The sequence below is a fragment of the Silene latifolia genome, chromosome 8 (assembly GCF_048544455.1).
Source record: "Silene latifolia isolate original U9 population chromosome 8, ASM4854445v1, whole genome shotgun sequence".
NCBI lineage: Eukaryota > Viridiplantae > Streptophyta > Magnoliopsida > Caryophyllales > Caryophyllaceae > Silene > Silene latifolia.
Genome location: NC_133533.1, coordinates 17931766 through 18003212, shown reverse-complemented (window position 1 = coordinate 18003212; position 71447 = coordinate 17931766). Strand labels below are relative to the sequence as shown.

The 71447-nt window shown below is 36.4% G+C and overlaps 6 protein-coding genes and 1 long non-coding RNA gene across 9 annotated transcripts in view; 3 read left to right on the top strand and 4 right to left on the bottom strand.

The window, feature by feature from the left end:
* The window catches only part of LOC141596523 (uncharacterized), a 5813-nt gene extending 2978 nt beyond the window's left edge, over positions 1 to 2835 (top strand). The window contains exon 3 of the long non-coding RNA XR_012522495.1: positions 2292 to 2835. This is a non-coding gene — a long non-coding RNA (uncharacterized LOC141596523). The remainder of the gene's footprint in view (positions 1 to 2291) is intronic.
* Positions 2836 to 9442: 6607 nt separating this feature from the next.
* LOC141594792 (uncharacterized) lies at positions 9443 to 12739 on the bottom strand. Its single transcript, XM_074414781.1, has 3 exons — positions 12731 to 12739; positions 10865 to 10937; positions 9443 to 9981 (listed from the first exon to the last, which is right to left on the bottom strand). Exons 1-3 carry the CDS (start codon positions 12737 to 12739, stop codon positions 9443 to 9445), a joined length of 621 nt encoding a protein of 206 aa, XP_074270882.1.
* Positions 12740 to 15076: 2337 nt separating this feature from the next.
* Positions 15077 to 16513, bottom strand: LOC141596522 (ethylene-responsive transcription factor ERF035-like). Its single transcript, XM_074416720.1, has one exon. It carries the CDS (start codon positions 16159 to 16161, stop codon positions 15379 to 15381), a length of 783 nt encoding a protein of 260 aa, XP_074272821.1. The 5' UTR covers positions 16162 to 16513; the 3' UTR covers positions 15077 to 15378.
* A 9214-nt stretch (positions 16514 to 25727) lies between these two features.
* On the top strand, positions 25728 to 30686 carry LOC141596520 (uncharacterized). 2 transcript variants are annotated; one of them, XM_074416717.1, is made up of 6 exons: positions 25728 to 25827; positions 26846 to 27149; positions 27261 to 27909; positions 27992 to 28191; positions 28569 to 28813; positions 29107 to 30686. In XM_074416717.1, exons 2-6 carry the CDS (start codon positions 26875 to 26877, stop codon positions 30180 to 30182), a joined length of 2445 nt encoding a protein of 814 aa, XP_074272818.1. In that variant the 5' UTR covers positions 25728 to 25827; positions 26846 to 26874; the 3' UTR covers positions 30183 to 30686. The 2 variants fall into 2 exon arrangements, with proteins under 2 accessions (XP_074272818.1, XP_074272819.1); XM_074416718.1 differs by lacking the exon at positions 25728 to 25827 and having other exon boundaries at positions 25852 to 27149.
* A 132-nt stretch (positions 30687 to 30818) lies between these two features.
* LOC141596521 (cysteine desulfurase 1, chloroplastic-like) lies at positions 30819 to 50367 on the bottom strand. The gene is made up of 10 exons (XM_074416719.1): positions 50142 to 50367; positions 35868 to 36001; positions 35313 to 35472; positions 34175 to 34361; positions 33022 to 33167; positions 32875 to 32947; positions 32435 to 32498; positions 32251 to 32350; positions 31567 to 31725; positions 30819 to 31181 (listed from the first exon to the last, which is right to left on the bottom strand). Exons 1-10 carry the CDS (start codon positions 50331 to 50333, stop codon positions 31011 to 31013), a joined length of 1386 nt encoding a protein of 461 aa, XP_074272820.1. The 5' UTR covers positions 50334 to 50367; the 3' UTR covers positions 30819 to 31010.
* A 4642-nt stretch (positions 50368 to 55009) lies between these two features.
* LOC141596518 (26S proteasome non-ATPase regulatory subunit 11 homolog) lies at positions 55010 to 58451 on the top strand. 2 transcript variants are annotated; one of them, XM_074416714.1, is made up of 3 exons: positions 55010 to 55124; positions 56748 to 57774; positions 57953 to 58451. In XM_074416714.1, exons 2-3 carry the CDS (start codon positions 56774 to 56776, stop codon positions 58209 to 58211), a joined length of 1260 nt encoding a protein of 419 aa, XP_074272815.1. In that variant the 5' UTR covers positions 55010 to 55124; positions 56748 to 56773; the 3' UTR covers positions 58212 to 58451. The 2 variants fall into 2 exon arrangements, with proteins under 2 accessions (XP_074272815.1, XP_074272816.1); XM_074416715.1 differs by lacking the exon at positions 55010 to 55124 and adding an exon at positions 55185 to 56044.
* A 378-nt stretch (positions 58452 to 58829) lies between these two features.
* Positions 58830 to 64071, bottom strand: LOC141596519 (histone-lysine N-methyltransferase ASHR2-like). Its single transcript, XM_074416716.1, has 3 exons — positions 63848 to 64071; positions 60839 to 62125; positions 58830 to 59225 (listed from the first exon to the last, which is right to left on the bottom strand). Exon 2 carries the CDS (start codon positions 62099 to 62101, stop codon positions 60911 to 60913), a length of 1191 nt encoding a protein of 396 aa, XP_074272817.1. The 5' UTR covers positions 62102 to 62125; positions 63848 to 64071; the 3' UTR covers positions 58830 to 59225; positions 60839 to 60910.
* Positions 64072 to 71447: the final 7376 nt, after the last annotated feature.

Below are 71447 nucleotides of genomic sequence, written 5' to 3'. Positions count from 1 at the left end.
TGCCATAGGGGAGGTTTATAAATAATAGCGAGATAATTTTCTGCATGATGGTTACAAACTAGATTTAGAAAATGCTCCATAGAGGAGTGATCGGTGAATTATATGGAATTTTCGCTTTTTAAGTAAAGAAATTAAATATCTGCACAGTAAATAGGAAGTGGGTCTTGCATGTAACGAGTTTGTGGTTTATGATCCAAGTGTGAAAATTGATTTTATGATCCTCATAAACCGTATGGCCGTGATCTAATCTTTAATGATCCAAGTGTGAAAATAATGGTTGTAAGATATTTCTGGTGGTAGGATCATACATGATCGCATTGGATCATCAATTGGTTCGTTCATAATTAAAAGAACGGTTTTTCTAAAATGTGTCCTAAGGGCACATGTTAAGAAGACTTAAATGGAAAGTTTTATGATAAATATCATGGAAAATTGAATTAATAATGCACCTTTTCAGATTCCAATGCCATATTTATTTTCAAACTTTCCATTTAAGTCTTCTTAACATGTGCCCTTAGGGCACATTTTAGAAAAACCGAAGAACGAACACTAAAATACTAATATTTTATATATAGTATAGAAGTTTCATTAATAGGATATTCTTGATTCTATCGTACAATCTGATCCAAACACTCTTCTCCAGTTCAAAGTAAAATCTCGATCTTGACAAATTTGCTGAGTTACAAATCATTTCACTGGCTACAAAGTTTTCACTAATTTGTGTCAGTGTTAGTGCTGAATGAGATAATATTGCTTGGAGAATGAGTATTTGCCAATTTTAAGGACTCTTTCAGAGTTGAAAGAATTGATCGGCCATGTATTTGGCGACTGTCGTTCTTGTATGTATGTCATCTTTAATTATTATGGGATATCTATAAAATGCGTGTACATGTTCCAGTCTCTGGAATATGGAGGAAAAAAAAGTGGTTTGACTGCACCACAAGGGTAAAGACAAAAATCTGAACTTTATGCCTTAACTCCCTGGCTTCCAGTAAGCTAACCAACTTATACATCCCTAAGACTGCTTTTGTTATAAGCTTTGGTTTGTCTTAAGTGTCTAAACCTTGGATATTGTCTCCAGGGCTGAAAATCCCTTGTTGCAAAGACATCTAAGCAGAAGTGGCAACTCTGGCAAGTCATTAGCTTAATCATGGCAAACTAACAGCATGAGTTGACTGCACCTTATAGTAGTTGTCGACTTGAGTGAGCCTTTGGGTGGGAAAAAAAGCTCCACCAAGACTTAGCCATATGACTTTGACCAAAGTTTGGCTTTTGCAAACTTCATGCTATAAAATTTGGAATTTGAGCTTGTGTCTGAGACAGTCCGAGATATAATTGGACGCCCTAAACCAAGAACCATGAGCAACATACTGTGAATATCATTGTTTGGTTGAACATTCACTGAATCCTACTAGCCTCGAGAGCCAAGATTCTTTGGCACCATGTCTTGCAGCTTTGTGGCACAAGAAGCAATTTCATAGTCTTGTAGAAACGGAGCCGTTGGATATATGATTCCACCTATGATAATCTAACATCAAAGGGATTAATTACCATATTTCCAACTGTGTGCTCTTCCTGTAATGTTTAGTAACTTGGATTATTCATGAGTGATTCATTTAACTCTGCAGTTTTCACTTAGTTTCAGTCTAACTGCCACCTAGTCCCTGTTGACTGTTGTATTGTGCTCTCTGAGTTTCTTGACGTATGATTCTCGTGAAGATTTGGTAAAGAGAGTGATTGTTAAGCCTTATGTAATACTCGTAGTAACAATGAGATGAACTTTTTTCTTTTGAGAAAAATTAATAGTTTTCATTCCCAAGGAGATGAAGACTCATTATTTTTTGGTTCCAGACTATGATGAAATATAGCAAAATGGTTCACTAAAATGGACTGCGCTTCTTTCATTATGAAGTGGCTGTCATTTGATGTAATTCTGTATGCGATCTTGAGTCATTTGAAAACAGTCTCTTTGTGTTGTTAACATAGTGCTAAAATTATGTGCATCTGACCACCCCTCTCCCTATAAGCTGCTATTTGCGGGGACGCGTGAGGCATTTGGGTAATGTTATTTTGGGAAGAGTCAATACTGAATACATCCCTAAATAGGTGTAAAATGTTTAACTGTGAGCAGTTCTTGTGTGCTATTTTTTGCTGGAGATGATGTAAATTACTAAATTTGGTTTACTCAAGGTCTAAACTTTGACCATTTCTTTTACCTAATGTCCCTTGATGTTTACTATTTTTGATCTTACACTATTTAAACTTATGATCACAACACTGTTGTTTTACAGGCTTAAAGAACCTTTCCCCTTACACACAGACCTTATTATGTGGGTTTCTTGCCGTTATATCTGTTAATGTCGTAATAGCATTTTACATATACATGGCACTGAAAGAGCCTTCACATAAGCATGAGCCAGATCCTACATTTCTTGCCAATGCAAAAGCCAGTGTTAGCCAGACGGTCGAGGCTGAACCCAAGAGTGGCGGAAAGGAGGACTAGAATACAAGTGGGCCTCGATACACATATTTTCCCTGGTCAAAATGGAGGTGATAACTGGTAATCTCCTTGTAACACTATAAGCTTGTAACTCCATAGACCATTGTATACACTTAACACAAAATCTCGCTTAGTTTAGTTGTTTTCCTATTCTTTGGAGCCATAGAAAAATAAACTTGAACATGAGCTGCTTATACTTCATCAGTTCATTGTGAGTTCTCCCCTTTCCGTTTCTAGTTCTCATATTTCTACGGATTTTGTATAATTTCAATGACAAGCGTTTAGAAATAGGTAGGCGGGAAAGGTATATATGTCAAATGGATATAATTGTTAGCGGAATTATGGTCCTTTTAAGATCAAATTTACCCGTAGTGAAAATGTATATCTCTTGGACACTTATTGGACTTCAAGGGTGTGAGTAGGTTATTTGGGAGTAGGGGCCAGTCGATCTTTGGGGTGTTGAAGGGGGTGAAAAAGGTGTTCCCGATTGTTGGTTAGGGAGCACCAGGAGGTTGGGTATGGCGTGGGATTTCAGTGGTCTAGAGTATAGGATTGGATGAGAATTGAGATAGACAAAAGTAAATACATTGGTAACCTAGTTACTCATACACTTCACTTTGGTTGTGAGCCGTGTGTCGCGTGTCTGACAGTTGTCCGATACGACATGACACGGGTCACACGACACCTTAGTTTGGTCCATTAAATTGAGAACTTCATGGAGAATAACCGTGTCGTGTCCGACACTTGCAATGGATTTGGAGTAAATAGACTAGATCTTGTCATAATCTTCTAGTTTACCTTATACTATTACCCGTTCGGCCCCGCTAAGTTTAAATCCTGACTCCACCACCGGGCATGATAGTTAATGCTCAGTTGTAGACTTGTAGAATGAGCCAAAATAGGGGGTGCTGGACCATATTGCAAACCTCTGTATATTTCAATCACGAGGATAATGTTGGTCCGACCCCATAACCTTGAGTTGACATACCAAAAAGTAGTTAGTTAGTGGACCAGTACTGATGGTAGCTGATGACCACATCTCTGAAACCACAGGCTACGTGGGAGACGTCTCTTTTGTAGAACCACCCAATATTATGGAACTAGGGACTACTCCTGTATTTCAATTGATGGTAACTGCACCTTTTTTTCAAGGGTATATCATGGGTGTGTCTCTTAATTAGGAGGCATGTTTTAGTGTAAATAGTTGTACTAAATGAAAATTTGTGTTGTGTTGATTTCTTTGTATCCATCCATGTCTCATAGTCATATCGCCTCGACTCTTCCTTAGCAATGTAAAATATGTAATGTCATTGTCATATTGTTTTAAACACATTTTAGCTGGATTGATTTGATTTGGAGATAGTGAACATGCCGTGGGTTCGAAATCCCTTGGGATTAAAACCGTCTTAAGTCGTAAGTTTGTGACTTGTGACTTGGACCTCTCGTCGATGGTGGAGGTATGATTTAGGGAAAGGGGTCTGAAGACTCCATATATTATGATTTTTTGCAATATAAACGCCAGATCCCTTTACCTGTTTTGCTGCAGAAAATCCCACTGACTTTTATCGATTGTTACTGGTTACTAACCAAATTTAAGAGGAGTCGATTTACTAGTTGTTCTCAAGTGATGCACTCGAGGAAATGATCAAAACTGTCGACAGGGAATAAGGAATGCTTTGGACTCCTGATAATACTTGTTCGCCTTTTAGTAGTAATCAGCTATTCTTACTAGCGACGTCTCACAACCCCCTCTCCTATTTAACATTATCTAAGTCAGTTTTAAGACGTTATCAGTAAGAATTTGTGCTTATTATTCGTTTTAAGAAAAACCCACAAAAGAGTAGACTCGAGGGAATATGCCCTGTGGCCTGTGGGTCACGCACGTCTAATGGTTGCTTAACTTGTGATTTTAGATGAGTTATCATTGGATTCTGCTGCTAAATTATGTAGAAGAGATCTAGAACAAACTTCTCCCATATGCAACGCAAATTATTGGTCTATCTTCTGGTGCCACAATTTTTGTAGGGTATTTTCAGCTCAAGAACTTGAAAATTTCCTGACCAAACTTGCTCTACCTACCTACTGTGTAGTGGGTACTATAGGACACTGTTGTACATTCTAACCATGAAAATATGAAATGATTAGAATTGTACACGAGTCACATTTCGTCACACGAAGACGATAATATAACTGTTTTTAGATAATATGTCATCAGAACAATTTTCTAAGTTATAATAGTTGGTGTTTGTATTAAAATGACGACGTTTGACACGTTTTCAGTTTGCGATGAAAAGTATTCGTTGTCAACAGTGGCAATTATGGAGGGGGTGCAGGGGATGCACCCGCACCCGCACCCCCTTTGTTAAAAAATAAGAGTATAAGTTTGTGTAATTAAGAGAATATTAATTATGTTGGTCTAGTGGTTGTGTGTTGTTTTTCCTTGTTCAAGGTCATGGGTTCAATACTTTTAGGGTGTGTTTGGATTGAGTGATTTGGAGGGAAAAGAAAGGGAGGGAGAGTAGGGGATTGAAAATCCTTTGTTTGGATAGCAAATAAGGGTGGAGGGAAATGGAGGGGGAGAGATTTGGAGGGTTCAATTTTCCCTCCTCCAAGGCAAATCATAATCTCTCCACAATAGGCAAGATTTGGAAAGAAATTGTATCCAAACACCCACATTTCATTTGCCCTCCCCTTCCCTTACCTCCCTTTCTCTTCCCTCCTTCCCCCTCCCCTTCTTTTCCCTCTACTTTTGCTATCCAAACACACCCTTAATGAACATTTTCTATTCAATATTTTTTTAACCATTTGTGTTGTGTATATTTTTCCCAATCACACAAGGAATTATTATGTTAGAACCAGATTTCTCATTATATAAACATATTTCCGCAATTTTCGTAATTTCGTTAATTTTTCGCACCCCCGTCCATTGAATTCTAGAATCGCCTCTGGTTGTCAATGAGAATCGGTGTTTCTCACAAATACGAAGATAGATCCAAAAAAAAAATGACATTAAATATACTTTACTAATTTGTACAGAACCTTAAGTGGGAGGATACAAACTATTTCCACTCTTTTACTTTTTCCATCACATGTTTGATGTTCTCTTTTTATTTGTACTGCGTTTTGGATCCTATGAGAGTACATTTTTTTTCATCGAATATATTCGTTCACTTTAATACTAAAAGGTAGCTCAAGTTAAAGAGCGCTTTTATTCAAATCATGAAGTTGAGAGTTCGATTTTTATCCGCGATATAGAGACGCTTATTATCACATAGGATTACTACATGTATATAACTCCGGAGTATGTAAGTATATAAAATATCACGAAGAAGATGGACATACCAGTCTTAAACATCAAAACGGGTCGAATAGTTACATGCGATAAAAAGTAAAAGTTTGAGTTTGACAAAAAGCTTGTCTCATCTAACAAAATAAGTATTCGACTTGTTGTAAATATAAGACGAATATAACCATCTTAAGGGTAACAAGACTGCATATACCCGACCCTCCATTACCCTGCAATTTACGGAAGTTTTTGAGGCGCTGGGATAATACTATTGTTTTTTTTTTTTTGTGAAGGAGAAATTGATTATATTAATTAAGTGAAACCTTGGGCATCCGTTGTAACAAGAGAAGCAATTCTCTCTAGAATTGCCCCAATCCAATACCGCGTCGAATAAGTAATCGGTAAAAGGTGAGCCAAACCATGAGCCACGACGTTTCCATTTGTACGGGTGAAATTAAACTTAATACAATCAAAAGTATTAGCTAAATCAAGAACGACTTTCCCGATTCTATTAGAGAATATTTGAATATGATAATAGATATAATAGAATATTAGGAAAATATATAACCAAGTGGTGTTAGTCCAGTGGTAGCTGGGTTAAATCTTGAAGCTTGCAGAAATGCAGGGGTTGAGAGGTCCCAGGTTCGACTACCAGCTGGGGCGATGATCACTTGGCCACTGCAGCCCCCGAAGGGGATGGCTTACATGGTCCATGTGGTGGTGCGCGAATGCATGGGCCCGGGGGGGGACTCAACCCACTCGTCAAAAAAAAAAAAAATATATTAGATAGGATATTATCTTTAGGAATATTCGCAGGGAAATTCTTCGACTTCAACATGGTGATCAAGGTCATCGAATCCAAACCACATTATCCAAACCCATATATGCTTCACGGTTAAAATGCCAAACTCGGCGGCTTTTTCTTCGGCGATCTCCGGACTCCACATTTCTCGACCTTATTTGACCCTCACTCGTTCCGCCCTCCCCGTATGATCCCGCACCACCATTCCAAGTCCACTTCCCGATTCCCCTAAGACCGCAGCATCGACATTTAGTTTTTATACAACTGTAAGGAAATGATTCGTACGAAACAAGTACGTTGATAAGCACCCAACTGAGGAAAAGCAAACCATGGCCTAGCGTTTACACTAATTCTCATTTTATACGGACTAATCCGTCTGAAGGTTTTAGACGGTCTTTTGTGATCATTTAAACTGGGTCACATTTCATATTTTCATGATAAAGTATTACTCTTTCCATATCTATTTTTACCTCATTTGCTTTTAAGGGGTCAAATTAAAATTCGGAAACTTTGACCGTAAATAAGTTGGTGAATAAAAATTATTAAATCATAAAACAAAAACAAAAACATTTATTTTCATGACATATTTCACAAAAAAAAAATTCAAAAAAAAAGGGAAAATGCACGCGGTGCCCTTGAAGTTTCGAATTTTGCCCGAAATACCCAATTTTTTGTTCCGGAAAGCTTTAAGAGGCTATAACTCGTGTCTACGAGTTCAGAAAGTGATAATTTTTTTTTTCAAATCGATTATCTTTCCGAGAACTACGATTTGAAAAAAAAAATTGTCGTATTTTTCTCGGTCATAGTAAGCGTTTTAAGGATGTAATCGTTCATTTTGTTGATGAACTTTGGAGTTGTTAGTTTGAAAGATTAATTAGGGGTTGGAGATTGTTTTAGCAGTTAGGGTTTGAAGATAGTGAGATAATGGAATGGTGGTTGAGATAATGTATGTATTTATACTAAGTAATGTGTTCTTTGAGTTGTTTTTTTATTAATATAATATATGCATGTTTAGGAAGTTGTGCCATAATCATCATATCTCCCTGCTTCAAATCTAATGTAAACCCTTCTCATTCCATATATTGTCCATTCATATGCACAGTACAGGAGGGATGGCAGTAATAATGCATGCATCGGAATTATAACGGGCCCCGTAATTATGCATGCATCTAGTAATATTTAATTTAATTTTTTTTTATTTTGTAAAAACAAACAACAACGGTTATGTAGAAACAACCCGTTGTCTTTAGTTATAACGACGGTTCTTTGTAAATTAACCGTTGTTATAACTTTCCCACCAAAATTGAGTCACACTTTCCACAACGGGTTTTTATACTTAAAACCGTTGTTAATAGTTTTAACAACGGGTTCCTTAAGAAAACCAACCGTTGTTAAAACCTTTTACAACGGACGCTTTAACAACGTCCGCTTTTTTATATAACAACGGTTTTTAACCGTTGTTATAGCCTGTATCTGTAGTAGTGCCAAATGCGTATATGTCTCAAACTCGGTTTCCATCCTTTAAATAGCTCAAAAGGTGTCTTAGACACAGCCTTGGAAGGAACCCGATTTAATATATACGCTGCCGTCTTAAGAGCATCAACCCACAAAAATGAAGGAAGTTTAACATTACTTCTCATACAACGCACCATCTCAATTAATGTCCTATTTCTTCTTTCTGCTACACCATTCTGATCTGGAGAACCAGGCATAATGTATTGGGCAACAATCCCATGCTCTTGAAGAAATTTAGCAAATGGACCAGGTACTTGTCCGTTCTCAGTGTATCTACCATAGTATTCACCACCTCTATCAGATCTCACAATCTTAATGCGCTTACCGCATAGGTTCTCTACTTCAGCCTTAAACAATTTAAAGGCATCAAAAGCTTCATCCTTAGAACGAAGTAAGTAAAGATACATATAACGTGAGTAAACATCAATAAAGGTGATAAAATATTTTGGATCATTAGCGTTCATGTCCGGACAACAAATATCCGTATGTATGATTTCTAATAGGCTAGAACTTATCTTTGCACCTTTCTTAGACATGTTAGTTTTGCTTACCCTTAATTCAACTAACACAAGTATCAAAATCAGTAAAGTCTAAACTATCAAGTACTTCATCCTTTACTAATTTTTTTACCCTCTCAATGGAGATATGTCACAATCTCCGGTGCCACAAAATAGAGGAATTCTCATTCATAATACAACGTTTTAAACCAGCATTGACATGCATAGAATTATGAGTAATATTATTTTGCAGTTCAAGACGATATAAATTATCAGACAAAATACCATAACCAATAATTTCAGAATTTCTGAGAATACTGAATCTAGAGTCTGAAAAATTAAAGGTAAAACCCAAAGGTACAAGTCTTGATACTGAAATCAAATTTCTAGAGAAATTCGGAACATAAAATGTCTTTTCCAAATGCAAAATAAAACCACTACTTAATATTAAACTGCATGTCCCAATGGCCTCCACATGTGAACTAATCTGGTTTCCTGAATAGATTAAAAGTTCACTGCCCACTGATTTCCTTAGGTTTGTCATACCCTGCAAGGTATTCGAAACATGGATTGTAGTTCCAGAATCAATCCACCATGTATTATGATTAACATTAACCATATTAGATTCATAACAAACAAACGCATGAAAATTACCTTTCTTCTTTAGCCAAACCTTAAACTTAATGTAGTCTATCTTCATGTGTCCCTTTTTTTTTATAGAAGAAACACGTAGACTCCCTTTTAATGGCTAACTCAGCTGAAATCTTTCCCTTTCCCTTATCTTTAGTGTGATCCTTTTGCCTCTTTGAAGAAGAAGCAACAGTAAGGTTCACCTTTTCACCTTACTCCATTAACAATCTGCCCTCCTTTTGAACACACATGGCCATAAGTTCATTAATTGACCATTTATCCTTATGTGTGTTGTAAGAGATCTTAAAAGGAGCATATTTTGGAGGAAGAGTGCATAAAATGAAGTGCACAAGGAAAGTGTCAGACATGGTAACTTCCAAGGTCTTAAGTTGAGCTGCAATATCCCTCATGTGCATGATATAATCATGCACACCTTTAGTCTCGGTGAGCCTCAAAGATGAAAACTGCATTATTAAGGTATTATCAAGAGCTTTATCAGAAGTTGCAAACTGCTCATCGATGGCCTTAATCAGATCTTTAACTTTAGTATGTTGATCGACAGAACCACGAATACTAGCACACATTCTGGTCTTTATGAACATAATGGAGAGTCGATTAGATTTCTCCCACTTTTCATAAAGATCAATTGCTTCTTTAGTGCTTTCTTTAGTTACTTTAGATGGTTCGTCTTTCCGAATAGCATAATCAATATCTAACCATTCCAACTGTAGTGCATTCTCTCTTTCCAGACCTTATAGTTATCACCATTCAATTCAGGAATATCAAGTTTAACATCAGTAGAACTCCCAGGTAAAATTACTGCAAATATAATAAATAACATGCTTATTACAAAAAATTGAGACTTTAAAATTTATCATGTTTTACCAATGTAAATCATGCTCAAATATGAAATCTAGTGACATAAAACTTGCCTGTGGGCTAAAACTCTACTCAATTAGATACATATAAATTTTTAACTTTATGACAATACTATCAAATCATATACGTCTCTTAACTCCTGTGGGTAGATTAGGAAACAAGATTTAATATATTATCCTAATTAGTCATACAAATACATACAACAAGATTCCTGTGGGTAAGTCTCATTATATTACATACGACTAATCACAAATAATGTCTAGTTTTCTACATGTGATTCCAAAATAAAATTTTAATTAATTAGAGATGCTATGGCTATTCTCTAACTAATAAAATTTTGAATCACTTGACATTAAATCATTAGTCTATATACTCAACTCTATGTATATAGAAAAACTCATATAACCCAATAACTTAATTGGTCTAATTCCATATGTACTCCGTATAAGACAAATATTAAACAATATGGAGTAATAATAAACAAAACATCGAAAATAACCCAAAACTGATGAACAATTGAACAATGGCGAGAAAAACAATATGCCTTATCCAATCTTAATTAGGTCATTAGCCATACATGCTGTACAGATCTAAACAAATCATAAGCTAAGTAATAAAGAATGGCAATAAGCAGCAAAGTCAAGATTGATAAGAGGATCTATATATTTTGCACAATACATCACGACAAATTTGCTAATTGTTTAATAGAGAAGTTCATGGCCTACCGAAACCAAAAGGCAGATGGATTAACATACGGTTGTCAAGCAAATTAGCATTAACAATACCAATAATCGGAAAATCCCCTTTAACATAAACAGCCCATAAAAGCTACAATTGGCAGCAAACAAGGTCGGGACGGAAAATTAATTGTTTTAGACTCAAGCGAGACAGAGGCGATTACTCGCTCTGATACCAACTGTAAGTTTTATCGTCTAAAATCAACATGTTCTAGTCTCATAATGAATATGTATAAACTGAATACGGAAGCGATAAAAGAGATCGATTACTTAGCTCCAACCATTGCTTGAAATAATTGATCCGTCTTAATGAATAACCCAATTTCTTATGTCCCAAATCTGACTTGGCTTCCAAAACCTCAGCCTCACAATTTAGATGGTGTATTTTCTTAATGAGGTAGGCTTGGTGAACCTTAATCAGAATAAATATGTTCCTCTTATATAGACCCTTGCCATCAAAGAGTCAACTGAACAGTTTCCTAAATTGTGAATGGTAAGTTATGGGAGATAATAGTGGAAACAGAATCGTAGGTAAATTCCACCATACAATGGACCAACTTAATTTTCATAAAATAACTTAATTAAATATTAATAAAATACTTATTTATTTTATGGAATATCTTACCTAATTAGGTTAGACCCCGTGCATTAAATACACGGCTTATCATTTTTTTTTTACTAAATTAGATATATGATAGTGGTATCTCATTAGTTGTTCATTTTTCTCATCATTGCATTTTGTTTTAAGAAATAAAAAGTTAAAACTGAAAAATAATTAAAAGAATTGAGTAGCATATTGAAATGTATTTTTGTAAATAATATCTTTTTATAACGCAAAGTTAATGATTCCAATTTATAAATTTTCTCATTTTTTTGTCTCGAAAGTTATTAAAACGGTTTATAATTTTGTTTTATACATAATATATGAGTCAAATCATTTTCAAATAATAGAATCAGTAAAATATTTAATAAATCATAATTTGATACAATTTTTTTATTAAAATATTTTAATTAAAAGATTATAGATTAGAGTTTAGTCAAAAAAATATAATTTGATAAAAAGATTAATTTTAATAAAAAAATAATATGTTAATGAATACATAAGTGTTATTAGTTACCTTATTTAGAAAGATGTTTTTTTGGAGGGAAAATTTGTGAAGTTGCCTATTCATTTAGTAAATAGGGGATGTAAGATGTTATACATAGTTATTATGTCTTGGAGTTGTTGCTTGTGATTAGCTATAAAAGACGAGGATAGCTATGCAATTTGTATCCTCATATTGAGTGATCAATAAAATTCTTAGTGCGACTATAGGGAGGATGTAGCCAAGTTGGTGAACCTCGTAAATATTGTGTCTTGTTATTTTCCCGATTCTTGTATTTTATTATTGTGTGTGTGGTTTATAACAAAAATCCCTACAAACTGGTATCAGAGCCCGGTTGGGCGATTGAGGAAAGAGCGATCCACTAAAATTCACAATAATGGAAGGAGGTAAAATTTTGTTCGATAAATTCGATGGGAAAGATTTTGCTTTATGGAAAATGCAAATAACGGATTATTTATATTCAAAGCATCTATATGTTCCTTTGAAAGGCACGACGCAAGATTCCATGGAAAAGGAAGGTTGGGAAAAATTGGATAGACAAGCGTTAGGTGGAGGATGAAGGTGATCATTTGGCAGTGAATGTCGAAGATCCTTTTGACTTTTGAGTGATAAACACTGATATATCATTTCACACTTTTCCATATAAAAAAAATTTCTTTCATAAGTTTATTGGTGAAAGGTGTGGTATTGCTTACTTGGCAAATAGTAAGGTGATGCTGATTATAGGAAGATGTGAAGTAAAAATCCGGACCTCGATTAGGGGTAGGTGGGAGCTAACAGATGTCATGTTCATCCCGAACTTGAAAAAGAATTTGATATCCGTTGGAAAGCTCGATGAAGCCGGCTACGTGGTTGTCTTTGAGGAAAGTTCTTGGAAAATAGTCAAGGGGCTATGGTTGTAGCTCGTGAGACTAAGAGTGGAACTTTGTACACCACTGCAGGATGTAGTGAGTCTAGTGACATGAGTAGTGTAACTGCTGGAGGGATGAAGAATGTAATTATTTCACGAGACTTGTTGCAGGATGCGAAAACTATGTATAGTGGGCCTTACACTAAGCACCGTGAGAGTAAATTTGGTGGCTTGAAGGTGAAAGGTGGTCCGACAACACACAAGGTGAAACAGGCACACTTAAATGTGTGTGAAAATTCAAGAAGTTCAAATAAGGCATGTAAGGGTGTTCCGTTTTGGTGGGAGTGCACGCCCCGGAAAACGATGAGTGAAGCCCGACGTGTATGGTTGCCTTTGGGAACAAAGTTGAATGGTAAATGGTCAGGAATGGGTAGTACCTTGGTTGGACTCTTGCGAGAGGCATGAGCGGAACATGAGTTGCATTAGGTGGAAAAAGTAAAGTTGATGTTACCTCCATAATTGTCGGGAGGTGGGAGATTGTTGGGATTAATTCCCTCCATTATGCAGTGATATGTTTTATAAGAAACATATGAGAATGAATTCTCTAATTCAAAGAAACTTACTTCATTAATCACTTGAACTAAATGTAAGATGTTATACATAATTATTATGTCTTGGAGTTATAGCTTGTGATTAGCTATAAAAGACGAGGATAGCTATGCAATTTGTATCCTCATATTGAGTGATCAATAAAATTCCTAGTGCGACTTTAGGGATGATATAGCTAAGTTGGTGAACCTCGTAAATATTGTGTCCTTGTTATTTTCCTCAATTCTTGTATTTTATTATTGTGTGTGTGGTATATACCAAAAATCCCTACAAGATGTGTGAAGGGAGTGCCATTTAAACTGGGTTACATGTAACTGTAATGGGTCATATGTAAGTATGTAACCCGTCGAAAACCGTCGAATAAAAATGAGCATCTAAAAGGAGACCTTATGTGGCGTTGAACTGTACAACCCTCAACCACTATATCTAATACACAGTAGTAATTGCATATAAATGTGAGTTACGACAGCCTGAAATTGACGTTGTTGTGGCCATGCAGTGCATATACTTGCATCGTATAATAATGTGTCTGCCACCTGTGAACTTTCCTATATTCGTGTCCTTCACTGAAAGGGTTACCCTAGAAATGGGTTCAAAGAGGGCTTCTATCATCTACAGTAGTCGGGGCAAAATTATGGTTGGGACTTGGGAGTCGTACATTGTACAAGGCTAATGACCTAATGTATTGACTGAATTATTTAAACACGTATTATTGTTTAAGATGAGTATATTCGTCTTAAATAAAAAAACTGAAAAGATAGGAAAATTTTTTGGAAGAAAGATCCAAGATCAAATGTGCTTATAGTAGATCAGTAGGTCGTATTTAAAGTCGAATAATGACAGTGAGTCGATTAGTGAATGACTATCTAATAGATCGACAAAGTATGATCTTTCTATCTTTTTACGTTATTTGGTTTAGTTCAGACTCAAGAACGATAACATCATCCATCATGAGTTTTAAGACAACTACATAATCATGAAAATGGCTCGAATCTCTACATAAACTTAGACCAATTCCTCACTAGTTAATCTAAGCATCTCCCTATCGTGATCGTCTATTATGATTAACATATTTAAGCCTAGTAATTAATCGGTCTAATAATGGTCGTAAATACATTTTAACTTGAGAAAACGATACATGCCATATACATGCCATATACTACGTAGCAATTTAATCGAACACTAGTAACACGGGTCCAGGTCCCATGGAACTCAATCTAAACCTAATAAGCCACTATTACCCATAATCGAGCCAACTTTGACCGAGCCCAGCTCGAGCTATCTCAGCTCATTATCACCCATACTATCGCCTCATAATGTGAAATATCTTGCAAACGATTGTTGGGGAGTAAATTATCAATTGTGATAGCATCCACACCACACACACGTCAAAAATTAAAGGAGAAAATGCACAAACTAACTTCCAAAAACTACGGTCCTTAATATAAATAAAATATCAACATAAAGCCAAACTTTCATATTACACCAAATCGGGCCAAAAATTGATGTTTTTTAAGTACTAACTGTCACAAAACTCACATGTCACGACCATTTATCTTTTCTTTGGGAAATTCAATTGTTAGAACGTTTCCAAAGATAAAAATCCTAAAAAGGGTGTTCGAAATAATAATAATTAAAAAGAAAAATCACCCGTAAGTAACAGTGTAACACCTCGAAAATTCATTTGATTTATTTCTGTATCGAGCTTGAATTTATACATAATAAATTCTTAACTTTGATTTCATTGTATTTTCTTATACATATGGAGTAACTTTTAGGCTGAAATCTACACACATTATATCCTCGGTTTGATTATTTGACCCGTTTTATGTTGTGTCTAGGGTGAATCGCTACTTTTATAGTTCTATACACATGATCATTAGTTCATTACAATACGAAGTACAAAAAACAAAATTTTGAAGTAATTAAATAGAGAGTAGACCGATGTACTTATACCTAGCTATTTGTCAAATAAACCCACCCATAAACAACCGGGTTGTTGGTTCATCAAGCCCAAACATACCGTCCACTTCTCCTTGAGCAAGTTGCCATGTTGAAAGACTATTATACCCCTCATTCCTTAAACTGTTACCCTCAGGCACAAGGTCAGGTAAGTCAAACAACTCATCATCATCGTGCCGGGTGGACCCCATAGTGCTAGACCACTCATAGTTGGCTTCACATGAAGACAAACTAGTGGTAGTTGATGAAGAACCTGAGCTGGATGGGCTGACGTACTGTCTGTCCATCATCAGCTCAGTTTCAGCCGCAGCTTTAGCAGCCGTAGCCTGAATATCCTTAGGATTAGTTGAAGCAGGACGAGGTAACAAATGAGCATGTTTTGGAAAATTGAGGATTGCATTGTCACCCTTGATGGCTAAAGCCGCCACGTCATGAGCTCGAGCCGCCATCTCAGCCGTTGGATATGTCCCTAACCATATTCTTGACTTTTTCTTAGGCTCTCTTATTTCGGACACCCATTTACCCCAACTTCTTCTACGTACCCCTCTATAATTGTAATTATGGTTATTTTCATTCTTACAATTGTCAACATTTCTATTCTCCTTAGAATTCACATAATTTTCCTCTTTATTTGAGTTTAATTTTACACTTTTCATCCCTTTTTCGATATTATCATCGGTGTCCAAGTCGACATTTGCGGATGATGAAGAACAAGAGACATTGATGGTATAAATGGGTGTATGGGAGAAAATGTCTAAAGCTTCATATTGAGTGTTTTGTGCTTCCATAATGAGGAAGAAAGTATTTAAGCTTTAGAGTGTGTGTGTGTGTATTTTGTTGCATAATTGTGAGGAAAATAAAGGGTAGTAGTGGCTTTATATAATCTCAAATAAAAGATGTCACCTAATATAAGGAGATTTACAGGAGCTGTTGGAGAAAATAAATGAAAAGAACGGCTGTAAATTCTTGTTAAACACAGATATGTGGCCAGTGGCATTTTTAGGAGGCTCAAAAATAAATAATAAAGAAGTAAAATGCAAGGAAAATTTGTTATATATGGAAATGGAACCCCCAACACCCTCAATAAAAAGTCACTTACAAACCATTATACCAACAGTAACTTACTAATTCATTAATATTCTTAGTTGTATATGGCAGTTTCAGGGAATCAGTGGGCCGGGGGTTCAAATTTCACTGAAACCCCATAAACTCCCACTAAAAAAGGCCAATATAATGGAGGAGAGTTTCTCTCCATTTTCTAAAAAGAAATGGAGAGTCAATTTTCTTTCGGTGGTCCAGATCGTATTCTGGCATCATCGAACGGCTCAAAATTTATGGGTAAAAATAAAGGGATAATGGGGTTTGGTGAGAAAAATATTATTAAATGAGTTTAAGAGAGGAAATGGAGAGAAAGAAATGGAGAGGATCCATTTTCAATATAATGGACATGGCTGTCTAAAACAATAAAACGGGTTAAATAGGTGGATAAGTGAATAACATAATGCCTGGGGAAAGGCGAATTCTTGTTTCATTTACCAATATAGGGTAATATTAAATTCGTTTTATATTTAAGATGAATATGATTGTCTTAAGGGAAACCAAGTTAAAGAAAAAAAGGTCCCTCAAATTGGCAAAAATGAAGGTAAATGTGTACATTCTCATTTAATTTTTGTTTTGATATATAGTCCCCATGTGGCAAACTTGATTGGAAGCATCATGCATGGAGTTAGTATTATGTGTTCCTAGTGAATTAGTCTATTCATACTAGAGAACAATTGTGTTTTTGTATCATCACCTTTTATTTGGATTGTTTCTATAAACAATCCATCAATTATGGGTATTTTGTCCATTAATTCCACCAATTCCATTCATCATTTCCCAGGTGTATAAATGAAATCTTGGGGTATCTAGGCTTTTGTATCTCTTTTGCGGAAAATTTCCAAAATTTCGGCACCGATTAAACTTAAGGCTTTATTTGGTAATCAGCAAATTATTATTTCTAGTATAAGTAGATATAGTTAAAGCAAATTATAAATAACAGACTTTACTAGAAGCTTTGAAAAACATATTTTAATTATCAGAATTAGTTGAATTAGTTGAAGTGTTTGATAATTAATAGATTGAAATTAACGGGTTGTTATTTTTCTTTGTAAAATGAAGTAAACCTTCCTATTTTAGAATATATCAGTCACTATGTTGTGATAAGCAGCATGTTGTAAAACATCATCCAAAAATTATTGATAGATCAAACATGTTAAAAGGCCTGAATATGCTAAAAATTTACCAACATATCGTTTACCAAACAACCCCTTAGACAAAAATTGATCAGATCATATATTCATTCTAAACTTAATTAGATCAAACTCAAGAAATTGCAAATAATGAAAATAGATTGATTTGAATGTAAATTGCTAACTATTAATAAAATATACTATTGCTAACTCGGCATTAATTCGTTATATATATTCAGATTACATCTTACTCGACCTGAGGTTGTTCCGATTGATGGCAGGACAATAATTAGCCTACTGATGGACCAAAAGAGATTGATTTTTTTTTTAGTACTAACCAAAAGAGATTGATGGAGCGTTAATTTAATGACAAATTAATGTGATCTAATGATATGGTACTAAACATGAAAAATTCAACCAATATTTAAAATGAGTTAATAAAATGACGGATAACAAACTAATGTGATAATGACTCTAGTAAAGCACAATTACACGCGAAGAGTGATGTCGACACAAACAAAAATATGATCCAACCTGTCCCAAATCGACTCGACTCAACTCAACGAAAAATGTAATCTTGATTGATTTGATAACTTATACTAATATGCTTTTATCTTAAATCATGCGAATTTCGGAATACGTGGAGTATTATTTTTCCAAATGGACAATTTTAAATTTCAACAATATTTATGTATGGAGTCGTCGCATTTGATGCATTGATAATTGACCTATACAAATTTGAAGTATAATGATCAATTATTCAACTACTTAAAGGAAATCAATTTCCGTCAAGTTAGTATACTAGTATGATGTCAATTAATTAATTATTGTCTACCTAACAAAAGTACTATAAGAGTTGTTTTCTCTTTTATGTCACAAAAGTACTATAGAATAGTCGTATAATTCATAATTGTATTTTACCTGTTCGAGTTTACCATGGTGAATTCGTGATCACCGCTCAAAATAATGAAGATTGTATGTTTTTACGCATATTATAGGTATAATTTTGGTCGATTGTTTAATTTTGATTAAATGTGGGATAGTGAATAAAAAAGTAAATAAATAGCTATGACAAAAAGAGTAATTAATAATAGGGCTTGAAATGAATGTTAGGGTTCACATCATCAAATTGGTAATTAACAAGACATCTCACAATAGGTTTAATAGTGAAAGAAGGGAAGATGATTGTGAGATGTCACTAGTATCTTTTCGTTACAAGTAAGAATAACCAATTAACAAGTGTATTAGGAATGGTATTTTAAAAAATATTTCAATCAAACATTAGATATGATTGAATCCATTCCAAAAGCTGATCTAACTAAACAACCCCTAAGTTATAACAGAGATATTTAATTTGTAATCCTCATTTTAAATTCATTCACAATTCAAAATTTCGTTATCAGCTTTTGACAATTTTTTTTTTGACCCTTTCTCTCTCTAGTTTTCTCCCCCTTCTCTCTACACAAAAAAAAACCTAAACCTAGACCTTGTTCCGTCGCCACCTCTTTCCACACACTACCTCCCTTATCGTCCCCTAACCTTTCGCCGGAGATGGGCTCTTCACTGGGCTTATCTCCGGCGAAATCGACTCTTCCCATTCTTCTTCCTTCGTGGCTCTCTTTCCATCGCGCTTTCTGATGATCGGCCTTGTTGATTGACCGATTGGTTGTGATGTTCGGGCTTGTTGATCCACATGGCCTCCCTTTCTTCCGATTCTCCGCCTTGTTTGTGCCGGTCTTGCATGCATCCTTGGTCAGGGGGTGTTCCCTCTTCCCCTCGCCCCTTTCCCCACCCTCTGGTAAGGCCTTTTGTCCATGGTTTTCTATTGTCTTGGTGATCGGTTTTGGTGTTGTTGGTGTCAGGCCAACTTTTGTTGTGATTGGTGATCCCCCCATTTCCCCCACCAATCGGTCCGTTGTCTGGTGAGACCCTTGTGTTAGTTGCAGTTTGGGACCGATTGGTGATCCCCCCCATTTCCCCCACCTATCGGTTCTCTGCCCTGTCTGTTGCAGTTTGTCTCTTGTCCGGTGTTAGGTTGACGTTTTCGGGTGTCGGGTCAGTTTCTTTGTTGGACTTTGTTGGTTTTGTTGCATGCCAGTCTGTGGTCTCGGGAGGCTGACTTTGAGAATTGTGGTTTGGTCTGGGTTTTCGTGTGGTCCCTTTGTCTGATCGACCAGTTTCGGTGGTCTTGTTGTGGTCGTTGGGTCCGTCTGACCTTTTGTCTTGAGTCTGCGGTTGAAGGTTCTCTGTGGGTATGTGAAGTGTCACGCTTGGGTTGAGTAGGGCTCTGGTAGCTGTGTTGGTTTGGTCGGATGCGGTGGTCACTTTTGCAAACTTATGGTGTTTAAAATTTCTTTAAGTTGTTTTATGTTAGTCCAAATAATTTTAGCTGTTCATTCAAGGATGTTTTGGATGTCCTATCTCTGTATCCTTGGGTTTTTGGCGATAGCTGGCTCTACACGGATATCTCGGGTGTCCTGTCCCGGTATCCCTGGAGTTTTGGTTATTCTTAAGGAAGATTGGTGTCTGGTTCGGGTTGGATCCGTCGGTAGACGTTGCTTAAAAGCAAAGATGGACAGAAGATTGGATGAGAGGCTTTCCTTGATGTGGTTTGTGTGCATGCTGGGTTTGTTGATCCGCCGGTCCTGTGATAGTCGAGTTTGTTTGTCTTGGTGTAGGAGTCCATGCTCCATTAGAAGCAGCTTGTTGTCTGTTATCCACCTTTCTTTTCTACGCTCTTGTGGCGTAAGTACACCACGCCATCGTCACTCCGCTACTCACTCGCATCGGGAGTTTTCAGGAGATTTTAGATGCTTGCAAGACGTGGATAATGAGGCTCGCCCTAACTTTTTCGTACTCCACCAACCTGATTTTAATTCCCGACATTGTCTTTTGCTAGTTTTTTATAGTTCTATCATTATGAAGTTTACTTACAAGTGTAATAAGGGCATTGTATGCCCGAACTTTATGTAGGTTTACCTTTCTTTACTGATGTCAAAAAAAAAAAAAATCGTTATCATCCGTATGTTTACTTTGGCTAAGCTTGTTGTCTAATTATTTTCAGCTAGATCTAGTATTATTTTATTTGATATACCGGAGAGTGATTACATAAATTTATTATCTCTAAACAAATCCATGTATCTTTTTTTTTTCCAGAAAATTCATTTATCGTTTGGTTTAAGTTTTTTTTTTTCCGTATGAATGGAGTTATAAGGACATTTTGAAGAAAGCAGATCTTAGACTTAAATCTATGATTACCTTATTGATAACATTATCAACTAAATTAATTGATATGTACTTATACAATCAAACATTGGTTATTAACTTATTATCAATGTATGGCTTATTATCAAGGAAAATTTAATAGGAATAATCCATCTTATCACTCATCTTCTTATACTAATTCATACTTTAAAAAAACCACAATAAACCCAACTTTACCCTACCTCATACCTGACTAAACTAGATGGAAGGGGAACCTACTAAACCGGCTAACATTTTATTTATCCCTTATTATTACCTTTTACACCATTACTTACCCTCCATTATTTACTAAAATCCTTAAAATTAACTAAACCTTCAAAATTCAAGAATTCGGCCTCCTGAAAATCTGTGGATCATTTTTTATGACATTGTGATTGATCTTTGTCAGTTAAAGAAATCAGAGGATGCATCATCTTCTCTTAATCACCACTTCATCTTCTTCTTCATATCTATCACTTCTCCATAAATCCCATCAACCATTCCAAAATCCAGCTTCTGGAAATTCTTCAAATCCCTACCTCCCTTCCACCACCCTCTCTTCCTCTATCTCCTCCTGGCCATCAACAATTGATCAGCTTTTGAACCGTTAGCGCCGACAACCTCGTTCGTACCTTTTTATAATCAATTTTTCACTTATGCTATTAAATTCATTGATTTTGGTCTGAATGTAAGGAAACTATTTGTTGTTTCACGGAAAGTCATTTCTTTAGCTGATCAATTATTTTGGATGCTATTCAGTTGTTTTCTTTCGGTTGACTTGGAATTTTGGATGTGACGGCGAGGAGGTGTGGATAAGAGTTGCAGACGAGGTTTGAAGGGTAGGGATGCAGGGAGTCAGTTATTGTGGGCTCCGTAAATTTTGAGATGATTAATTTATATGTTGCGGTGGTGAATTAATATAAGGTCTTGCCGGATGTGGTAGGGTTGTTTAAGGCAGAGGATCAAAATGAAGGTGTTAACAATGGAGGATGAAGAATTGATGAAGAAATTTTGTTATATAAGAACAGTAGCCCCCAAATCAGGTTTGACCGGAAACAATAGGTAGAAAATGAGGCTAGTTTAGTCAGGTATGAAGGGGAGTAAAGTTGGGTTTATTGTGGGTTTTTTTAAAGTATGGATTAGTATAAGAAGATCAGTTATAGGATGGATTATGTATGGTTTGTTGTTAATTTTAAAGATTACCTTGATGGAGAGGCACCCTAGCTATCCCTTCAAATTAAAATCTACCTTGCATAAATTTAAAAGTAGACCTAAACTATTAATTACTGTTAACTTTTTAATTAAAACTCCTTTCTTTCCAAAAAGTTGTTATCATTTGTCTTTTGCATATTTATGAATGTTGATTTTATTTTGTTGATAACATTACTCTATATTAGCAAACATATAAAAAGTTGATATTTTAGTGTACTCAATAAGACAAATTAATATAAGGGTTAGTCGTATCCTTAATCAAACAATTAAACCAAACAACTTAACTCTGTAATAAGGTAGTAGGATGGTGAATCCATAGGAAACGATTTTGGTCTAGAATCGGTCGCTAGTCACTAAACTAGCTAGGTTAATTTGAGTTTAGATTGAGTACTGAATAAACTAGCTAGAAACTAAACTAAAACAAAGAAAATAGATTTAACAAGCAACAAATTAAACAAACAAAGTGGAAAGTTGAAAAAAGATAAGAAGGGATTTAGGGTTGTTTAGTTCACTCATGTGTCTAGAGATACGCTGAGTCGAGACATGGGGTTAAGGTCGGGGGTTTGTAATAGTTTGTTTAGGGTTTAATGGAATTTTTTACATTTCAAAAAAAAGAAAAAAAAATTTAGTATGTTTGACCAATCAATATACCAATTTGAGTGTCTGGTAAACAACATATTGAAACAATTACATATTATGGTTCAATTTGTTATACTACCCTGGCATATTGGTTAATACATATTCCAAAATTAGGAAGATTTACTGCGCTTTACACAGAAAACTAACAATTTGTTAATCTTAATCTGCTAATTATCAAACACTTGGGCCATGTTTGGTAATTAACAGAAGCAGATTGGTCAAGCAGATTGCAAATGACATGTTTGACTAGTATATTACAATTAGCAGATTTAGTAGAAGTGTTTGGTAATTAGCGGATTTAGGTTAATAAATTGTTGTATGCATGTGTAAATTATAAACAGATTCATTTTTTTACAATCTACTAAAGTGAATATGTTGGTGGGAGCAGCATATGAGGGTGTTTGGTAAACGGCGGATTGGAAAATTTTCAGCATATTCAAGGCTTTTAGCATGTTTGACTTATCAATCTACTATTTTGAGTGTTTGGTAAATGGCATATTGAAAGAGTAGATTGGAGCTCAATCTACTCATTTCCAATATGCTGCTCTACCTAGCATATTCGCATTAGTAGATTGTGAAATATGAATCCGTCAACAATTTACACATAAATACAACAATCTATCAACCAAAATCCATTAATTACCAAACACTCCTACTAAATCTGCTAATTGAAATATACTAGTCAAACCTGTTAATCCAATCTGTCATTTATAATCTGCTTGACCAATCTGTTTCTGCTAATATCAATCTGCTGATTACCAAACAGGGTCATGGTGTTTGGTAAACAGTAAATTGATGAAATTTTAGCATGTTCAAAGCTTTTATAGCATGTTTGACCCAAGAATCTACTAAATTACGTGTTTGGTAAATGGTATATTGAAATAGTAGATTGATATCCAATCCACTGTTTTTCAATATGCTGCTCCCACCAGCGTATTCACTTTAGTAGATTGTAAAAAATGAATCTGCCTATAATTTACACATGTATACAACAATCTATTAACTTCAACCCGCTAATTACCAAACACTTCTACTAAATCTGCTAATTGTAATATACTAGTCAAACATGTCAATCAAATCTGTCATTTGTAATTTGTTTGACCAATCTGCTTATGCTAATTATAATCTGCTAAGTACCAAACAAGACCATTGAAAAACAGTAGATTGGAGCTCAATCTAATGTTTCAATATGCCATTTACCAAACACGTAATTTAGTAGATCGTTGAGTCAAACATGCTAAAAGCCTTGAATATGCTGAAATTTCATCAATCTACTATTTACCAAACACCCTTTTGAACTAATTCTGCTAATTAAAATATACTAGGTTTAGTGCCCGGCTTCGCCCGGGCTACCTCTATTTACCGTTAAAATTTATTTTCAATGAAATAAACTATGTTGGAGTTGTCTAACTCACACGTTTACTATTTGTAATATATTTTTCTACGGCATATCTTGTAATTATGATGAAATGTAAAATTTATTTTCAAATTATGAGACACGTTCACTGCTCCGCTATTAATATTATTACTTTCACGACATTCTTTCTTAATATCATTATGTTTACTACTCCCGTGGTTACTATTGTTTCTTTTACTAATTCCTCTATTTTTTTTCTGTTAAATTCATTATTCCCGTTAATTTTATCCGCCCTATATTTAAATAAATAAAATATTTCCTTGAGTCGATTGGTTATTTAATTGTTCATACTTTTTCTCATTGTTACCACTGTTACTTTCAGTACATTCGTAATTACTTTCACTACTCCCACTATCATTATTATAACTGTCACTACTCTCACATTAATACCGTTAATTTTATTAATCTCGTTGCTGGTACTATTACTTTTACTACATTTAATTTAATGTATAATTCTATGATGATACAAATTAATTCCATAAGTGGGGCATGTTAAATTTAAGGAAAATCACTATATTCTTGTGTTTTCTAAATTTAATTACTTTAATTTAATGTATTTTCCATAAATATTCTTCATCAAGGCATCTTTATATTATACTTTTAACCAAAACTATATAATATTTACATTGAGGTCCCTTTATCAGGTCCATCACACGGTGTTATCGATTTAAAACTATATAGTATAATTAATTTGTATAGATTTCTTTAATTATATTGAAGTCCCTTGGTTTCTGGAATTAATATATAGTATTGATTGATGATAGGTTATACCATCAAATAAAGTTTATCATGCATACCTTACTTTTGCAATGTGCTTATGCTGAAATTGATCAGTTGATTACCAAAAAGCACCATAATATTGAAAAGTTACACCGACGATAACTAGAAAAGCACATAAGAAATACAAGTGCGGAGTATAATTTTCCATGGTGGTACGTAAGGGTGTTAACGAGTCGAGCCGGGCCCGAGCTTAGCCTTGCTCGGCTTGTGCTCAAGAACCAAAACTCGAGCCCGAGCCGATCTCGAGCTTACCCGAACTTGAAAAAAATGTGCTCGTTATAAAGCTTGCAAGCTTTAATGCGAGCTCGAGCCAAACTCGAGCCCAAATCGAGCCTATATAAAATTGTTTATTTATTTTTTATTTTTTTCCTTTCGATATTTTCAATAACAAGACTCGAAGGTTATATGTTAAAATATTTGGCAAATCAGCGAGACATTTGATATGTGATACAAAAGTATAATCATGATAAAATATTTTTATAAAATATGAGCAATATCTTATGTAATTACACAAGTTCGAGCCGTTCGCGAACTTTTCGAGTCGAGTCAGCCTTTGCTCGGCTTGACTCGTTAAGTTCTCGAGCCGAGCCCGAGCCAGATCCGAGCTCGCACGAGCCAAGCTTTAACCGAGCCGATCTCAAGTAGCTCGCGAGTTGTGTCGTCTCATTAACACCCCTAGTAGTACGGGTGCAAAAATCCCGTACATGCCCCCGCACCACCTCGCCCCAATAAACATCCTTCATCAATTCCACCGAGACTCCCAAGTCCCAACTCTTCTAATTCAATTTCGTGCTCAAATCGGGTTGCGTGTTCGAATCCCGTTAGCATCATTTTACTTTTTTTTTTTTTTTTTTTTTTTTTTTTAACTCTCTACTTACTTCATGTTCCAATTCACAAGACCTACGAACTCCCTTCCTTAACCCTAAATTTTGGTAACTCTTTCATCTTTGTTCTTCTTCCCCAATTCCCTATTTTGTAAACCCTAGATTCTTAACTTTCAATGTTATTTGATTATCTCTATGTAGTAATACTATAATTGATTATTTAATTCTTTGTTAAACCCTAATCCCCAATTACTTAAACCCTAATTAAATAATTTTGTTACTGTATTAATTTAACTTTGATTGATTTTAGTTTGCTTTGTTTTGCCGATTCTAGTTGGCAATTTGAGTTATTTGTTGAGTACCATAAACCCTAATCCTCAATTTTTGAAACTCTAATTTAGAAATTTTGGTGTTGAATTAATTTTGCATAGTAGGTTGCTAGTAATATAGCAATATAAGAGGTTTTTGGAGGATTTGTTCGCTGTAAATCTCTTAAGAAAATCATAAAGGTAGAATAACATATTTATTGACCTTGTATGGTAAGTGCGTAAATGGCAGCATTTTTCGCTCAACTTAGGCCTTACTTTGATAGTTTGATTAACTTGTTACTTACAACAAGTGACGGAACCAAGATTTGATGTTTGAAGTTCTGGGTGGGGGAAAAAAAGATCAGAAATTTTAGTGGGGAATTAGTAATCCATGAGGGTAAGCTTGAAAAAATCGAAACTTTTTCACTGTTCAGGGACGACCATCCCTGCTAGACTCCCTTCCCCATTCTGCTAATTCTTACAACTAGTAGGTAAGACTCCTTGATCATTTTTACTAATTTTGTGGGCATACTTGTGCCCCATAGTACCCTAGTAGGTGTGCAGGCATATATCTAAGCACGGTTGTGTTTCTAGTGTTAATTGTTAAATGGATTTAGAAGGGCATGTAGCTGTGGTCTGATGGTTTCCCCGTATGTATGTCTGACAATGTTTTTAGCATTAATTAGTAGGAAGTGGTGGCCCTGCTGGGTAGTATGTTTAGGCTTCGTTATTTCGTACAAACCTGCTGTGCTGTGATCTACTGGGTCTTTGATTCCAGTTTCACTCACAACTTGATGTTAATCCGTTTTGTATGACAGCTATCTGAGTTATACTGCAACTTGTGCACATGGCGACGAGATGGGATGAGATACTTTCGCTTCCTGTGCAGAGCCCTCCAACCTTGGAGTTTAGCGCTTCTGATTTAGTTTGGTCTAAGGTAGAAGGTTGGAGGGGTAATATAGACAGAGTTTCTCTGATTCCGTTTACTAGAGTTAATGATTTTATCAAGGGTGAATCTTCCAATAAAGACTGTCCAACTGCATTTCACGTTGAGGCAAGGAGAGGGCATCGCAATGATGCAACATACAAGGTGAAGGTTGATAGTATCCTCGAGTACATACTGTGAGTTCTAATGTCCTTTAGTTTCACCGATGTGATTAACTTCTTAACCAAAATGGCGATTGTGCTGGGCAATTAAAAAAATTATTGATCTAAATTTGTGTCAAACTTTAGGTACTGTTGTTCTTTTGGCCCAGATGATCACAGAAAAAGTGGAATCGTGCGACCAAGTAGAACTTTTGTGTCAAAGAAGAAATCTGCTGGACGCCCTAATACAAAAAGGGGATGCACCTGTCGCTTCATTGTTAAACGCCTTTGTGCTGCACCTTCTGTTGCCCTTATCATATACAATCATGACAAGCATGTCGACAAGAAAGGGTTAATCTGTCATGGCCCACAAGACAAAAAGGCAGCTGGAACTCCTGCTATGTTCTCTCCTTTCATGTCCGAAGAACTTCGTTTGCGGGTACACTCTCTTTTATATGTTGGTGTATCTGTGGAGACGATTATGCAAAGACACAATGAATCAGTTGAGAAGCAAGGGGGTCCTTGTAATCGTGATGACCTTCTTACTCATAGGTATGTAAGAAGACAAGAAAGAAGTATACGTCGATCTCAGTACGAGCTAGATTCTGATGATGATGTCAGCCTGGGCATGTGGGTGGATAGCCATCCAACATGCGTTTTCTTTTACGAGGAATTTTCGGATTCTGAATCGTTTACCATAGGAATTCAGACTGACTGGCAGTTGCAGCAAATGATTCAATTTGGTAATCACAGTCTTCTAGCTTCTGACTCGAGGTTCGGGACAAACAAATTTAAGGTTTGTTTTTCTCTAAATCTTGTGACATACATTGTGTTCCAAATTAGAAATTGATTTTTCTTTCCTTTGTTAATCTGTGTAGTATCCGGTACACAGCCTTCTTGTTTTCAACTCAGAGAATAAGCCTATTCCAGTAGCTTGGGTTATATCTCCGAGATTTTCAAGTGGGGATACATATAAATGGATGAGAGCTCTTTGCAACAGGGTTTTAACGAAGAATCCTGCTTGGAGGTTGGCGGGATTTATTGTAGATGATCCTTTGACTGACATTATGGCGATTAGGTATGGTATTGACTTATTTACCAGGAAAACTTATGTGATGTAACATTTTACTTGCCGGAAAGAATAATACCATCTTCCTCAGATAGCTAGTTTCGGAATTTTTTACTCTTGTGATTGCAATGGCTGCTAAGTTACGACTTTAGCTATCGTACATTTGTCAAAGTAGAGTATTTTTTAGACTTGAGTGGTGTATTTCCATTAACATCAAACTAGTCAACGAGTGTAAACTCATTGGACTTCTGCTGGGTGTTCTTTGTTTTCTTACACTCTTGTTTTTGAAGAATTGGCTAAATTTCGATGACAAAGGCTACTGTTTTAATAATCAGTCTATAAATTGCACTGTATCCTGCTAATATATGTATGTGCCCTTTGATCAGGGATGTATTCGAGTGCTCTGTGATGATGTCTTTCTGGCGTATTCGTCACTCGTGGCACAAGAACTTAATAACAAGATGTTCTCAAAATGAAATGCGACTTCAAATGTCAAGGAGGCTTGGACACATTGTGTCAGAGATTTGCTCTGGGAGAGGAAATTTGACTTCAATTGACAACTTTATGAAAGATTTTGTGGATAACTCAACATTTGTGGAGTATTTTAAAGCTGTGTGGTACCCCAGAATAGGTTAGGTACCATCATTAATACTGTATTAACAACTTGCACCCCACGCCTCGAATTACTCTTATGAGAATGAGAACATTTTCATTTTATTGTGGCATTTTTCTGAAATTGTTTATCAGTAAGTTGGTTCATGTAATTATGCTAAATTTTGAGATAATTTTCTACCTTCGCCATAGTATATTTCTTTTCGTCAAAATGAACATCATGATTATATAACCTAATGAACTACTACGGATTCGCTATTCCCCCAAATTTATCTGTTTGTACCTATCATTTATATGGTTTTACCCTTGCAGGATCCTGGATTTCGGCTTTACAAAGATTTCAACTTGCCAGCCAGGAAACAAGTGCATCAATTGAGTTTTATCATCAGCTTATGAATCTCAGAGTATTAAATGAGAAAGATCCTGGTGTTTATCAACGTGTAGATTGGTTAGTCGATAAGCTGGCCACAAAAGTGCACTCGCACTTTTGGCTTGACGAGTATCCAGGAAAACATGATTTTTCCCGGTACCGGAAAGATGAGTGGGTTAATGGATTAACATCTTGGCGGAATTCATTGGAAATTCCCGACTCTGATGTTAAATTTGAAGATGAATGTGCGGAAGTCCCAGACCAACAAGCTCCAGACAAAGTCCATGTTGTATTGAACCCTGGTTCTGAGTTGTCGATTTGTAACTGCTCTTGGTCTGAAAGAGGCTACTTGTGTGAGCATATTTGCAAAGTTACTAGGTTATGTCGTAAAAGAGAGTCCAAAGAGCCTTCTCTCAGCCTTAACCAATACAAGCAGGTGTTGATCAAATTACTTGGTTGTGTGAATCACGATTCTTTGATCCGTGATCACGCGGTTTCTTTGACGGCTTACCTGCAAACTCAGATGAATGCTCTAGGAGGACTTGACAACAATGAGAGGATGTTCAATGAGTTTGGTGATGTAAATCAGGTAGAGATTGAGCAACAAAGACAAAATGGGAACTCGAGTGTTTTCCATGATGAGATGGATATCGACCCATCAACTATGTGTTTGTCTCCATCGGGTTTATTTGAAATGCACGGTGTTCTACCAGCTGATATTCTGAGGAATTCCCATGGTATGGATGAGAATAGCCATACCAACGTTGGTTTGTCAAGTCAAGTTTGTATTGATGATGCTGCAGAAGAATCTGATATTGTAAATGTACCTATTGAGTCCCATGATCCATGTTCGATGATAAATCAACATGGCGATGATTGCAGTGCCGAAATTGCTGGAACAGCTGATTTTAAAGAAATTGACATTGATGAGAGATTGGCAGAGCCCCATTTAGTCAAGAAAAGAAAGATAAGACATGAAGAGAAAGATTTGGAGAACGGTGGGAATTTAGGCCAGTGACTATGATGAAGATTTGTCAGTGATGATTGACCAACATTGCAGACTATGTCCCCATGTGATTGGGATTTGGTCAATATCACCGCGTATATATGTGGTCAGTAGGCGGGGTTTTGATTGAGTTATGCTCTGAAGAAAGCGTTGGCGGATTGAAGAAAAAACAAATATGGGGATGCCGAAAGGAAGAGTTTTAAGGTGGACTGTTGTGAAACGATGAGGACTTAAATCTGGTGAATTGTTGAATGGACTAACTCAATTTAAGGTGTGATTTTATTCGATTGCAACTTGAATGGTTAAAAAGCCCTGACAGTCGACTTTAAAGGGTGCAAGGGCCACTGAAGACGGAGAAAATTGATGAAAATTTATAAATCCCAAGATATTTGCAGCTACTTTTGCAAGATTTTGGTATTGTTCTTTCTGGTTCCGCCATTGAGTGTGGCATAAAATGTTTGTGCAGAAATGATGTTAATTAAATCTTTCGCATACATTTTATAGTTTCACAATGTAGCCACTTTCTACGGTAGGATGATGTTTGACAGAATACTACATTTGACAATATATCGCGTACGAAATCAGTTACTACTGTCACATCTAACAATGTCATTCAGATTCCGACAAAGACAATTCAGATTCCGACAAAGACAATTCAAATACCCGGTCAAAATTGGCAGTGATACTATTTTTTTTACCATTGTTGCAATTTACCGAGGATTTTGTTGATTTTATTGCAAACCCTGAGAATAATCATACCCACACCTATAGTACAAGTCCATCAAAACATCTGTAAATATCTAAGTTGCGGTCAGTAAACACTCCTCAAGAATCCGCGTCCTACGAAAAAGATTTGAAGAAACCAATTGTGTCGTTGAGCGCCCCGATAAAATGATCAACATCTTCTTTAGTGTTGTAGAAGTAAAGGCTAGCTCGAGCACTAGCATTCATCCCAAGATGCCGATGTAGAGGCTGGGCACAATGGTGACCTGACCTGATGGCCACCCCGTGCTATGGAAACATGAGTGAAGCAACAATTAGAAAACAATCGGAAGAGGAAACCACTAACTACATAGACAACGTTACCCATGTTCCCCAAGGGCTCACACGTAGTCACATCTATGATGAGATAAGGGGGTCACATGCACGCAGTCTTACCATTGTGTTGAAAATGCAAATTAACCCATCACAAAAATTGTGTCGGGAATTGCATTCAACGGACTCCTACATCAGAATATAGGGCGTGCAAACTGTTGGCAAACTGTTTTGGTTTATCTCATCATATTCCAACTCTAAATATTAGTATCGTGAATAGAAAAAGGTAAACCGCAAAGCAAACGTAGGGAGATAACTGGATTGAAAATTTAGAATACGCTGAAAAGAAAACATTCGATACCTGTTGATCAAGAAAAGTGGCAATGTCAGTTGGATGAATGTTGTCGACATTGAAAGCACAAATTGCAGCTCGTTGTACAGTCTGGGATGGCACAGGGCCATAAATCCGAACATCCGGGACAGAAGATAGCTTTCCATATAGATAGTCAGCTAACTCCACCTACAGAGATATTCGAAGCTTAGGAGAAGTTCAACCTCAATGCACCACGGAATGGAACGAAAAAATAAATTTGATGATCAAAGATTCTGAGGTCACAAACAGGCCTTTAATCTCAGTTTTCAAGAATTATATATATATAGTTATTGATTACCTGAATTTAGTCAATTTACACTTCGAGCTGTTAAGATAATTTCAAAGTTGTGTCATTTAGAGGTCACAAACATGGCTGAAATCTAATGGAAATGTTAATTTAATTTTTTTTCATTTTTTTCGATGTTAGGTCACATTTTCAAGATGATAGTGAAAGTCAATTAAGCAACATTGCACATCAAATCAAAATACATGGAGATTATTTGCTGTCACCGAAACTCAAGGGGTATAACACGTAATGTCAAACATATGGGATATATTTGCTACTTCGGTCGAAAAACTGCTTATGTAAGTCTTTAAAATGGAGTACTCTAGTTTAGTAACGATAATTTCAACACAGATATGACAGACGTTTAATGCAACAAACACACGAACTTCATAATCATGAATCTTTTGCATGCCAATTCCTGACAGATAATCTATAGCTGCACCTAATCCGATGGCTTCTCCGATAGCTGGTGTCCCTGCCTCAAACCTAGTGCATACAAATACATCATATTAGCAAGACTAACCATCCAGGAAATTAAGCGAAATAAAAGTTGCAGGAGGTAACACCTACCTGGATGGTGGATCCGCGTAGGTGGAATGGTCCAAGTATACATCAGCAATCATCTCTCCACCACCTGAACAAGACTAACAGAATTTTAGATGGTTTTTAAGGGAAATGGATCCTCTCCATTTCCTTTCTCTCCATTTCCTCTCACAATCCCCTTAAATAATAATTTCTTCTCTCACCCTCATTTTCCTTTATTTTTATGCGTAAATTTAGAACCGTTAGATAATATCAAGATACGATCCGGGCCATTAATAGGTACTTGCCTCTCCATTTCTTTTGAGGAAATGGAGAGGAAATGAGCTCGTTTTTAAGCTAAAGCCAGCAAGATGCTACTTAGTATGGACTATGGAGTACTTGCTTAAGAACGAACAGAATCACAACCTCGCTGACAGCGATATCAGGATGGAATAATCCTAACAAGTCGAAGAGAAGAAAACTCCTACCTAAAAAGGGAGGCATGGCTTCCAAAAGCTCGGCTTTGCCATATAAGAATCCAACACCTGTAGGACCACACATCTGAAGCTTTGTTCAGACATTGTTTTTGAAGATTCATTCTATGTTGGTAAAAGAAAATATCAAAAGAACCATACCTTGTGAGATGACGCAACAAGAAAGTCAGCACCAAGACTCTGAACATCAACAACCATATGGGGGACACTTTGACAAGCATCTACCAAGACTTTGGCGCCTACACCATGAGCTGACCTCACTATGTCAAGAATTGGGAGAGTTGAAGCTGCAAGAGATGAACATAAAACCAATCAATAACAACACCCGAAAGAATGTAGTGTAATATAGATTTCGAACTCCAATTATCCCACTCTTTCAACATGAACTTATGTCATAAGTGATTTGGTGAAAACTTGAAGTGTCCCGAGTATGCATGCACAATGAGGCAAGCATGAGTGTGAGACATTGTGCTCTAACACCTTGTTTGGATAAAAAATTGGACGGGAAACAGACGGGAGGTAGGGAAGGGGAGGGGGAATGGAGGAAGGGAGTTTTACCTCCAAATCGCTTCTTTGTTGGAGTAATATTGATTAGGCTTGGAGGGAAAATGGATTCCCCCTCGATTTCCGTCTTATCCCAATTTGTTATCCAAATAAGGTATTTTGTCTTTCTCCCACCCCTTCCCCCAAAAACCCTCATCCAAACAAGCCCTCAGGGTGCGTTTGGATAGCAAAAGTGAAGGTAAAGGGAGGGGAGGAGAAGCGAGGGAAGGGAAGGGAAGGGGATGGGGAATGGAGGAAGGGAGTGTTCCCGCCAAAATCTCCTTTGTTGAAGGGATTTTGATTGGAGGGGAAATGGATCCATCCAAATCTCTCCCCCTTTATTTCCCTCCTACACTATTTGTTACCCAAACAAAGGATTATGCATCCCCCCTCCCTCTCCTCTCCCTTCCCACCAAAACCCCCCGTCCAAACAAGCCCTAGGTGTGTTTGGATAGCAAAAATGGAGGGAACGGAAGGGGAGGGAGAAGGAGGGAAGGGGAAAGGAGGTGGAATGGGGAGTGCTTGTTTGGATATAATTTTCTTCCAAATCTTGCCTATTGTGGAGAGATTTTGATTTGTATTTGAAGAGGGAAAATGGATCCCTCCAAATCTCTCCCTCTTTATTTACTTCCAAACAAGGGATTTCAAATCCCCTACTCTCCCTCCCTTTCCTTTCCCTTCAAATCCCCCATTCCAAACAAGGGTGTACTTTTAGTGTATCTCAACATAAATAACACACCCCTTTACTCACCAAGCACATTTGAGACATGATGAACTACCACAAGTTTTGTCTTGTTCGACAATGTCTCCAGTAAATTCATGGAATCAGGAACTTCATCTTCAGTCAAACTCACAAACTTTAAAGTGGCACCAGTCTTCTGAGAGACAAGTTGCCAAGGAACAATTGCGCTATGATGCTCAGCAACAGTAAGAATGATCTGTGAACAAATAATTTGATGAGTGCCAGATGCATAGCATTAATCGACTTGATTTTGTCACGAGCTTGAGAAACAAGATAAGCTTCTAAGATTTCATAGATGAGATACACTAAAAGTACTAAAAAAGGTGTTGCTGCCGTAAACTCAACTTTAACTGTTAAAAAGAACATATCAGAGCTGATTGGATGAACAAGGTATGAAGAGCAATAAGGAACAAAAAGCCACTTCCAAGGGTACATGATGGATCAATTAAGGTAGAACGTTGATCATACAAGGCCCTTAAATTGCAGATAAGAAACAGAAACACTACATGGAATCGGCACTCAAACAGTTTGCACAAAGAATAGTCATTTATGTAGCCAATAACACACGAGATTCTACGATGTTTTTCACGTTTTGCAATATGCTGCTTGCACAGATATGAGTCATTTATGTAGCCATAGCACCCAGATTCTACAGTATCTTCTTACTTTGTACAAACAATAAGCTGAAAATTGTTTAGCTACACAACAACGATAGTAGCTAGAAGAAAGACATTTCAATGTGTCGGGCATCATAACTATTACATCGGTTGACCTCTTAGTCTCTTACAATGTCCGTTAAAGACTTAAAGCCTCTCTTAGTCTCTTTTGTTCCAACCTTTGATCAGTTTGACTATACTCACTGGTAAATTAGTACATTTTGGATGTATCAAAGAAGCAGATGGACCATCGCGAGAAGAGAAAATGCTCTCTTTAGCAGAACTTGTTATCCCAAACTTATTTACACATCAATCAGTATCCTTCAGTTCATCTAAGCATACACTATTCCTTTGTCCACTTAACAATTCTACAATAGCATGAAAGACTATTACCAGAACACTTAAACAATGTACTCTTAGTACATATGTCTAACATCAAAGGGCCATATTAACGGTTAACAGTTGCAAAGGAGTGAAAGATGACAATATACCTCATCGCCAGGTTTTAAATTAGATAGGCCCCAAGAGTGAGCCACTAAATTTATTGCTTCTGTAGCATTTCTAGTGAAAATAATTTCGCTGGCCTCTTTCGCATTGATAAAAGCTGCAACCTTCTTTCTCGCTAGCTCAAACCGATCAATAGCTTTAGCACTGAATTCAGAATTTCAAATATTACCATCAGCGCAATAATCATAATGAAAATGAATAAAACCTCTATTTAAAGTTGCAGCTGGCTACTTTGTTCATACTCCAGGCTTGTAAGGAAATACTTTCTCTGTCCATCAATAATTTGCTGGTTTATATTTTGGATTGTCCATCAATAAATTTCTACTTGAAATGATTCCATTTTTGTAAGTTATTTGCGGTCATTATAGTTTCCGGTCACAGTCTTTCACCAGCTTTCATTATATTCAAAATATTTTTATGCTCCTTCATTTTTGTGCAAAAACAAACTAGGAACTATACAGAAAGACGGAAAGAGTAACATTTTTAGTATAACATGATGATGATAATAAAGTAATATGTGTGTTTTAATTTTTAAATACCTCAAAAAGTGTATCCCTCGATGAACATTCGAATTATATTCTTCGTAGTAATTAAGCAACGCCTTCAACCCAGTCGACGGTTTCTGAGATGTAGCAGCATTATCCAGGTAGACAAGCTTTCGTCCATTTACTTCCTGCTGTATAGCACAATAACTTCACATAACAATCCAAACATCGAAACTTCTTACAACCAAATGCCAAAAGCTACAGCCCTAACTTGCAAGATGGACTCCTTCTATACTATCTCATGCTATATACAACCAATAAATCAGGTCAAAACCATAATTTCACATTATTATTTCAGCTCTAATCAATGGCGGCGCTTGATTCAATGTCCAGGGGTCTAAAATGTGGTTGGAGTGAACAACTACGAACAAAAAAATTGAAATTCAACTTAAAAGTTCCAATCTTTTCATTGCTTAGCGGGACGACGACCCGCCTATTCTAGTCCCTTCTCCCGTCACTAGCTCTAATCAAACTCTAGTGCCACAAACATAAAATTCCGATAAACAGGATAACAACATAACAGAAATGACCCAACAAAAACAGCAACAACAACAACTTTACCCTAGTGCCTCAATGGCTCTCGCAAATAAAACGACAAGGGAGTCGGATGTACGGAGCCTTATCCATGTATTCTTTAAGGGCAATGACCCAATCACTAAACTTACAAGCATGGCTACTAAACACATACATATTACATAATCAGTGAACGATAAAAAACGGCTAATATATAAACAATTCAGATATAATTCAACAATCTACCAAAACCCAAATAACAAAAAATCATAAAAAGGAAGAAAGACTGAAATTTGACCTGTGCAATGAACTCTAAAGATGGATATGAATTCCAGGAATAATCGAGGAAAACTGAGACAATAATAGGATTCTTATGAAGAGAAAAGAATCGAATGTTTCGTCTTATTGATTTTGGTAATTGAAAGATTACAGAGGAATGTTTAGAGAGAGAAGTAAGAGAGATTACAGCAAAAATGAATGAATGATTCTAACAACTACCACAACTTATTTAAGGGCAGTTCTAACAACTTTTCCCGCCAAAACTCTCTAACAGAATTCTGTTAGAATTCTGTTTCCAGCTGGCAGCCAACTGTTAACAGCTCCTATTTCTTATTACTTCTAATTTCCTCTCATTGCAATCCTTCCCCCTTATCAAAAGCTTGTCCTCAAGCTTCAAGGTTGAAATCTGGAAAACGTTTAGCTATCTCATCATAAGGTTCCCATGTTGCATCCTCAGGGCCACTGTTAGACCATTGGACTAAGAGATGAACTGTAGCACCATTGCCCTCCTTAGCCAGTTTCCTGCCCAAAATAGCCACTGGTTCCGCCATGAGCTGCTGCAAATTATCAAGCTCAGGGATGTTCACACTCTCTGGTGGAGGTCCTTCATGTTTTTTCAGTTGAGATATATGGAACACAAGATGTATTTTGGAAGTTTCTGGGAGTTGCAGTTTGTAGGCTACTGCCCCTACTTTTTGTACGACCTGAAAAGGCCCAAAGTACCTAGGAGAGAGCTTAGCACAAGATCTGTACACAACAGACATTTGCCTATAAGGTTGAAGCTTCACATAAACCAGGTCCCCAACAACAAACTGTCTGTCAATCCTTCCTTTGTCCGACTGAACCTTCATTCTGTCTTGTGCCCTCTTTAAATGAAATTGCAGCATCTTAATGCATTCCTCCCTAGCTGCCAGGCTCCTATCCACAGCTGCCACCCTACTATCCCCCATGACATATGGTATATGAAGAGCTGGTGACTGACCATAGACAATCTGGTAGGGAGTACTTTGGGCAGAGGAGTGGAAGTTACACTACAAGAAAAACGCGGCTTACTGACGGCCTTACTGACGGAAAAAAGAAGCCGTCAGAAAACACGGGTTACTGACGGATGTGTGACGGAAATTCCGTCAGTAAAGTTTCCTGACGGATATCCCGTCAGTATTTATTGGCGCGTTGACCAAGTCAAAGGCGCCAAAAGAACTGTGACGGAAATTCCGTCAGTAATCTTTTAATACTGACGGAAAATCCGTCAATGGTCTTTGCGCGTTAAATTGGATGACAGCTGGAAAACACTATACAATTCTGACGGAATATCCGTCAGTTTTTTCATAAAACTGACGGAATATCCGTCACATGGTCAATTATTAGTTGGTGGTAGTGTGTGACAGGGTGTCACAATAATTGTTCTACTGACGGATATTCCGTCAGAATTTTGAAAAAACTGACGGATATTCCGTCAGGAGTTGTACTTTAACTGACGTGTACAGTCACTTGTATTATTTTCTGATAAAGTGAGCGTCTGACGGATTTTCCGTCAGTTAAATAGGAATACTGACGGAATTTCCGTCAGGATTTCTTTTTAACTGACGGAATTTCCGTCAGATGTCCCTATTAACAGAAACACGCGAACACTTTCCCCTCACTTTACCAAATTTCCCCAAATCAATTAAAAATCGTCAACCCTCCTAACCTCCTTAAAACCCGACACCACCACCACCCTCCTCCACTTCCGGCGCCGCCACCACCACCACCAACACCACCACGCCGTCGCCATCACTATAAGGTAATTAACTTTATCTTTTTTTTCTATTTTCTTTATCTTTTTCCTTCTCCTTCATCCTTTTCCTTCTCCTTTTCTTATTTATCTTTTTTTTTTTTTGTTAATAGTAGGCCGCCGCCGTCAGCCGCCGCCACCCCCAGCCGCCGCCCCCAGCCGCCGCCGCCAGCCGCCGCAGCCGCCACCACTGCACTTCCTTTTTCATTTTTTTTGGTCAAGTTAATTAGGTATTACTCCTTTTAATTAGTTTAATTAATTTAGATTATTAGTTATTGTTTTAATCCGTCAGAGGTTTCTACCGACGGATATTCCGTCAGAATTGTGAAAAACTGACGGATATTACTCTTTTTAAATTTTTTAATTAGTTTAATTAATTTAGATTATTAGTTATTATTTTAATTGTTGTTGAAAAAGGGTTGGTGTTGATGCATGTTGACTTAGGATAGAAGCCAATGTTGTGACGGATGTATGTTGGTAATGTATGTTGTTAATTTAGATTATTAGTTATAATTTTTTTTTTTTAATGTATGCATGTTGAGTTAAGATAGATATTTAATTTTATTATTAAAAATTAGATTATTGTTAAATGTTAATTAGAATAAATATGAATTAGACTAGATATGTAAAATGAAAAGTAAATTATGTTAGTTTTTGTTAATTGAAAAAGTAGTCATTGTTGTATGTTTTGTTTTTAATATTGTTAAAATTATTGTTCATATTGACCTAGTATTGTTCAAAAATTACTCACTAGGAGTAATTTTTGAATAGTCCCCGTTTTGGGATCGTCTTTGCGTTTTAAGTCACTTAGGTAGTAAACATGTGCTTGTGATTTGTTAATGAGAAAAGAGTTTGGTGACAATTCCTTTAATGTTCTCTAAATGCATATGTAGAGTAATTATTTATTCTATATTGTGTATTTGGAGAACGGATGGGAATTGCTGCCGAATTTTTTTTCTCATTAATAAATCACAAGTAAATGTTTGCTAGTGACTTAAAACGTACATTGATGGGTTTAGGTTGGAGTGATAAGGACCCAATTGGTTAAAATGTTAAATTATTGGTTAAAATGTTAAATTATTGTTTATTATGCTTGATTTTGATTATTGTTAGGTTATTATCTTTTTTAATGATATATATAAATGTGTAGATATATAATAACATGAAAAGATTAGAACGGCAGTGGATGTATGAAAGATTAGACGAAAAAAAGAAACCCAAGAAAGCATATGCAGATGGGGTGAAAGAGTTTATTAAATTCGCGGAGGGAAGTAGTGAGTACAAGAATTTAGGTGAAATGAGGTGTCCGTGTAAGAAATGCAAAAACCTAGGTTTTAAAAGGAAAGCAGATGTTCAAATTCATCTTTGGTCGTATGGTTTCGCCGATAATTATTATGTATGGACGTATCACGGTGAGAAACTACCTAGTACAAATGCTAGTGAGAATCCTTACCGTGAGTTCGTGGAAAATGCATTGCGTGATACTGTTGACCAAATTTTGGAGGATCGACTTAATCCTGATGACCTTGACGATGAAGAAGTGCGTTATGAAACCCCGAACCCCCAAGTTTCTTCGTTCTTTAAAATGTTAGAGCAAGCTGAACAACCGGTGTTTGAGGGAAGTGATATGAGTTTGTTGCAAGCAGCTGCTAGGTTGTTATCAATCAAATGTGAGAACAACATATCTCTTAGATGCGCTAATAGTTTTGTGTCGTTCGTTGGTGACATAATTCCAAAGGAAAATCAAATGGCGCGCAATTTTTATGAGATTAAAAAAGTTCTGAAGGGACTCCAACTTCCCCATGAAAAGATTGATGCATGTATCAATGGATGCATGCTTTTCTGGGAGGAAAATTCTAATCTTGAAGAATGTACAAAGTGTCGTGCATCTCGGTAAAAAGGTAAAAAGAATTCAAGTGGGAGGCGAATTCCATGTAAACCAATAACTTATTTTCCGCTTGCGCTAAGGTTACAACGACTATATGCAACCAAGCACATAGCAGGTGAGATGAGTTGGCACTACAAAAACTCTCGATTAAGAGAAAGGGGGACAATGGCACATCCAAGTGATGGAGAAGCGTGGAAGCATTTCGATAGAGAGCATCCAGATTTTGCAAGTGAACCCCGGAATGTTAGGCTAGGTTTGTGTACGGATGGATTTCAACCGTTTGGGCAGTTTGGGACGAAATACTCTTGTTGGCCCGTGATTGTGACTCCGTACAACTTACCTCCTTGGTTATGCATGAAGAGACAATTTCTGTTATTATTGTCTGCTAGTTCCCGGTCCTAAAAATCCGAAAACAAATTTAGATGTTTTCCTCCAACCGTTGATCAAAGAGTTGAAACAACTTTGGGAAACCGGCGTGGACACCTATGATGTCTCTAAGAAACAAAATTTTCAATTAAAGGTTGCATTAATGTGGACGATCAACGATTTCCCGGCATATGGCATGCTTTCTGGTTGGTCCACAAGTGGATATCGTGCTGTCCTTATTGTTCTAAAATGATCATAGATCTTTTTGGCTTAAAAATAGCAAAAAGGTTTGTTGGTTTGATTGTCACCGTGAGTTCTTAACACCTGATCATCCTTTCCGCGACAATTGTAAGCATTTTCTTAAAAACAGAAAAAAACGAGAATCGCATAGCCGCATCGAAACTAACGGGTGATGAAGTGTGGGAATCCGTAAAAGACTTGCCTAAAATAGTTGATGCTTCGATAAAGAATTGAAAAGATTGAAAGATCAGAATGAAGGTTGGTGGAAACAAAGCATATTCTGGGAACTTCCCTATTGGAAAACGTTCTTTGATTCGACACAACTTGGATGTTATGCACATTGAGAAAAATTTTTTGAACAACTTATCAACACCATCATGGATGTACCAGGTAAAACTAAATTTGACACTAAGGGTAAAGAAGACTTTAATGAACTTTGCTATAAACGGACCACATCATCTAGGTTTGTTTTATCAAACGCGAGAAAAAGGCTCTATGTGATCAAGGTTGCTAACTTAAAATTCCCGGATGGTTATGCTTCAGATTTGAGTCGGTGTGTTGACCATAAAAGATGGTGTTACATTCCATGAAAAGTCATGATTGTCATGTCTTTATGGAACGACTACTCCCGTTGCCTTGAAAGAGTTGCTCCCGACAGTCCTTGGAATGCAATAACCGAGATAAGCCAATTTTTTAGAGACCTGTGTACTTCTACGATTAGAGTTGATTCTATGGAACGTCTAGAGTCAAACATTGCGGAGATAATATGCAAGTTAGAGAAGATATTTCCCCCGTCTTTTTTCAATTCCATGGAGCATTTGCCTCTTCACCTACCTTATGAAGCAAAAGTTGGAGGTCCTGTTCAATATCGATGGATGTATCCATTTGAGAGATTTCTTAATCATATAAAAAAAGATTGGCAACAAAGCTCGGGTGGAGGGTTCAATATGCAACGCTTTTTTGTTAGAGGAAATTTCAAATTTCTGTTCTTTTTATTTCGAAGATCACATTGACACAAAAGCAAAAGACTTAGATGTTGGTGTAAATTCCGATGACCAGTTGAAATCTAAGTTACCCGAGTTATTCAATGATGACATGGGAACTACAACCTAAAATGTATACAGAGGTACTTAACTGAGAAAGAGTATGAAGAAGCTCATTTTTATGTGCTAAGAAACTGTGGAGATTTTTTAGATACTTATGAAAAGTAAGTTAATACTTCATCATTACTCAATTGTTTTTTAATTATCAAATTAGATCGAATTTATAGGTAATTAATACATAACTAAAACATGCTTTCCCTACTTATAGGGAATTTGAGGCACATATCAAAATCAATTTTCCTGATGTCACATCCTCTGATGATGTTTGGGCATCACATGAGAAAAGTTTTCCGAAATGGTTCCGAAATCAAGTAAGTGATAATACATTTTCTTTGAAATTGAATTATACATTTAGATTTCTTATTAGATATTGAAAAAAATATAACAACTTAATTAACATTTTTTTATTCATAGGTTCATAGATTGAAGGATCATCTAATAATAGCTTTAGCATTGGGTCCTAGTAACATGGTGAAGTCTTGGAGACGGTATTCCATCAACGGCTATAAGTTTCGAGCTTATAAGGAGGAGTTGATGTTTCAAGTGTACGTTAAGCAATGGGGTTTCTGTGAATTCAATCAAGGGTTGGACTACTATGGAACCCTAAATGAAGTAATTGAGCTTTCTTATTATGCCGGGCAAAGGGTTTATAGGGTTATATTGTTTAAATGTGATTGGCTTGATAATTCCCCACAAGGACTTAGTATCCATAAGGTTTATGGACTTGTAGATGTAAACGAGAAAAAGAAACTTCGTGGACATAATCCATTTGTGGCAGCTTTTCAAGTCGATCAAGTTTGTTATGCTCCTTATCCAACCATTAAGAAAGGTAATCAAGGTATTCAGTGGTCCGCGGTTTTTAAAACCAAGGCAAGATCACAAGTTGATGCTCCTATTGAAGAAAGTGTCTTTCAAGAAGATGTGGTTGTGAACGATCACTCAATTTCACCGATTTTGTTGGAAGATACAGATGATGAAGATGTATACGAAGTGACAGTGGAAAGAGGTCAAGGGGAATATGACAGAGACGTCGAAGAAGAAGGGGATGAAGATGAAGTTGAAGAACTTATTAGATACGAAAATGAGGAATCAGAGGAAGAAGTGGGAGTGCTTTTTTCAGATGATGAACCTGTTTTGATTTGTAGTGATAGTGATAGTGAGGAGGACTAGTTGTAATTGTACAATTATTAAACATTCAATAAAATATGCCCTCCGTTTTTTATTACTTGTCGTTCTAAGCTATTTGGTTTTTTTGTTTTATACATGTCGTTTTAGCTTAACATCAATAGTGTGTTTCAATTTTCAAGATTTGGTTATAAGAACCTCTCAATTCACCCAATAAAATGCATTAAAGAAGAGGCAAGTGGTAATTAGTTCACGCTTTTCCATAGTGTTTTTTTCAATTGTTTATATATACTAACGATTTGAATTGTTAACATGCGGTGATTATGCCAACATTTTTCGCCGTATCATTGGGAGCAATAGTAAGGCAAATGCATCTCAACGGAATCGGGAGGACGAAGAGGTTGAGGATGAGGAAAATCCTGAATTTCCATCAAATAGACAGGAGAACATGCAGGTGATTCTCTCGGAGGCCCGTGCTCGGCCAGATCATTATTGGTAAGTTTATGTTAATTTTTCTTAAGTTTAAAAAAACTTTAACATTTACGCTTTAATTTCAAATATTTATGTGTTTTTCAGGTGGGATGACGAAACAATCAAGAAATATGTTACTTGGTCATTCACCTGTAACACGGAGATGAGTACTTCACTAGGTGGGGTGAAGCGAGTAACGCATGACGTCGGAAGATGTGGAATTACTTTGCGGTAATTATGTTTTTCAATAATAATTTTCTTAAGTTTATAATAATTTTCTTAAGTTTATAAGAATTTTCCAAAGTTTTATATAACTAATTTCACACTTGTTTTTTGAAACAGACTCATGTAAGATCCATCGATCCTGGGTATGATCCTATTCCTGAGTGGCAGGCGAGGGTAACGAGGCGGATTACCACTCTTATCAATGGAATAAAATATAACAAGAAACCGCCAAAGTGGGTGCCTGTTTCTTGGTTGGAGAACCTTAGGAATAGGCCAAATGATGCTACTTTTGCCAAACATTCAAAAATCAACACGGCAAATAGGAAGTCGGGTGGGAAAGATGGGAAAGCATTGGGCACCCACAGTCTTGGTCGGAAGAGTTGCTCCGATGCTTTCAAGGAATTGGTAAGTATTGTTTATATTGCTTTTAAAAAGTGGTTAATATATATGATTGACAAAAATATACTTGATTTTACTTGTTTCCATAATAATTTCAGGGTCAAGAGGCCACCCCCCACAAGATGTTCATGAAGACGAAGAAAAATAAGAAGGGCGAGTGGGTTAACCCTCGAGCGGCTGATGTTGAGGTAAATTCTTGAATTTAATTTAATATTTATTTTTATTACAAAGAACGATAATCTCTTTCTTATAAAGATAGGTATATATATATCATTTCGACGATTTTCTATTTTTTTCAGCGTGATTTCCAAGAGGAGATGAGGCACCATTGCCACCGGACAGACGATCTCCGACGAGATTCGGGCCTACTACAAGGTCAGTAGGAGGATTTGACGAGAAGAACCGGATGTTTGGGACAGGACCTACCGGGGCCCAAATATGGTATGATCTTCCTCCTAACAAAGCTGGCCGACGGTCTTTATCTTATGCTCCTAGCATAATTTCACAGCTTTCCACCCAAATGAATGATGAACGATCCGCTCGAGTTGCTCTTGAAAGACAGGTTCGTGAACAGTCAAGAAATGGCGGCAATGAGAAAGGCTTGGGCTGATATGCAAGCATCTCACCCCCCAAACACGTGTTCACAATTTACTCCACATAGACGGGATGACTTTGGGGGTGGTGATGACGGGTTTGGAGGTATTGGTGGTAGTTTTATTGACCCTATAAACACTTAGAGCCTTTAAGTTAGAGCCTTTAGGTTAGAGCCTTTAGGTTAGAACTTTAGTTTAGTTAGTATTGTCGTCTAGTAAGTATGAAAGACATGGTAAAACAATTCTCTGTTTAATTTGTAAGACAATGTACAAATTTGACTATGTTTTTATGTAAAACAATTTGCGTCCCCTTCTCTTTTGTTGTGTATTGATTCCCGCATTAGCGGTCGACGTGAAAATGGATTCCGCTTGGCGGGCGACGATTGGATGTGTTTTGCGAGTTTTGTTTATATTGGAAACGATGCAAATAGGCATCGTGGTGGCAAAGAGTCGTATTTGAAACGATGCAAAAAACGCATCGTGGGGCAAAGAAAGTCAGCTTGTTTCGGTCTGTTATTTAATACATCTGACGGAAATTCCGTCAGTAATATTAAAATACCGACGGAATTTCCGTCACTGCGTTTTCCTCTCCATTTTCCAGATTTAACTAGAAACTGCCACGTGTCACAAAAACTGACGGAATTTCCGTCAGTAAACATAAAAAACTGACGGAATTTCCGTCAGTACCCTCTGTTAATGTGATTTCAGAAACCTACGTGGAATGCCACGTGTCTGTCATAACTGACGGAAATTCCTTCAGTAATGCTAAACACTGACGGAAATTCCGTCAGTATTGACCTGTAAAAAAGGACGGATTGTCCGTCACATTTCCGTCAGTTATTTGGGAGACTGACGGAAATTCCGTCAGTACACGTGTTTTTCGACAAAATAAGTGACCCACGATTCGACGGAATTTCCGTCAGTAAAGTGAAATACCGACGGAAAAGCCGTCAGTATGGGCTTTATTTTTCCGTCAGTTTCCCGCGTTATTCTTGTAGTGTTAGTGTTATACCACCATTCAGCCAAGGGTATCCACTGTGCCCATTCTTTAGGCTTCTCCCCTGTCATACATCTCAAATAAGTCTCAAGACACTTGTTAACCACCTCGTTATTGGCCATCGGTTTGAGGGTGGTAACTAGTGGACATGTGTAGATCCACCCGTTGTAACTTGAAGAGCTCCTTCCGAACCTCTTTTGAAAGATTTTATCCCTATCACTTACAATGGTCTTAGGTAACCCATGCAGGCCTAAACACTTGGTCAAAGAAGACCCGAGCTACCTTCTCGGAAAAAGGGTGACTCAAAGAACATAAAATGTGCATACTTGCTAAGTCTATCTACCACTACAAAAATAGTGTCTTTGCCTTGTGACTTGGGTAACCCTTCTATGAAGTCCATAGAGATGTCCACCCATATTGCTCCAGAGGCAAGGGTAAGAAATAACCAAAGAAAAGTACTGACAATGGTTTACACCTTTGACAAGTGTTGCATTGTTTCACATAATTTCTGATCCCTTTATCCATTTTCTTCCAATAAAACAATTCTGAAATCCTCTTGATTGTAGCTTGCACTCCTGAGTGTCCCCCTACTGGTGACTCATGGAAAAGTGAGATGATTTTTTGTCTTAAAGGTTCATCCTTTCCCACAAGTAGTCTGCCCTTCCTTCTCAGTTCTCCTTGGGTCCATGTATAATGAGCTTTAGCTTGACCCTCTTCTATTTGCTGCTTCAAAAGTTGCAGTTCACTGTCTTGGTCCCAGCTAGTCTTCACCAAGGCTAACAAGTCAGTATGTATATTGGAGATAACCATAGCCATCAATTCAGACCTGGTTACTCTGGATAATGCATCACCGCGCCATTCTCGCCTCTGTTCTATAAACCACCTCATAATCTAGACCCATCAATTTTGGTAGACATTTGCTTTGGAAGGAGGTAGTAATCTTTTGACCCAACCAATATTTAAGGCTGAAATGATCAGTTTTTATTTTGAAATGTCTCCCAACCAAGTAAGGCTTCCATTTTTCTACTGCAAAAATGACAGCTAGCAATTCTTTTTCATAGGTTGATAGGGCCTGGTTCCTTTGTGAGAATGCCTTACTAATGAAAGCTATAGGATGACCTTCCTGACTGAGAACAGCCCCCATTCCCCTATTGGATGCATCAGTTTCCACCACAAAGTCAACATCAAAATTTGGTAAGGCTAGCACAGGAGCCTTAGTCATTGCTTCTTTCAACTTCAGGAAAGCTTCAGTGGCCTCATCACCCTATGTAAACCCATTTTTCTTCAATAGTTTAGTTAATGGCTTACTGATTACTCCATACCACCTCACAAACTTCCTATAGTAGCCTGTCAACCCCAGGAATCCCCTCAATTCCTTAACATTTTTAGGTTGAGGCCAATTAACCATTGCTCGAATTTTCTCAGGATTAGTTCCCACACCCTGGCCAGAAATAATATGGCCTAAATATTCAATTTCAGGAGCACCAAAAGTGCACTTAGACATCTTTGCATAGAGCAAATTTGTCCTTAGCAATTGAAAAGTCTTCCTCAAATGTTCACAATGCTCCTCAAAGGTCTTACTGTATATGAGAATGTCATCAAAGAAAACCAAAATAAACTTCCTCAAATGTGCCTTAAACACTGAGTTCATGAGATTTTGGAATGTAGATGGGGCATTGGTTAAGCCAAAAGGCATGACCATGAACTCATAATGCCCCTCATGTGTCCTAAAAGCTGTTTTTGAAATGTCCCCTGAATGCATTCTAATCTGCCAATACCCAGACCTCAGGTCAATTTTAGAAAAGATTGAGGCCCCATGAAGCTCATCTAAGAGTTCCTCAATCATAGGTATAGGAAACTTATCCTTCACAGTATTTTTGTTTAGTTCTCTATAGTCTACACAAAATCTCCATGATCCATCTTTTTTCTTAAGCATGACTTGGCCTAACCACCCCTGATTCCAACATTTCCTGGACAATTTTTTCAATGGCATCCTTCTGGATAACAGGATACCTATAGGGTCTTACATTAACTGGTGGGGTTCCTTCCTGTAAGTGGATCCTATGGTCATGTGATCTAGAAGGAGGGAGCTCAGTAGGCTCCTTAAAGATGTCACTGTACTCTTCAATTAACTCGTGTACAGCAGGAGTAGTAGGTATACCTTCCATTGATTGACATTCCATTAGAGGAAAGGCCTTAATTGCAAAGAATTGGGCAGCTTCTGTAGGCTGCTTCAGCAGGGTCGATTGCATTTGCTTCCCAGACATCCAATGTAGAGAGCCTGCTTGACAACCCCTTAGCACATGTTTCTGCCCATGAACAGTGAACTCCATTCTGAGTTGTTTGAAATCCCACAAAACTGGACCCAGGGACTCTAGCCATTGAATTCCAAGGACCATTTCACACCCTCCCAGTGGAACCAATTTCACATCAGTGGTAAATTCATGCCCCTGCAAGTGCCATTTGAATCCCTTGCACATGGACTTGGTGACAATTGTATCCCCATTTGCCACTGTCACCATGAAAGGACAAGTAGACTTGATCTGACAGCCAAATTTCTGAGCAGTGGAAGTGTCCAAAAAATTATGGGTACTTCCAGAATCTATTAAGATATGGATAGGATTTCCCCTGACCTTCCCTTTTACTCTCATAGTCTGGTAACTAGAAGTACCAGTTATGGCATTGAGAGAGATTAAGGGAGGAAGCTCCTCATGGGCTCCATAATGCTTACTGATTTGGTCATCATGGTCTTCTTCAATCTCACCCATGTCATAGTCCTCATTATCCACCAAGGTGAATACTCGAATACTGTGTAGCTGAGCCTTACATTTATGATTAGGTGTCCATGCCTCGTTGCAAGTGAAACATAGATTCTTTGTCCTTCTCTCCTGAATTTCTTTTGGACTAAGTTCTGCAGAGTTTATTTTCTGTTGGGCACTCTTTCTAAAAGGCTGAGATTGGGAAGCATTTGTGAGATTTTTAGAAGAAACTGAGGGTGTTTGAGAGGTCTGAAAAGAAGATTTAGGTGGAATGACAGGAGTGTAGGGTTTGTGAAAGGGTTTGTCAAGAATTGGTCTGTTCTTCTTGTGAATAGAATGCAAGGTGCTCTCCTGCAACCTGGCCAAGGAATAGGTTTCGGCCAAAGATTGTGGCTTAAACATTCTTACAGTATTCTGAATATCAGCATCTAAACCCTTCAAGAAGCAGCTAATTGCTTGCTTTTCAGTCAAATCAGTTCTGTTTAAAATAATGTCAAATTGATCCTGATAAGACTCTACAGAACCTCTTTGCCTTAAGTTCATGATTTCAGCAGTAGGATCATCATAAGGGGATGTGCCAAACCTAAGTAACATTGCAGCCTTATAATCTGACCAAGTAGGCCAATCACCAATGGGTATGGTTTTCATTAAAGACTGATGCCACAACAAGGCTTTACCCTCTAAATGAATGGATACCAATTTAACTCTAATGGTTTCAGAGGTTGCACCAACTTCAAAGAATTGTTCGACTTTATACAACCACCCCTGAATATCATCCCCCCAAAACTTAGGAAATTCGATCTTAGAAAAACGCCCAAAATTAGAATTAGGGTTAGGGTTGACGTGAATACCTCCATTCTGAAATCCTCTGCCATTAACACCATTGTTAATCTGAGAATTTGCAGCCAATTGATTCAATTGCCTCAACATCTCCTCCATGCGAGCATTTGATTGCTCTAACCCCTGCCTCTGTACCTTCAATGCAGATTGCCAATCAACCCGATCTTGGTGTTGTTTCTGGGTAATCACCCCTAAAGTTGCCTGAATACTGATCATATTTTCTTGAACTTGCTTCAATTTGCCCTCCAATGATTGGAAGGAATCTTCAAGTTGATTTTCAGAACTACGCGTAACCTTGTTGTTCACCATTGTTGCACTTGTTGAAGCTTTTTGCCCAGAAAGGAGCTCTGATACCACTTGCAATGAACTCTAAAGATGGATATGAATTCCAGGAACAATCGAGGAAAACTGAGACAATAATAGGATTCTTATGAAGAGAAAAGAATCGAATGTTTCGTCTTATTGATTTTGGTAATTGAAAGATTACAGAGGAATGTTTAGAGAGAGAAGTAAGAGAGATTACAGCAAAAATGAATGAATGATTCTAACAACTACCACAACTTATTTAAGGGCAGTTCTAACAACTTTTCCCGCCAAAACTCTCTAACAGAATTCTGTTAGAATTCTGTTTCCAGCTGGCAGCCAACTGTTAACAGCTCCTATTTCTTATTACTTCTAATTTCCTCTCATTGCAACCTGGTGAAGAATGGGAAAATCAGGTCTAGTGAGATGCCCAAGTGAAATTGAATCATTAATAGCCGGCGAAGAAGAAGATGATATAGAGAAACCATGAACAATTTTGGTAGGGGTTTTAAAAAGGGGATGTGGGTTGAAGAAGAAAATGGAGTTTAGTGAAGCTGCTGGCTTTATACTAAGATTTCCCACCATTTTCTTAAACTTTGTGTGTGTTAATCAATGGTGTTAATGGTGGTGAATTTATGGAGTTCAATGGTGATTGTTGAGGACTTGTGGAGGAGATATAGAAGAGGAGGTGAGGTGGTGCGGGACGCGGGTGCCTCTTGAACAAGCTCGTTGTATGTACGCTAAACCGGTCAAACAGGTCGGATGGGGGTCTCAAGTCGGGTTATACGGGTCGTGTCAGAATAAGGGTCGGTTATACGGGTTATGAATCGGGTTAAGATCATAATACGAGCCTAAAATAAATTCTAACGCCTTTTTTAACGATTTTTTTAATAAAAAAATATTTTTTTTAAAAACAAACATGTTTAAAATTAATATTTTAATCATATACGGAGTATTACATTAATATACTTATTAACATAATTATTATAATAAATTTTTTCTAATAATTATTTTATTATTAAATATTATAAAAATTATATAAAATTTTGACTTTTTATTTGTCTGTGTGTTTTTAAGTAAAGAAATAAATTTTCTAACTATTTTTTCAAATATAATATATAAATATTAATATTTTAATAAAATTCTTGATTTATCTTTTGGATCTTGACCTTAAATAACGGGTCATTACGGTTTGGGTCAAACGGAGCGCCGAGTCAAAATTTTCGTGTCTTAACCCTAAAAAACGGGTTGGGTCGGATTTTCGGATCGGGGCAATATTTGACAAGTCTATTGTATCCTGTTTATCGTTCGTTTTGTGATACTACTAGAGTACTAGCCTTGATCAAACGCACCAGTTGGCTGTTTGGGCCTTGGGGTGATCATTTTCGGATAAGGGTCGAGTTGAATACGGTGTTACTAACACTATCTCGGTTGTTAATTTTTTTTTTCTGCGGTAAGAGAAAAATTGTTAGTTACATAACTAAAAGAAACTAAAAGAAAACAGTGAGAAGATAAATATAGTTTATTGATAGCCTAAATGGTATTTTTCACTTCATGATCGATGTCTTTAATGCCTATTATCTGAAATACTAAATTCAGACAGTCTGTAGTGGCATCAATGTGTTTATAACCATTGAAAGGGTCATAGAGATGACACATTTGAGAGCAGTTGCTTCACCTTGAAGTGGCATCTTAGCCCAAAACTTCGAGGAATCATAGTGGAAGATGAAACCATTATTATTATTAAATGTCCATCTTGCTGAAGCCTGAAGCCTTGGTTTCCAAGAGGCATCACACTTTATCCTAACATGGTCAGCACAAAGTGTGGTTCCAATCACTAAACTTGGGTAATGATTCCTAACTTTATCCGCCCCTCACAAATTTTCAATAACGAATAATCCGGCGTTGAAAAAGTTAACTATCTTCCATCGTGATGTTCAATCCTGCATCCAGGTTTACTTGTCTGAAGAAAGCATAGTATTCCATATTATTCAGCACCATTGAAAATTTTATTATTTCTTGAATACCAAATTTTCCATAGCTTACTAACAAAGATGGAATTGATATAATAAGATTATCCCTTTTAGAGAAGAAGTTTAGCTAGTTGGTAATCCAATTTTGAATGGGTAAGTGGTGCCCTACATGGCGCCTGATAGTTTGATACTAAGGGACCCAAACCATATCTTAGAGGCAAAAGTGTAGTCCCGGAAAATGTGATCTAAAGACTCAACATGGTTCTTTGAAGGATCACAAGCAAGGCAAAAAATTTGGACTTGCCTAAATTTATACGGATTTTTACTAAACTGAAGTTATAAAATTTATACGATCTTAAGCCAAACTTATATGATTTGAATTTTTTTAAACTGAACTTTATATAATCTGAACTAGATTTAAACGAAACGTGTATAGACTTGGCAAAATTGACGCGACTGAATAACCCGACCCGAGACCCGAACTCAAGACCGAGTTTGATCCAAAACCCAAATTGACCCAACCTACTATAACTCGACCCACTATAACACGACCCAAATGTATATTGTTGCAAAAAGATTATTATCCATGAATAACTTGATAATTGTAATACCCGCCCTGTTAGGGACCCGTTGACTGACCTTTTGACCATGAGTGAGCCTTAGCAAGGGAGACGGGAGAAGATACTTGACCAAGCTAACTCGTTACTCGGCCTAGTTGGGGCTACTCGGCCGAGTAGTTAAGATACTCGACCGAGTATGCCTATATTCGACCAAGTACTCCGTAATTATGCGCGTTAATATAAAACGCGGAGTCTTAAACAAATCATTTTCGACGGTTTCCTTTCTCATTCTAATCTCTCTCTCTCTCTCTCTCTCTCTCTCTCTCTCTCTCTCTCTCTCTCTCTCTCTCTCTCTCTCTCTCTCTCTCTCTCTCTCTCTCTCTCATATCACCCTACACCTCTTTAATGGCTTTGAACACTAATCCGGGAAGGGAGACGGTCTATGCATGAAGTCATCGAGTCGGGTTGTCGCCGTCGTCGGCATCGGTCTGCGTCACAAGGTGAGTTTGTGTTTGGTTGTCATCTTTGAGTAGATCTTGAATACGTTTAGTGATAGGATATGGTTGCTACTTGTAGGATTCGATGAGGAGTCTTGCTTGACTTGTATGATGGACACATTTTCATGGAATAGCGAAAAGGTAGGGTTTCCCTACTCAGTTGTCTGACTAATATAATATAAGATGATGATTTGGTTGATTTAATTGGCATGATTTATATGATTATTGTGATTATACTATTGGATGATTGGCTTGGTTGTTTGATTGTCTGTGGTTCTCGAGGTGCGTCCTCGACTAAGTGGAGTCATTGTCGGGAATGGCTTCACGCCCTTGATTCGCCCTTGTGGTTCCCGTCACAAGGGGATGTGCACATTAATGGACATGGATTATTGCTCGTTGCGACAAGTAGGGCTTAGATGGTCAAGGCTGCGGTCCCTCACTGGCGGTGTGGGTTTCCCGTTGCGATGGGAACCTGTCAGTCAGTGTGTAGCCGGTTACTGTTTACTTTGAAGTTTGGAGGAATGTGTATTGATGGCTTGAATGATTGTCTTGGTTGTTTTCTTACTTATGGTTATTCAGTGAACTGACCTCGTGTTATGTTTTCAAAACTGTGGTGATCCATTCGGGGATGGTGATCAGTTGGTTTAGCAGGTGTTGTTTGCGGGATATGGAGGAGTCTGAGTCATCACGTTGTCTAGCTAGTTGCCGCTGTCACAAATCCTTAGTGGTTCGTTCGATTGAATCAGGGTTATACCTTGCCAGTCGTAAAACCTGTTTGAAACCTTTAATAAATGTTTTGTTATCGTTTATTTATTATATTTACCTCAGGCAACCGAGATGGTAACACCTTTACTTATTGGGGAAGGTCTGGTTAAGGCTCCTTGGTAAGTGGGGGTGTTACGATAATAGTGACCCGAACCCACCTGTCTCGACCCGAAACCAGCAAACCCATAATTGACTTGACTTGAACTGACCATGCCCGAAACCGGCTAACCCGAAATTGAAATGACTTAAACTGACCCGACCCGGTTGACCCGTTTGCCATGTCTAAGGCTTTGTTCTTTCTGGCTTAAATTCCAGCTCAACTCTATTCAATTAAGTTAAGCTTCATTCAGTTCAGCCCAGTTCCATTCAATTCAGTTTAGTTAAGCTTATGCCTTGTTCTTTTGGACTTAATTTCAGTTCTAATAAGCTCAGTTAAGCTCCATTAAGTTCGATTCGATTCATATCGATTGATTCACTTGATTGATTAGTTTATTTCAACATTAATATTGTTCTTATTTTATATTCTTATAGATATCAGTTTTATTATATTAATTTATTTACTATTGTTATTATTATTGTTATTGTTATTATTATTATTATATTTATTATATTTATTATATTACTATTATCTTTATTATTAATTAATTCGTATTGTTTATATTATTATATTTATATTTTATACATTTATTTATTATTATATTATTAAGATTAGTGAGAATATTAGTAGTATTGATATTTATTATTATTATTATTATTATTCATTATTATTCATTATTAATTTTATTCATGACATATTTATTATTAATATTATATTTAATATTATTATATTAATAAGTTATTATATTATATTTATTATTTTATTAATATATTAATTATTATTAATATTATTAATAACATATTTAATATTATTATTATATTAATAAGTTATTATATTAGACCTATTATTATTATTATTATTATTATTATTATTATTATTATAACTATTGTTATATTATTATTATTATTATATTAATTATTTTTTAATTATTATTATTAATATATTATATTATTATTAATAATGTTATCATTTATATTACTAATATATTATTATTACTATATTTATTATTATATTAGTATTTATTTTTTATTTATCTTATTTGATTATCATTATTAGATTATATTAATATATTATTATTGTTATCAATCAATAATATTATAATAATATTTATTATTATTGGTATTACTGTTATTAAATATTTATTATTATTGGTATTATTGGTATTATTATTAGTATAATATTTTTATTATTATTTCAGTTCAGTTCAGATAAGTTCAGTTTAGTTCAGTTCAGCTACATTAAGTTCAGTTCAGTTTCATTGAGTTCAGTTCAGTTTAGACTATTTCAGTCCAAAAGAACAAAGCCTTAGTCCATTCAATTTGGTTCAATTCAGTTCAGTTTAGCACATTCCAATCGAAAAGAAACGGGCCTAACTACTTGGCTTCCTGCAAAAGAAAAGTTCAGTGATTAAGAATCTCTCCCTCTCTATATCTCTCTATCTCAGCAAAGCTGCGAAATTCTTCCGGGGAAAATAGAAAATTAATGTGAGTTTTTACATCTTAATTACTTGTATTTTTATTCAGTAATTGACATTCGTATTTTAATTACTTATTTTTGCTGTGTTTATTTATTGCTGATTTGCTGGTAATGCTGAATTTAGTAAACCATAGATCTTTGTAAATTGCTTATTTCACTTCAATTTCTATGCATTCATGAACTTTTTTTTGAGAATAATTGTGGGCATTTCTTATATGATCTATTGGAGTAGGGTATTGCATGTATGGTGTAGAAATTTAGCAAATTATTACCCTGATTTTATAGAATTATTAATTACTAGCATTCGGAATTTTTCGCGCCCTAATGCAATTGAATATGATATGATTCTGTTATGAAGTTTGGATTTTTCAAATAATGGATGTTTTCCGTGAGGGTGTGTCTGGTTAGGGATATTCGGAGGGGAAGAGAGGAAGGCGATTTCCTTTGTTTGGTTAGCAAAATTGAGTTGGTGGGATTTGGAGGCGAGGGAATCGGATCCCTCCATTTTGGCTTTGGTTCATTTTGGCTATTCTAGTTGATCCTGTCCCTCGGTCATTGGCTGTCCTCTCACAATTTGTAACATTATATTTGAGGCTGCTTTTGGAAGTGCTATTCCAGATATCTTCTTACTACTGGTCTCCTTTTTTTTTTTTTTTTTGCGGTTACTGCTCTATGTATTTTGTTGGTTTTTTAGTTAGGGTTTTAAAAATAGTGTTGGCAAGATGCAGCCTTCTTGCCCATGATGATCTTGTGTCCCTTATGCTAGAAGCTCTTGATGCCTCCTCGACCACTATGTTCTTGTGATGACCTGATTGTGTACACTGGTTACCTATTGTCCATTTGTCCATTGGAATCCGGATTTAGGTTCAAGGGATCCTTGTTTTTCCCCTTGAATTGTCAAACGATAGATAGTATCCTTTGACCTTAGGTAAGACCCATTGTTCGGATGGCACATGAATTTATGTAATGTCATTTTTGTCAATCTGTGGTTTTATGGCATCCTGATTAAGTTTTTTTGCTAAACCCTCTCGGCCCCTCTTTTGAGGAAACCCACGTTCCTGGTAGTACCCTCAATTAGGTATCTTATCTAAGCTTCTTTAGCTCTTTTAAGCTGGCACAAGTACCTATATAAGGCCGTGTTACATATATCTTCTTATTTGTAAAAGTGTGTTATTTGACATTTTGACCCAAGTATCCCTTTAAAAAGATTTTGTAGGCGCTACCATAACTTATGGTAGGAGTATAGGTGTATATCTGGAGGATGGTTTACAAATTACAATATCTTATCGTCAAACCTTTTACAAAGACTTTCTTGAGTTTTTATATCAGTTTTATTTGGTTGTTATTTTGATTTTTAATAATTTGTGAGTCTTGCATAAGATGATTGTATGCAAAACCAAGGCATTACTCGTATTATGAAATTAGGTAATACAACATTAGATGGCATGCATACAAGTTACAACGTTTCGTATACGTTTCTGTATTAAATAATAATTCATAGGTTTTTCTTTCTCGATTCCATTGATCTCAGTTTTGGATCATGGGAACTTATTTGTGTTTCTTCTTTTCTTTTCTTTTATGCATAAAGCTTGATCAGATTAACAAGTGAGATATCACTTTTGGCTGTTCAGGTAAGCTTTAATCAAAGGAAGTCATCATGTCTAACTACCCTGCAACCACCGAGTCGATTGCTCAGGCTTTAGAAGCTAAAACCGCAGCGGAATCTATCTCTATCCTTTATAAAGTCCTTGAAGATCCTTCCTCATCTTCCGAGGCCTTGCGTATAAAGGAGCAGGCTATTACAAATCTCACCGACCTTCTTAGGAAGGAAAATCGGGCTCAGGATCTATGCAACCTTCTAACCCAATTGATGGGTTTTTTCTCAACAATCCCAAAGGCTAAAACTGCAAAAATCGTTCGTGGAATAATGGATGCCGTGGCTAAGATACCAAATACTACTGAACTTCAGATAACCCTCTGCAAAGAGATGGTGCAGTGGACTCGGGATGAGAAGCGTACTTTTCTTCGCCAAAGGGTTGAGGCCCGGCTTGCTTCTCTATTGATGGAGACACAGGAATACTCTGAAGCCTTGGCGCTCCTGGCAGGCCTGGTAAAGGAAGTAAGGAGGTTAGACGACAAGCTCCTTCTCGTTGATATTGAGTTGTTGGAGAGTAAGCTTCATTTCTCCTTAAGAAACCTTCCCAAAGCCAAGGCCGCCCTAACGGCAGCTAGAACAGCCGCCAATGCTATTTATGTTCCCCCAGCTCAACAAGGGACCATAGACTTACAAAGTGGAATACTGCATGCCGAGGAAAAAGACTACAAAACCGCATATTCCTACTTTTATGAAGCATTTGAAGCCTTCAATGCCCTTGAAGACCCAAGGGCAGTGTACAGCTTGAAATACATGCTTCTGTCTAAAGTCATGGTGAACCAAGCTGATGACGTGGCAGGAATAATATCTTCCAAAGCAGGCTTGCAGTACTTGGGCCCAGAGCTCGATGCCATGAAAGCTGTAGCCGATGCTTACTCGAAGCGTTCATTGAAATTGTTTGAGGCTGCTCTGGCGAACTTTAAAGCCCAACTAGAAGAAGATCCAATCGTCCACCGACATCTCTCTTCCCTTTACGACACTTTGTTGGAACAAAACCTTTGCAGGTTAGTGAGTCTTGCCTCTTACGTGGATGGTCTCACTTGTGTATTCTACTATTCTTCATTTAGTGAAAGGGTTACTGGGTTGGTCTCAAATGTAAGGCGGAAAGACGGTCTTTAAATAAATACAGATGGAAGCTAAAAGGTTGGTGAATGTGTGGCTTATAATATTTTTTGTTTCCAGGTTGATTGAGCCTTTCTCAAGAGTCGAGATTGACCACATAGCTGAACTAATCGAACTCCCGGTTGACCATGTGGAGAGGAAGCTATCTCAGATGATCTTAGATAAGAAGTTTGCTGGTACCCTCGATCAAGGTGCAGGATGCCTTGTTATTTTTGACGATCCCAAGACCGATGCCATATATGAGGCAACGCTTGATACTATTGCAAATGTCGGGAAGGTTGTGGATAGCCTCTATGTTCGATCTGCCAAAATTGCTTAGTGTTAGAGACTGACACAGTCTGGACTCGAGTGAGGTGTTTGTGATTCAACGATGTCATATTTTGTCTCTAGAGCTGCTGCTTTTTATTTTTTTCCTGCTTTTAGGGAGTACTTTATCTGCATGAATCTTTGTAGACTCTATTTGAACATGACTATAGGGTCTGTTCTGACATTATAGATTGTTTAGGTTGTACTAGATAGTAGATACGACTTACAAGTAACAAGTTTGTCAGTTTGAATACGTCTAATGCTGAAGAATCTGGCACGTCTAATGCTGAAGGAGTAGCAGTAAAATCATTCAATTGAACTATTTCATAATACATGTTTGAATACGACTTACAAGTAACAAGTTTGTCAGTTTAACAAAATTAGTTTCGGTTTGAGTAGAAGCAACAGTGCTTCCACACACCACAAGGTGACCAGGCATATGATGAAGACAGCGATGATGATGATAGATGACGAGGAATTTGATGCCTGGGGTTTCAGTGTGCTCATCAGTCTTCACTTATCTCAATTTATAGTCGTGAGATGAATTGAAGAAAATATGTTCGTACGTTTCAAACAAATCAATGATCTTAAAATTGATTTCAACTGATCATCAAAATCAGATTGTTCAGCATTTTAAACCAAAAGAAACAACTCTAAAAGCAATTCAGATAGCAAAATTAATCGTTAATAACGAGCAAAGAAATTGTCAGTGTTCCATAAAAAGAAGATAAAAAAAGATAAAAATCCCTCGCTACAACTAAAAGCCTCTGTAAATATTCTAACACATTCCAACTTATTTGTGCTAGAGCACAGAGGACATGTATTTGAGGTAATGACTTGTGATTAACCACTGTCATTACCTCCTTTTATGCCAGATACAAATTCCTAATATTACAGAGGCCTATATAGCGCTGTGATTGCGCCATTTTAGCCAAGTTTCCTCGTCCTCATATCGTCTTCTTGAGAAAGATACTCAGACTGATCACGCCGATCACGGAACTTTACTTACCATGCCGCCAACTTATCCCTGCATTTGGTAACAAGAAAGAGTGAGAATTAACCATTTGGTCATTATACCTGCAAAAACCACCAACATAGGCACATACAAAATAAGTGTTTTGTGTTTGTTGAAAAACATGGAAACCGGTACCCGTCCTTGGCGTCCTATCTAAGTTGGCAAAGTCATGAAGTGGTGGTACTCATGATTTAAGCTTCCCCGTCAAGTTTAGAACCGTAAAAATTGGAAATGGTATCTTGAGAATTTTTTTCTTGGTACTAATGATCTAGGTTCAAACTCCGTCAGCATCATATTCGCCGTTTTGGGCGTTGTGGCTCCTTCAACATAAAAAAATAAAAATAAAAAATAAAAATTGGGATTTTGTTTTATACCCTTAAATCTTGAAGATGTTCACACTTCCTATGCTAAGTTGTCTAAAAATAAGGTTCACACTTTATTTTATGCTTCTTTACGTAAGCGCTTTTGAACAATTTTATTCAATATATTCATAGCCAAGAAACGGACCCTAAACCATCACAAGCATAAACTCTTTGCAGCTGTCATCCTTGAATCTGATGAAAAACAACTCACAACTCAACGATCAAACCCTTGTTCAACATGAAAATTGCTGAACTTTATGGCTGACCAACAGTTCTCCAACAGCCGTCAGTGCATGTATTTATTTGAAAAAACCGGAGGAACTAAGGCACGTCTTATAAAGCTTCTAGTATTCCCATACTCTCACATGAGGAAGATCCTACAAAATTTAGGACACCTAAAAGTTGAAACCTTTTTTGGAAGTTTATTTTTGTTGTAACGATTCCATATGACAATTCATGCTACGCACCAAATCACTTTAGGACTGGCTTTTTTGTTACGTATCTTCAATGCTAAAAAAGATTTTCAAATAAATAAATTATAATAATTTCATTATCTTGCACAAATTCATCATGTTCATCCTTCCTCTAGATATGGGGGATTATGCCAACAACAAAGAACCTACAGCTTATTGGCACGGTTTGAACACTAATTGATTCTACCTAAGATATATACTCACAATTATAAATTTGACGTCCAAGATTGAATGCCAGTTAGCGGCTGACATCAGACATCATAAGCTTTCTCTATTTCAATGCAAAAGCGTCCACATTCGATCAATATGAGACAGTCAAAACACAGATATGCCTAGACTTTAGAGAATACAAAGTATTATAATCGGCCTATGGTGTTCAAGCAAGGACACGATACAAAGCGCTGCGTGAAGATCACCTAACCGCATTTTAAAACATTTTGAGGCGCCATGGACTACATTAAGCAAGATTTGACTACAGTATTCAAACAAGGACACAACACATAAAAAAGGTGCGTGAAGGTCACTCAACCACATTACAAAGCATTTTTAGGCGATATCAACTGCATTTTGCGAGATTTGAGTATATGACTATGATAATCTATACTGCAACTGATGCAAATGTTAAATATAACGTCGGGCAACATGTTCCCATGATCGTCTTTATTAAAAATTAACAATAAACAGATACTAAGGCATACCAGGTAAAATCAAATACCTTCATGAAAACCCATGGTAAAAAAAGAGAACAGAAAGAAAAAAGGGAAGGGTGGGTTAAATACCGATGACATACCTCGTCAGTCATGAGAGACTAGGAGTCCACGAGGCATAAAATAACATTGTGTTTGTCCATCATGTTACAAGCCTAAAAAACTTCTCGCTTCAAATTGCCACAAACATTGCACTCCATGATATCGCGGGGATTACCATTCAAAGGTGGCAAGGGAGCCAAAGTGCCAGCACAATTCTCCTTGTCACACACAAATCTCACAAAAAAGTAAGCATGAGGAAAGTCATCGTTTCCTTCATCCTCAACCTCATCATTCTCCCCGCCGGACTCCATTTCTCCTTCATCCTCCTCCATTGTCTCGTCCTCACCTTCATCATCCTCGTGAGACCAATTAGCCTCAACCTTGCAACGATCACAAACGCATGAAAAACCATAATCATCTAACAATCTTTTTTGCCTTTCAGGGTAGCTTAGGTTGACGGGAAAGTAACTCAAACATATCTCCCGACCCTGGGGCACATCATGTATCATCCGGATAATCATGTCAGTGTTTCCATTGGCTGCACTATCGATATAATCAAATCGACATGCATTTGGCAAACAATCATGATTAAAAAATGAAGCATGTGGATAGATAGCATAAGCTCTCACGGTTCTTCCTCCATTTTCCGAGAAAGGTTCCATTAGTCCAAAGGCATTGCAGCGGTCCTTGGAAAGTAGAGACGCCGTCATTTCCACTGTTGGAGAAGACATCCCTTCGGGAAATGGTAGTGATGAGATGATAGAGTTTAGTAATATAGCGGAGTTGCGATCAACATCCTGAGTCCCACTTCCTTCAAGTGATAGAAGAGTCTGAAAAGTGGACGGAGAATACATTGCTAGATTGTAAGCAGCAACCAGGTATCGGGCCTGGACTTGGCGTTCATCAGGCTGTTGATCCACAAGTACATAGCAGTTTCTCAGATATCTTAGAGCTTGACATGCCCACGGTGAGTGAGTCAAGCTGATAGCCAGAGATTGACATTTTGCAGAACAAAAGCTAGCATCATCAGAATGAGAGCATGATGAGCATGTCAATGCTGCTGCAGTGGAACCAGATGGGTTCAAAGTCTTACAGCATTGCACACAGTATCTTAAACAAGAGGAGTCACCCTCTTGGTCTCGGCGTTTAAGAGGATAAGCCGAGTAGGTTAGGATGGGGGAGTCTCGCAAAATGACTTGGCCGCCTTTTAGGGGTTGAGAGGCAACCAGACCTCTTCCTTTCCCCTCAATATTTACCAGGCTAAGAGCATTTGGTAACGCCAGCTGGTTTTCTACTTCTGCCATGGGCACCACTGAAATTTAAGAGTGCTGAAAGAGGCAAACTTAACAATTTCAGTACTTATTGAAACTCAAAACTCTGAAATTCACTCGAGATAAATGGCTCAACTCTTTTGTTTTGAAAGAAATCAAACAGGGAAAATGGCTCGCTAAACTGTATGCACTTTGAATGGTGAAGTGGGCAAGTGGCAATCAGCCCATGCTTCATGACGCAATTTTCATAATGGGTCAATGATAAACAGACTCGTTGTACTTAACAGGAGGGTATTGTGTACATACTACTCGAAAAAACTGAATTGAAGAAATCATATTATTGTTCAATGGTCATTTAGACAGGAATAGACAGTCAATGGGTATGTTATCGAAATTAAATGGCACGCCTAAGGCTTATGCAAGCTTTATTTACCCCAAATCAGTGGCAGACCCCGAGAAAAAGATTGTCTTATTATACAAAAATTATTCATATTGTACATCAAAAGTGAACAAAATGCAAAGAAAGACTTTGTTTCACAATGTTCCTAGACAGCAGGACCCATGTATTTCTACATGGATCAGCCACTGCCCTAAACAGCCATGGCAGAGCTAGTATCTGAAGTTAGAGAGGCTAAAATCTCGATCTAAAATTTCAGGAGGGGAAACCTATCAAACCCGGTTACGAGGGTCGTGCGGAGGGGCGGCGGCCTAGGGCCCAAGCTAGAAAGGGGCCCATTGTTCAGAGTTTTAAAATAATAATAGTGGTAGGAAAAGAAAAAAATCTAATTTAGTAAAAACAAAGCAATGCTTTTCTAATTTCTCACCCTGACTCTCTACCCTCTTTTTTTTCTAAGACCCGAATCCCCAACTCTTTTCTTCTTTAATTGGAAATTTAGAATTTAAAAACTCATATTCTAATTCCTAAGCAACGGTTTCTTAATTTCAATGGCCCAAGATATAAGATATATGATCACTGCTTAACTGATTGAGTCGATCATAACCATAAAGCTTTGATTGAGATGGTCTTCAAATGTGGTAGGGTGAGGCTCTTGATAAAAGTTAACGCCTTTGGTCAACCACCGCCAAAATTATTGGCCACCAGCCTCTTGGCCAAATTACCACCAAAATTGCATTATCTCACTACTAAAATTCGACCACCACTCCTTTGGTCACTATTAAAATTCGGCCACAACCCCTCATGGTAGATATTATTTTTAAGCGAAAGCAGCAAACCACTCGCCCAAAACCCGGCATGGTTTAGCCCAAAATCCACAAAGCCTCTTCTGCTACACGAAAGAATTGCATTATACCCACTCCAAATTATGACACTATCCTTCTCTCACTACCAATTTCGGCCACCATATTCTTATTCTTCTACTGGATTTACCCCAAAAGAATAAGAGGACAATTATCTAGAGTAATTAATGCATTTTTTTGTAATTGGAAAGGTATACGCAAAAATAAAATTCAAACACCACTGATTTCACTTGCATTAACTAGCACATGTACACTATCCCTGAAAATCAAATAAGCAAAGCTCAAAGTTTAAGGCATTCATTCATTAACTAGCACACTCTTCGACAAATCATCATCAGTAAAATCAGACGAAACATATGAAATTAAGAACAAATTAATATCAATTTCAAATAGAAAATTAATACAGTACTAATTTAAGGGCAAATTCGTTTGAATAGAAAACTGAATAGCAAATTCGTATGAGATTCAATTCAAATAAGCATATGAAATTAAAAACAATAAAAAGACTAAAATCATACTTACTAATTAATTGATGGATTCGAATTAGGAATAAAAAAAGAGGGATTTATCCTTCTTGCTGGTCGTCGTCTTCGCCGGTCACTATCGTCGTCGGCTGCCGTATAATCTCAGTTTATGGTTAGAGGTGAGTTTAGGGTTAGAGCCTAGAGGTGGGTTTTGGGTTCAACGAATGAATTGGGATTTTGGTAAAGAAAGACACTAAAATAAGAGTCCATATTCGAGTCCATACTTGGCTTCTGTTTGGCAAAACTACCTGAAAAGGTAGCTGAAACTTAAAAGGTAGCTGAAAACTAAAAAGTTAATTGAAACCTAAAAAGGTAACTAATAAGTTAGCTGAAAATTAGGAGTTGATAAGGTAACTGATTATATAAAAATGTGTTTGGCAAACTAGCGGAAAAGGTAGCTGATTTTGTTAAAATGACGTAAAAGGATATGAAAATTATTTAATATTATAGAATAAAGGGGTAAAAAATGGAAAATAAGTTATTTCAGGTACCTGATTTCTCAAATGCTACCTGAGGTAGCATTTCATTTCAGGTACCTTATTTGACCAAATAAGCTACTTGTCAAACACTTGCGAGAAAATCAGATAGCTGAAATTTTGGTCAAATAAACTACTTTGGTCAAATAAGCTGTCTGAAGTGTTGTGCCAAACGGAGCCTTGGTAGTTAGTACTTCTTTTTTTTTTAAGTAAAGAAACTAGGTTGACTAATCAACCTATATCATCCTCTCGGATGAGAAAGGTAAGCGAAATTCAAAGAATTTTCATTTACCACGGAGACGGGAGAACCATAATAAGAAAGGGTACAAAGAAGGAGACTCTCCTCTGAAAAGCCGGATACTTTAAAACCCCAAAAACAAATTCATTACGATAAAATAGAAGGTGAGAAGTAACCTTACCAAACTCTAAAGAACAAAAAAGGGGAACAAAGAAACCTAAAAACCAGATTTGTTTACACATCCAAAAGAATTAAAAACTTCAATACACATTCATCAAAAAGCTAAACTTTATATTTTGAAAAAAAAAATGAACGAGTTCAATTTACAAAGGTAAATCGATAAAAAATGCTATTAAATTCTTAATTTAAACCTTCTTTAACTAAGATATGTGAGTGAAAAATGCCTTTCTAGGCTAAATTGGAGAGCAAATTAAAGCCTAATCTTTAAGAAGGAGAAAAAGAAGAAAAAGGGCTGAAATATTCTGAAAAAATCAACAATGACTTCAATTTACAAAGGTAAATCGATAAATATTGCTATTAAATCCTTAATTTAAACCTTCTTTAACTAAGATATGTGACTGAAAAATGCCCGCGTAGGCTAAATTGGAGAGCAAATTAAAGTCTAATCCTTAAGAAGGCGAAATTCTGAAAAAATCAACAATGACTTCAATTTACAAAGGTAAATCGATAAATATTGCTATTAAATCCTTAATTTAAACCTTCTTTAACTAAGATATGTGACTCAAAAATGTCCTCCTAAACTACAGTGGAGAGCAAATTAAAGTCTAATCTTTAAGAAGGAGAAAATCAAGAAAAATGGCTGAATTTTTTTTGAAAAAAGACTTGATAAGAGATTATGATCTACCTCATCTTGAAAGAGGAACATGGCTATAAAGAATGAAGATTAAAGAATAGGGATGAAGAAGATCTTGGGAATGAGGCTTCTACACCAATTTCTTTTAAGTCTGGGTTTTTTTTGCTTTTAAGAAGGTTTTCTCTCTCTAAATTGTTAGAGAGAGGGAGCCTAATACATTGATCATTTGGCCGTGATTGTTTTTTCCAAACATCTAACGGTCCTAAATTTATTCATAAATATTCATAAAAGTAAAGATAAAATGAAAGTTAGAAGGGAAATTATTATTAAATGGGGCTTGAAAGAAGGAAATTGAAAGGATTCTAATGTAGAAAATAAAACCATGTGTGTTACTTAGAGGTGATCATATGGCCCAACCCCGCTAGCCCCACCCGGCCCAGCCCATTTTTTCCCCAAGCTTGGGCCTCGATTTTAGGCCCGAAAAGCCAACGGCTCGAAGCACATGGCCCGGTTCAATATAATAAGGCCGAGTTTGGGCCATCGTTATGCCCGGATTTTGGCCCGGCCAGGCCGGAACATTGCAAAATTTACGAATATGTAAAATTTAAGAATGTTAATAAGCATTTAGTAAAATAATTAACCAATCAATTGTTGTATTGTAAATAAACCGTAGTCACTTGTTTACATGTATTAGTTTAATAAGGCTTAGTATTTTCCTTTACTATTATTTAAATGATAAAAAATGAGCTAATGATTTTGTATCACACTAGTGTCGATAAATTCTTTACCATTATCGGCGTGCTAAGCCAGTATTTTTGAGCCTAAAGAACAACAAATATCAAATCAATTACAACACTACAACAACATACAATAAGCACCGCACTAAAATATATTATTACACTACTAAAAATTCTGCATTTAGTTTGTATGAGTCACCTATATCAGTAGGTTCACAAAAGGTACGTAAGGTTACTACTTAATTGACAATACTGAAAAAATAACTTAATTCTATACGAAAATATTGATAACAAATACACAAAGTATCTAACTTCATAATGGGGATTTCTAAACTTATTTCAAGAGAAAAAAATAAAATTTAACCCGAATTGGCTCGAAAGCCGCTTTAACCCCGGACGGGCCATGTTTGGGTCGATGAAATAGGCCCGTACTTGTAGCCCGGCCCGTACACTTGGGCTTAATTTTGCCTGAGCTCTGATTGCTTACGGCTTATGCCCATTAATTTTCGCTTAAGGATCCCATTTTTTTTTTTTAAATATTACGGAGTAATTCTTTTATAAAACGTTTTTACAGAGTGTGAGGTTAAGACGGTGAATGACTAAGAGGCGAGTAATTGTGTGTATTTTTAGGTTTTTTATTAGGCGGGACAAATTAAATAGGTTTTTTAGATTGTAGTTGGTAAAGGGCTAGTATATTTGGGTCGCGCGAATTTTGCTCGAACTCTGATTGATTACGACTTACGCCCATTAATTTTCGTTTAAGGAGCCCATTTTTAAAAAAAAAATATTAATTCTTTTAAAAACGTTTTTACACATCTATAAAATATTATTAAAATGTTAGCCTAAAAATGTAACGTAGACAATGCCACATGAGATGAAAAAAAGCCACGTACACAATAACAATGTGACTTGGCAAACTAATATGACATGGATTATCAATTTATTATTATATTGCATTAATTTAATTCACTTATTTCCTTTAAAAATCCATCCATATTACATTAGCTTTAAACTTAATTAACTCAAAAAAAATTACAATAAGAAAATATGCATTAACTATAAGTGAATAACTTCAAGAAATTTCACATGGATTAGAATTATATGTATTCGAAATTAAAAAAAAAAAAAAAATTGAATACATAACAAATTAAGAACGAAGAAGAATAAATAAAGCTGAAAACAATTTTTTTTTTTTTTGTATTGTCATATTTGTCACTAATTCACTTATTATAACTTTGTTGTATATAGAAGATGTTTTACAGAACTAATTAATCAACAAAGGAGTATTAAATATCATATAAATATTTTCTTAGAAAACATAAAATATATGGAACAGAAAATATTTTTTTAATTTAAGTAATTTACAAACAAACTCTGTAAATACTTAAATGAAATTAAACACTAATAATAGAATTTTAAAAGGGTAGTATGATAGGATTATCGTGTACCTATGCAAAGATAAATTCCCTAAACAACAAGTTAATGTAGCAATAGGGGTCGAACACAAGGAAACGGGAATTACTTCGTAAATTGCTATGGGTAGATTTTTATCAAGGTCGATTACGATTTGGTTTGGTTTGGTTGTTTGATGATTAATAAGAATTATGATGTAAATTATATAATAAAAGGGAGTCTAAGGGGTTCGGGTCACGCATGCAAAGGTAAACATATAATCATGATAAACTTGGTACTAATAACATTGTCAATTGCTTAGGCTTAAAGATACCCATCTTACGATATTAGCATCAACCATAGACCGGGTCCTAGAAAAACTCTCGTCCATGACTAGGTCGTCCTACTACACATGCTTAGTCTAATTCAATTCCGTGCCTCCCGACTTATAGAACGAATAAACAAACTTAATCAAATGAATAGGGCCCTAAACAAAGATTAAACATTGTGGCACAAGCATGTGATAGAAGCAATTTAGACAATATTATTTTTAACCTATCTTATCATGTTATATATTTGATTTATGCATGGCTCCCCTAGCCCTTAGACTAAGAGATGTAGCTACTCATGTTAAAGTGTAAATTGTAAGTTATATTAAGAGAAACGATAAACATGATTAAATGATTTATAAGAACTAGATGATATAACATGTATAAGAAATAATGCTAATGTAATCTAAATAAAGTACTTTAATTATAAACTATGTGTAAGCTAAGATAGAAATGTAAATTTGCAAACTAGAAATAAGAATACCTCAATAGGGAAGAACTTGTAAAGGAGAAATGTATAATAACCAAATGCTTGAATAACAAAATGCTTGAATAATAACTTGAGTACCAAATGTTGAAAGATTAAACTAAAGAAAGCTTAACAACTTGTAAACTAAAATGAGAAGACTAATGAGAGAAATATAAAGCTTAAGGCTATTGTGAAGTGAAAATGAGACGTAAAGATTGGATGCCAAAAGCTTTGGAACACCTCTCCTATTTATAGGAGAGGAGAGCATAACGTAAAAGCCAAGAGGCATGCAACCCCGATCGGGGCCACCCCACCCCAATTGGGGTCGTGTGTTTCCAGCTCCTTTGCCTTAATTCTCCTCTTAATTGCTTGGAGAATCCTATGTTGGTGATTAATTGTGCGATTAATCACCCGGTTAAGACCTTAATTCTTGGCATCCTAGGTAGCTTGGAATCCTATCTTTTCCATCTTGACTTGGACTTGAAGTTGGGCTTGACTTTGGTTTGTTGACAACAATTGTATTGCACATATTAGTCCATCAACTTCTTCATGAAAAACCCATGCAAACACTCCATGATAGCCCAATATTTGGTCTTGCTTAGCCATTGCACTCTAGTAGCTCATCTTGTAGTATTTTAGCTCCAAAAAGCTTAAGTATCCTACAAAACATGTGGAGACAAACAAATGGACTAGAATAACAAATATTAGCTCAAAACACTATGATAAGTGCTAAATGACAAATATGGAGCTAATATAGAGGATGAAAGTATATAAAATATGCACTTATCATAGTAATACCGTGTATTTAGTTCATGAAATTATTTCACGTAAAGGATAAGGTTTTGAAAATATAAAATATATGGAAAAGAAAATATTTATTTAATTTAAATAATTTACAAACAAATTCTGTAAATACATAAGTAAATTAAACACTAATAATAGAATTTTAAAAGGTTAGTAATACCATGTATTTAGTTCATGAAATTATATCACGTAAAGGATAATTTAAATGAGACCTTGTCCATTCCACTTTTATTGTTTAATTATCCTTTAAAATTTATTCCAAATTAATTGTTTTTTCAAAATTTAGTATGATAAATGACTTAACTATTAGTATCTATACAATATAATAAAAAGACAAGATGATTAGTTTATTATTTGACTTGTGTCATGTTAAGCAATTTTAAGTGCCACATTTTATGTTATTTTTCTTTGCATTTTATCTATCTATACAATATAGTTAAAAGCCTACTTAAAGCATTTAATTTTTAATCCACGTGTAATTTTTCTATTGGTTAATAATAATTCAATTATATTAATAACTTAATTATCTAACTAAAAGTAATCTCTAACTACCATGTGTTACATGCTTATAAAATACAAACAAAATAAAAAATATTAGTGGCAAACACAAAAAATAAATTAATACAAACTCTTTATTTTCCTCTCATAAATTTGGTATTAATCTACCTATTCATTTAACTTTTTTTTTTCTTTTATTTAATAGATGGTCTTTTTATTTTCCCTTACAATTATTATGCTTTGTATTTATTTCACCATAATTTTAAAGGTGCTCAATCCCAATTCCAACCCAATTTTGCAATTCAAATCATGAGAAAATCCTCCAAAATATAGGGATAATGCTTGAGAATTTCTCACATCTTTTCTTCTTCTCTTTTTTTTTTCAATGCATACTTCTTTTTTTCATGATTTTTCTCATTCATTCATGGTTTTCATTTCTTTCTTTCTTTTCATTTTCATCACTTTTCATCATTTTTCCTTTTTCCAATTTTTTTCTTTCATCTTTTTTTTTCATTTTCCTCTTTTTTATCTCTTGAGCATTAAGACCAAGCTCACATGATATTCAATTTTGAAACAAATTCCAATTGAGCACCCAAACAAGACCAATCAAGCTACTAGCTCAACAAGGTAGGCAAGTTATAATGTAGCTAGGGAAAATTGTTTGTGAAGGGGTCAAGAAGGCAATTATATTCATGTGAATGGCTCCAAAATGCTAAAACAAATGAATGCATGCTTACCAAGAGATGACATGAGAACCATACTTGTGCGTTTTGATGAAACACACATTATAAGGAGACACCTACACTCACCTAAGAGAGACCGGATATGGATGGTTCGGTCAAAAAGAGGCTATACCTTACCATTTTATAGCTTGCCACAAGTCAAGATCAAGCCTATTCGGTTCATTCTTCATCTCCCACATACTATGTCAAGACATCTCCATGTAGCTAATATCCCAACATGAAAGAATAAATCATTAGCAATAAGCCAATATTAGGATAAGTAAAGAGGAAAGTAGGTTACAAGCAAGCACAAAGCAAAAATTTCTACACTACATGCAAACTATGCTATATGAAAATGCAATATCTCCCCCCAAGCTAAACATCACATTGTCCTCAATGTGCCAACTATCCAAATCACCCAATCAAACCATAAAAATGGCTCAAAGCACAAAATAAGAAGGACTAGAGGTTATGTTTAATGGGATGCAAGATCTAAACTAAAATGCAAAGCAATTAAAAACTTACTCGATTTGCTAATCTCCCCCAAGCTAGCATGAATTCGGGGGGAGATGTAGATGTTTCTTTGTGACCAAAGTGAAAAATAGTAAAGAAAAATGGTAGAGAAAGAGAATGGAGGTACCATCGGGTTTATATAAGAATGATAAAACGATTCACTCTTTACCCGCATAAGGAAGGAAGGCCGAAATTTCACAGAACCACGGCTCCGATCGGGGCCACCAACCCCGGTCGGGGTTGACCTCCTTTTCAGGTTTTGCCTTTTTTCCGCGTTGATGTAATTTCCTTCTCTTTTTCGAAAACCACGTCCCCGAACGAGGTTGTTGCATGGGGAAGCGTGCCATATTTACTTCTAATTCTTCTCCCTTCATTTTTCACCTATAAAACACAAAAAGAAACATCGTCAAGTCGGGTATTTTATTTCTAATCTACGAAAAACAATAAATTGCAGAAAATAAATGAAAACAAATAAAAAGCTTGGGTTGCCTCCCAAGAAGCGCTGGTTTAACGTCCCGCACGACGTAAGAAGCTATTTGATTCAAGTTTTGTCATTGAGCTTGCCACCAACCAAGCTCCATTTCATAGCTATCTTTGCATTTCTCA

Excerpts from the sequence above, each read along its gene's own strand:
- LOC141594792 (XM_074414781.1), bottom strand. Across the intron at positions 9,982-10,864 it reads TGCTAATTTGCTTGACAACC|GTCTGGAAAGAGAGAATGCA; the intron begins GTATGTTAATCC and ends GATAACTATAAG.
- LOC141596522 (XM_074416720.1), bottom strand. The coding sequence starts at position 16,161 with ATGGAAGCACAAAACACTCAATATGAAGCTTTAGACATTTTCTCCCAT.
- LOC141596520 (XM_074416717.1), top strand. The coding sequence starts at position 26,875 with ATGGCGACGAGATGGGATGAGATACTTTCGCTTCCTGTGCAGAGCCCT. Across the intron at positions 27,150-27,260 it reads AGTATCCTCGAGTACATACT|GTACTGTTGTTCTTTTGGCC; the intron begins GTGAGTTCTAAT and ends GTCAAACTTTAG. Across the intron at positions 27,910-27,991 it reads TCGGGACAAACAAATTTAAG|TATCCGGTACACAGCCTTCT; the intron begins GTTTGTTTTTCT and ends TAATCTGTGTAG.
- LOC141596521 (XM_074416719.1), bottom strand. The coding sequence starts at position 50,333 with ATGGTGGGAAATCTTAGTATAAAGCCAGCAGCTTCACTAAACTCCATT. Across the intron at positions 36,002-50,141 it reads ATTTTCCCATTCTTCACCAG|GAAGTAAATGGACGAAAGCT; the intron begins GTTGCAATGAGA and ends GCTATACAGCAG. Across the intron at positions 34,362-35,312 it reads ATTTAAAACCTGGCGATGAG|ATCATTCTTACTGTTGCTGA; the intron begins GTATATTGTCAT and ends ATTTGTTCACAG.
- LOC141596518 (XM_074416714.1), top strand. The coding sequence starts at position 56,774 with ATGTCTAACTACCCTGCAACCACCGAGTCGATTGCTCAGGCTTTAGAA. Across the intron at positions 57,775-57,952 it reads TTGGAACAAAACCTTTGCAG|GTTGATTGAGCCTTTCTCAA; the intron begins GTTAGTGAGTCT and ends TTTTGTTTCCAG.
- LOC141596519 (XM_074416716.1), bottom strand. The coding sequence starts at position 62,101 with ATGGCAGAAGTAGAAAACCAGCTGGCGTTACCAAATGCTCTTAGCCTG.